Source organism: Notothenia rossii (genome assembly GCF_949606895.1).
Source record: "Notothenia rossii genome assembly, chromosome: 6".
Classification (NCBI taxonomy): domain Eukaryota; kingdom Metazoa; phylum Chordata; class Actinopteri; order Perciformes; family Nototheniidae; genus Notothenia; species Notothenia rossii.
In genome coordinates, this window is record NC_136909.1 from 82,809,009 (window position 1) to 82,870,662 (window position 61,654).

The following is a 61,654-nucleotide window of genomic DNA, read 5'->3' on the forward strand; positions in this document are numbered from 1 at the left end:
TTCCCTGTTTCTTTTTCCCTTTGGTTCCTCTACCCAGGTGTGCTGTAACGAGTTGCATCTGGAGAAGGAAGTGCTGATTCCACAAAAGTGGAGCTTGATAAGAAAAGGCTCTGGCTCCCATTGTACGTTTAGACTCTAGGAACAACCCTGCATTCTTGGAACGCAATGCCTTAGGACAGTAGGGTATAATGGGTTCTGACAAGAGCATGTGTGTGAAAATGTGTCATGATTTCATTGCTCTAGGTATTTCAATTTGAAGTAGCAGATTCCAGTTAAATGATCCAATGCTGCCAATCTGGAGATATAGATGTTTGTGTCTTAGATTTCTATCTAAAATATGTATGCATATCTGTTTGATGTTTTTTTGCTGATTATGAACATTTTGGGACCTTTGCTTTGTGTTTCTAGTTTGCCGAGTCATAAGTTGCTGTCCCTACTTTCTTTGAGCACATTTTAGGAAACAACCACATTGTTTTGTTGTGTACATTTGGGATAACATTTAATCAAAAAGTGAAGCACCCTGAAACCTAGAAAGAGAGAAAAGGAAATAAGCTTAATCATTTAGCAATTCACACTTTCGTATTTCTTTCTCTGTTTTCAGAATACAGTATGAGTCATAATACGCAGGATCCTTAAAGGTCAAAGGCTGCGACTAAATGGGAAAGGAATGTTGTTATGACCCGGCTCAAAAGGCCACAAGGAGACACACCATGTCGACGGTTAACAAAAGATGTTTATTTAGGACAAACAAATCAAATCATGTGTGGCTGTCAGTGGTATCAGTAGTGTAAATGCAGGGTGAGGATTGTATGGACATGTATGTGTGTGAGAGTGTTGAAGTGCATAAAGTAAAGCCCAATCCCAAAACACTCCCTCGACCCTACCCCTCCGTGACGGAGTGAACTCCGTCTGTAGCCACACTCGCAGCTCAACGAGGCTCCTTCCTGTCAGATGGAGGGAGTAAATATAGCGGCAAGCTTTGGGACAAACTCCGCTCTCTCCGGCAGAAACAGGAAATGCCGTAACTGTATGTAACAACGGTTTCAAATCAGCATCTCTTAGACAACAAGTTTAAATGAATAACTCAAATAAAACTCCAAACATCTTTCATTGTGTTTCAAAGCTCTTAGTTTTAAACCTGATGTTTATAAGCTTCTTAGTTTTTGCAACGGTCTGTAAATATACACACCTTTATAATAAAATGCACACATTTACCTTTTTCTAGACTAAACACAGGTATGATCCTAAGTTAAAACATATGAGGTTGTCATGAGGTTGTTAACATCGCAGTTTATCAGTGGATGTTTGCTGGAACTACTTGTAAACAGCATGTTTCCTGACGGACACACACAGCGTGACTACGGTCAGGTAGAGACCGGTCTCAAGTCAGCACCGCTGCAGACTCGCTGTTTGAGGGCTTGATAGCCCCCTCCCCCCTCCACACCGCTCCACACTCGTTGCTTTGGAACAGCCCTCAACATGGCGGACCCTCCGCGTGAACGCGCAAACGGAGGGCTAGGGTGTAGGGGGCGGTTTGGGAATGGGCCTAAAGCAACTGAAGAAACTCATAATGTACTCAACAAAAACCGGGGTGCCTGAGAGCACAGAGAGGCTTTAAATAGCTGTAGGGCACCAGACCCAGGTGCCCTGAGTTTACTGCAAGCACCTATCACCACAGACAGGACAGCCACCTCCTCTCTACTGATGCACCCACAGGGGCATCACAGCCCCCCCCCCCCCCCCCCTTAAGACGGGGCCCCAAAGGGATCCACGACAACCCAACCTCCTTCTTAACTCCAGCTTTTTTACTTTCCTTCTTAGGACTGGAGGACGCTCCTCCTCAGCCGCTGTCTTTGAGCTCTTGCCTTGCGATCTCGTACTGCTTCTTCGCCTCCACTGCCTTTATGTCCAACTCCTCCTTGGGTTGGCTGGCGTTGAGCCACAGCATGTAGGCGCTCATCGGCCTCTTGGCCGCGCCGACCTCCTTCGGCCTCCTCTTCTTCTCTTTGCGGGGTCTCCTCTCTTTCTTCTCCTTCACCACTTTGACTGTCTTCTCCTTCTTTGTCTCGATCTCAAAGTCGAAGGACCGTGCTTGACCACTTTTTCTAGACTCCGAAACAGGTAGGTCAGTCGACATCCTACGGCTCTGCGCACGCGTAACAGTATAAACTGGAAACACACTTGGAAATTACAAACCGCTCTCATCTGGCTCTACAGATGCCAACGGCCTGGAAACCACCACAGGCGGTGGCACACCCGCCCACACAGCACTACCAGCAAGATCGTTGCCCAAAATCATCTGTACCCCATCAAGTGGCAACGCGGGACGCACGCCGATAGACACAACTCCCCGTACCAGCTCACAATCCAACACTAATGTATGACGTCGCACAGGAATCAAGCCCATCTCCATGCCCCTCATCAGCACAAAATCCCCAGTCTCTGTCGAAAAAGGCAATACTGACTCAACAATAAATGAGTGTCTAGCTGCTGTGTCACGCAACAACTTAATCGGAACATACTTGTTACTACCGACTATTGATACAACGGCTTCCGTTATGAACGGATTAAAAACAGAACCCACATCCAAGTCGGCACAAACCAGCTTCTTATCAGGCACCATGCCCGATCCTACACCCTGCGGCTTTTTAAACAAAACGGCAGAACACCACATGGCTGGAGCATGTGATGAAGAACGAGGCTTCCCCTCAGGTTCCAGCAACGGACACTGCTCCTTCCAATGACCCTCTTCTCTGCAATAATGACATTGGCCCACTCTGGCGCCCTCGGATCGCCCCGGACCTGAGAAATCTACGGGAGGAGCCTGGTGAAAACTTAGCACCACCGCAGGAATAGCCACCATCTTCTCCAATCACCCCTAGACCACTTCTCTGTAAAACTGCTCTTATGTGTCAACAAAAAAAAAAATCCGATAATTCAGCAGCTCTGAGCACGGTGGAAGGTTTCTGCTCATTTACATAAGTGGCCACACGCTGAGGGATAACATTTTTAAATTGTTCCAATACAATGAGTTCACAAAGACCGTCAAAACTGGCAACCTTTGCTGCCGCGCACCACCGCTGAAAATGAGAAGTCAAATCACGGATAAACTCCACATGTGTCTGCTTATCCCCCTTGACCCAACTTCTGAACTTTTGACAATACGCTTCAGGAACCAGTTCGTATGATTTTAACACTGCTGATTTTACTCCAGCATAGTCCAAAGCATTTTCGCCACAAACCGCTGAATAGGCCTCCTGTGCTCGCCCAGTGAGTACACACTGAAGTAACAGCACTCTGTCCAAATCTGAGCAGTTTCTTGCCTCTGCTATGCGTTGAAATAGAGTAAAAAATACGTCAGGGTCACGCTCATTAAACTTTGGCACTAACCGCAAGTAAGAAATAATATCGCCATTTCCTGATGCCGACCTATCAGAACCATCCTCCACCGGAGAAAGCTTGCCCTCTCCAATTAGCCCTAATCTAGCATATTCCAGCTCATATTTCATCTTTTCCACCTCCAGCACCTTCTCCACCTTTAAATGCTTCTCTGCCTCCTGCTGCTGACCCCTCAACTCCAACCTGTCCTCCTCCAACCTCAACTTCTCCAGCTCCACTGCAAGTTCTTCTGCTCCAACCTCAACTTCTCCTGGTTATACTGCATGTCCAAAAGCTCCTTTTGCTGCTCGAACGTCAAACCAGCTGTCTGAACCACTTCCGGCCCGACCCCTGCCGCGGCACCAGACTGACCCTTCTCAACACCCCCTGCTCAAACAAAGATGACACGATGACAGCTTTAATCTCATGTTTCCGCTTGCTCCCTACAACAGCAATTTCATAATGCTCTGCTATTTCGACCAACTGCGCCTTCTGGCAATTATTTCATTTTCATTTCAAACCTTTATTTAACCAGATTGGTCCCATTGAGATCATAGATCTCTTTTTCAAGGGAGACCTGCAGAATATAGGTTCCACATGAAACATAAAACAATAAAGGACATCATACATTATATTTACAGAATACATTTACATAGTTATAGACATTTACAAGTGCCCATAGTATCAACGAGCATTTCATTTAGCCTAGCTTTATAAACATGCAGAGGAATGAGATTGCTCATTTTCAATTCTTGCTGAAGATTGTTCCAAGCAAGTGGAGCTGCACACATAAAAGCTGACTTACCTAAGACAGTCCTTGCTCTTGGCACATCCAACAATACTACATCCTGCGATCTCAGACAATAGCTGCTTGCTACTCTGTGTTATCAGAGAGCAGATATAGTACGGGAGTTTACCCAACAAAGCTTTATAAATAAATGTGTACCAGTGAATGAGCCTTTTTACAGTAAGTGATGGCAAACCTGCCTTGGCATACAGGGTACAGTGATGAGCAAGTGCTTTACAATTTGTGACAAATCTCAGTGCGCTGTGATAGGCGGCATCTAACTTGTTCAGTTAATAGGCAGGTGCATTCATAGACCAGATCACCATAGTCCAGCACAGGTAAAAAGGTCACAGTGACTAGCTTTTTCCTGGCCTCAAGCGAGAAATAGGACTCGTTTCTAAAAAAGAAACCTAGTCCAACCCTCAGCTTTTTAAGCAGGTTATTGACATGACAAGACAATCATCAAGCCAGATACCTAGGTATTTATAACAGGTAACCACTTCAAGTACTTGTCCTTGCGTAACAATATCTAAAACAGGCTCTGGTGTCTTTTTAGCTTTTGAAAATAGCAATACCTTGGTTTTATCAACATTTAAAAGAAGCTTAAGCTCAGCGAGCTGAGTCTGAATAATGTTAAAAACAGCCTGTAATTTAACACCAGCCTCCTTAATGGAGGGACCTGCACAGTACATAACGGCAATCTAAGAAAGACACTGAGGGCGCATCCACAAACGCCAACAAAGAAGCCATAATATATTGCCTATACCCAATCAGAAAGCAAAGTATTAAACTGTCAACACGCATGGGCAAAAGACAAAACCCAACAGAGAATTTTCCCCCTAACTGCCCAACCAAAATCGTACTAATCTCACCTAGTCTTCATGTGGCTTGCTTGGTAATTACGCACTGGAACCCGGCGGAGTTATGGAGCGACCTGCACGCAGGTAACACCAAAAAATCATGCGGGCGTGCCCCCGAGACAGCTGTCCTAAAACAGCTGACACTAACCACGTCGCCACAACACTATGAAAAAAACAGACGCAACCCAAGGGGAAACGCCACTTAAGCCTAGCGGGGAAAACTCTTTACAAAAGCGTAACAAGCAGCAACATCTTACCTTCTGATTGGCACACAAAACCTGATGACACTAAAGCTACCTGAAACCCAAAAAACATGATGTGTCCCCCAAAAAGCAGCGCTGAGCTAGCACACAGCTGGACCACATCAACTAATGAACTGCTCAATGACACCATGTGGTCTGAGCACTACACAAACTTTTAACCAAATAACCCGTAGGACGAGCCCCCATTTTTTAGGACCCTGCTCAAAAGGCCACAACAAAGAGGAGACACACCATGTCGACGGTTAACAAAATATGTTTATTTCTGACAAACAAATCAAATCAAAAACAAGTAAAGTATGAGGTGTGGATGTCAGTGGTATCAGTAGTGTAAATGCAGGGTGAGGATTGTATGGACATGTATGTGTGTGAGAGTGTTGAAGTGCATAAAGTAAAACAACTGAAGACACTCATAATATACTCAACAAAAACCAGGGTGCCTGCAGGGAGAAGCAGAGAGAGGAGCAGAGAGGCTTTAAATAGCTGCAGGGCACCAGACCCAGGTGCCCTGAGTTTACTGCAATCAATGCAAGCACCAATCACCACAGCACAGACAGCACAGCCACCTCCTCTCTACTGATGCACCCACAGGGGCATCACAAATGTATACAGGCGTGTGTAAACCATTTAAAATGTACAGTAAGTCAATCTATGCCTGTGCTTGAATACCTTTATTTCAGAGGAGAGTCCAATTATCTTGTTAAAGGATTGAATATAAAACGGTGAAGTAAACAGGGTCACAGTCTGTAGGTTTATCTGAATCGGAAATGACTGGTTCGCAGTGGAGCATGACAAGACTGAGTATATATAAAAGACAAACAATGCATCTGCTTCAATCAGACTTTTTGAAATGACAAAGAAAACACAACCTTGACTACTGTAGATCACTAGCTGGTTGCACAGTTGCTCCTCTCAACCTACAGTTATCAGATTTACAACAATTAACCATCAAAACTGTGTGTGAAAATGTGTCTGCTCTTGCCAGCCGATCAGAACTTCGGCGAGCAGCAGCAACATGAAACACAGCAGCAGGAACATGAACGCAGCAATAGCAAGTGAAGACAGCAGTGGCAGCAGCAGCAGCAGCAGCATAGCGAGGCAGAGGCAGGAAGACCTGGCAGCTTAAATAGAGCGGCATGTTTAGGAGAATGCCCATAAGAAATGTGACCATGGTACATTAGCCTACTATATGTGCTATGGAACAAATATCATGGTACTATAAAATATACCATGGTACTATCTGTCAAAAAATACTGTGGTAAATATACCATGGTACTACTATGGTACGAGTACTATGGTAACATTTCATATGGCTGTTGGAGGGCTTGATAACCCACTACCCCTGGCACCATAACAATTGCCATGGTAAATACATATGTTCTTGTATTTGTGTCATATAGTGTACTAAACTGTAGATACTGTAGAATGTACAATAGTAGGCTATATCAAATAAAAATAATGGACCGAGGCAAATACAAATAATACAAGGACTCAACATTATCATTTTTTATTTATACTACAGAACATACAATATTGCATGAAAAAACATAATGGCCTAACGTGGCCGAACAAATTTTTTTTTTTAATAAATGTTTTCCTTTTGATGATCTTCGCCAAATTGGAGAGTTTCTGGCGTATAGCCCTTGATCTCCGCCTCTGTCTTCTCTTTGAAGACAGATTCAACTTCACCTAAAGAGAGAAAGAAATAAAGAAAAGGGGAATTAACAGATGAAGAGACAAATGACAAAAACAGACAGACAGACAGACAGACAGACAGACAGACAGACAGACAGACAGACAGACAGCAGATAGACAGCAGGGATGCAAACTCATCAGGTATGAAAAAGCTGTCAAGGATCCGATCCCCCGACCCCACGGAATATCGGCATTAAAATTAGGAATAACAGAGGATTTTAGCAGTCAGAACAACTAAAGCAGCAGTTGTAATAATAACAGAAACGCTAAAGAGTCACATCTAATAGAAATATATGAAAGCATTTATTTTAATTGTGTAGCAGTCAGTTTATAATTTTGGCAGCACTGTTGAGCATTTTGAAAATGTATTTGTATGCCTCTGTGCAAGGCTTAGTCTTTCTATCTTTATAGCCACTGGTGTAACTAAGTTCATAAACTCAACAAGTACTATACTTGGGTACAATTTTTAGATACTTGTACTTTACTTAAGTATTTAAATGTTTAAAACACAGGTGTTTTGGTTGGTTGTAAAAGGGATGAGGTGCGTTACGTGTGTATCATTGGTGCTCGAGTTGACTGCCTGAACTAGCTCGCAGGCTTCGCCCCATGTACGTGAAAGACAATGCATCTATTTTGATCAGATGTATTGAATTAACAAAGAAAAAACAACTTTGTTGACTGTAGATCACTAGCGGGTTGCATATTTGCTCCAGTCAATCTACAGTGTTTAGATTAAAACAATAATCCGTCAAAACTGTGTGTGAAAAAGTCTTATATGATCTCATTGCCCTAGTGGTTGTATTTCTCTTACAATTCCATTTGAAGTAAATTATCCAATGCTGCCACCTTGTGTCTAATGGATATAATGTGTATAAAAGTATGACCTTTGCTCTGTTTCTAGTCTGCCGAGTCTTAAACCAGTAGATGTCCCTACTTTCTTTGAGCAAACTTTAGGAAACACAACCACATAGTGTACACAATGTGGTTGTGCGTACATTTGGGATACAATGTAATCAAAAAGTGAAGCAGCCTGAAACCTAGAAAGAGAGAAAAGGAAATACGCTTAATGCTTTATATAATCAAATCAAAGTTTATTAATATAGCCCAATATCACAAAACACATTTGTCTCAGTGGACTTTACAGATTAAACATGGGGGACCATGCTAAAATATAAATAATATGAGATTTAATGATATCATTGTGAGAATACAGATTGAATATTGTTGGAGATCAAAGAGAGAGCATGACGCTAAATAAATACACTCAGAAATACAAATGGACGGGACAAAGGAAACAAGGATTTGCAGCTCGTCTTCAGCTGCAGGTAATTCAAAGAGAATCAGCGCCGGGGGAATCTCTCCGTGGTGAAATGAAAACAAAGAGAAAGTGAAGATGGGAAGGAAGAGTATGTGATCCTGACATATTGACACATAATGGGTGATTATAGGTTTTTATTTATTTTTGCATGTTGTAGCTTCTTCTTCTTCTTCTTCTTCTTCTTCTTCTTCTTCTTCTTCTTCTTCTTCTTCTTCTTCTTCTTCTTCTTCTTCTTCTTCTTCTTTTTCTTCTTCTATGTAAAATGTGTCATTCAAATTATGTACACTTTCCCCCTGATAGCAAAAGTCATGTGGGCTCTTTGGTTCTTTAGTTTTATGTTCGCACTAAATCCTAATATGTACACTGTTTTACTTATCATAAGTGTATCATGCTCCTCCTTGATCCTAAAAACCACCCTTAAAGACAATCCCATCCCTTTATGCATAATTACGCGCTGACTCAACAGATTCAGACAAGCCTAGTGCGCACAGACAGTGAAAATCATAACCCCTCCGGCTGTTTACTACGAGGGACGCTTCCATCTTCAATAGTAAGTGGAATTGAACTTCGTGGCTGCACTTGCATTTCATTTAGCAAAAATCTGGGTATATCCTCACGGTTGATGGAACTTGTTTTAAGTCGTTTTGGGTATTCTTTTTTTTCCGGATAACTGAAATGCAATGTAATTAGTAGTATCATTAGGGAACATAGCTTAGAGGTCCTGTTTTTTTTTAACAGTCAGGTGCTTTTGGGTAGGGGTGCGGTCACCACTCTTAACTTTAACGGCGGTCAATTTGTCATAACGCTGTCACGTGACACCTGATGGCTTCACCCAGCGCCACCGAAGAGGAATAAACGCCGTTTCATAGCTCTTTGCCGACTGACAGTACAGACAGAGAGCTGCTGGATAATAAGTATTGCGTGTGTTATTTTCAGAGATGCGCAGCGACGTGGGGATGGCCATGCAGATCGTGCACCTGTTGATTGTCTTCACATGTAAGTATCTAAACAGAACGTTTTTTCTGCATAGCATTAAGAGTAGTTATTATTACTTGCATCGGTATTTCTACACCACAGGGCTTTAACACCACATGGTAAACGCTACATATTGTAGCTGGCTACTCATTTGTTGCAGACGCCATAAGTGCAGCGGTATAATGCCTTGAGTTCATGAATGAGACTGTGGTTAGTTTATAAGTCTGTAATAACAACATTACAGCAGAGGTTATGTTATCTAATGAGAAAGTGAAGTGAAATATGGTTGTAATTAGCACAGATTATTTTAAATGCCTCTTTAATGCATGACGCAATGACAGCTCTTTGATGAGGAAATCAACGCTATCCTGCTACTCCTCAAAGCTATCGTAAATGTGTAAATCCTAGCCTATACCGTAAAGATTACAAATGTGTCGGGGCGCTCGTCTCTTATTTGCTTGCGTATCGACATGTTTAAAATAGTTTTCTGCCGGTTTAGCCCCTGTGTTATTGTCCTCCAGTTTGCACGTGTAGTCAGCTTGCTTGGTAATCCCCACGCTGACGCTGCAACCCAGCCCCCCTCACGTGACCCGGCGGAGGCTCCATCGATGTATGGGCGGCTCATGGAATACTTCCGCATTCATTGGAGTTATTTGAAAAGAACTGACATGTCTAGGATATTTCTTGTTAAATCAACAACACCGACTAATTATTTCATGCGCGGATTCCGTCTTTATTTTATTCCTTACTTATACAATAAACCCTGTGTTGAACTCTGTGGAAAAGCTCACCACATCATCATCATCATCATGCCAAAAATAAGTAAAAAGTAGAACAAAAATCACTAAAACAATAACGTTTGAAAATCAGCAGTGGTGGAAAGTACAATTCATCAACTTGAGTCTTATTTTGTCATTGAATACTTTTGTTGTGCTACTTCGTACTTCCACTCTTCTACAATTTTTAGATTAGATTAGATGTCACTTGTTAGATGCTTTTACCCAAAGCGAGTTGGGCAATCCCCACAGGAGTGAGTCCCAAGAACTCAGCAGCATGCTGACCGTATTGAACCAGCTACTGAGCCACACCCATACAAATGTTTACTCCCCCACATGTATTTAACAACGTTAGCTAGTAACTTTCAGGATCATGTTATTCATACAAAAATGTAATTGACTAATGAATTAAGAAGTACTTGATTAGATACCTGGCAGTACAGCAAGTCATTTCATTGGCAAATAATGTACATTTTACTAATATATAAAGTATTTGTATCTTGGCTCATTATTGAAAACCTACAGCATTAAAAGAAATGTCATTCAAAGTTATTTTATTTTTAATGCATTTGTCTTTTTCTCTGTCTTTCCCAGTCCTCCTCCAAAAGCATTGCAGCGCCGAGGAACTTGATTGCACAGTCAAAGAGTCGAATGGCTTGCCCACGTACACTGTCCCAAAGTACAATGCAACCGGCTGCGTTTGCTATTGGACCGATCCCAATGTGAGTAAGACAAGCCCAGATAGCTCATCTCTAATCAGAGTTTTTTTTTTTCTGACATGACACATGTTTCCTATGTTAAAGCCATCCCTCTGCAAAACTCTATTGAACATACTGAATATACTTCAGCCATTATTGATGTTATACCTGTCTACTCGTACATCTGCTGTTTTGAGTGCACAAGTGAGTCCCAATGTGAAATATGGCACAATGCAATATGATCACTCAGATGGTGCACAAAGTTCTCCTGACACTGTTTCTCTGCCCTAGCAGTCAGGTGGAAATTCCCTCAGCTCTCTTTGTCTCCCCCCCTTTCCTCAACGCTCTGCTGAGCTGCAGATGCTCTGTACACCCCTCCTCCCTTCCCCCCTAACGAATAGCATCATCATGCATACTGTGGATATGTCCCTCTGTAGGACCCAGCAATCACTCACACAGTATCATGCAGCATTTAGGCTTAGGCTGTACACTCTCACCTAGTGCTGTGTACCTGGACTCACATTCAGGTTCAGGTCCGGACTCAGGTCCAGAGGTTCAGGTTCAGGTCCGGACTTATAAGTCCGGACTTGTGTCAAGTTGTGTGAGTAACTAAAGTGAACTTATTGTGAGCTAATTATCAATTGAAAATAAACTCATAATCAACTCAAATTCAAACTCGTCAGGTTTATTGTGCCCCCTTCCAACTTGTGTCTACACCATGTCTTTTCTAGAACTCTACATGTGTTACTAACTACACAACACAACTACATACATAGTGATGTACATACAAGACTCAATATGCAAGAGTACAAGTCTATGTGTTCTTGTTCAAGAACAACAGCATATTGACATTGTCTGGGTGAAGTGTTGCTCTTTCGGTAGACACTATATCACCATACATACAAAGGAGTTAGCTTAGCTACACTACCATATATGGCAACCAGTATCCCATGCTGTCAGTGTCCACTATGTCTAAGCCAGCTTCCCTTGACGTCAGACAGATCTCGCGAGCAGTTGCGATATTTTGCGAGACTTCGTAAGTTCAGTAATGGCCGCCATATCAGAAACCAAAACAATGTTTTTTCGTCTTTTCTCAGCGCAAATTTCTCGATCTATGGAAGGTTTTAGATGGTTTAGAACAAAAAGGAGAATATACGTAAGTACCGGTTCCCGACGTTCCGGTTTTAACCGGACTTGAACCGAAACTTTTTACAAGTCCAGTACCGGTCCGGCGTACCGGTACGCAGCACTACTCTCACCCCATGCATGCCACTCTGGAAGCATATCAGAGCACCTTTAGCAGTAGACTGCGAGCACCGAGGAGCACCACAGAACGCCACAGGAGGTCTTTTCTTCCTGTGGCCAGCACACTTTATAACTCCTCCTCCTTCTGCAGGAAGGATAATTAAACTATAACACCATGTGCAATATTAGGCTAATGTCATAACCTTATAACATTTGCTGTTTTAATATTTAACCTCATTTTATTTAGTACGATGAGAAATTAGAAATTAGTAAGTTGTTTTTAGTATTTGATATTTAGTATTTTACTTGAATGTGCAATATGACTTGTCACCAAATGACTTGTCACTGTCACAGGCTGCTACCTATTCTCTACTGGGGCACTGTAATATGTTACTTTAAAACTTTGTGTATTGTATATTGAGCAATTGTATATTGCATACTTTTATTAAGATGTATCTGTATTTTGGAGCAACCTGGCAAAAAGATTTTCCTTCGGGATTAATAAAGTTCTATCCAATCTAATCTAATCTAATCTACACACCTTAACATTACACCTAGATTTGACTAAATAGGGATTATAATAATAATTATATAATATTATATAATCATATTTAATATAATAATATTATTATATAACACAGAGTATCTCTTTAAATAAAGTTTACCACTTAAATAAACATAGCATAATAAAAGAGGGTAGAAAAAAGATTTGTAATCTTTTTTCCAGAAAAAAGATTTGTAATCTTTTTTCTGGATTCATGTAATGGAAAGATATGTGACCAAAGTTAAGTGTTTTTTATATGAACAGTCATTTTGAAGTTGTTTGTAAAGCTGTCATGTTTTGTTTTCTTCCATATAAAGGGGAACAATCTCAAAATTGAAAATTTTGAAAATGAAATGAAGGGGCAAAGCGAGTGGACTTTTCCTTTAGAAATCTGCTACAACCAGCTGAACTTCTCATGCACCTGCTTCCCTGAGGTATGACACTCTCAAAACCATTAAATGCACGCACATCTTATTAAGTATGCAAAGTAGAGTTAAAAACTCTGAATTGTGTGTTGACGCGTCATGTTTACATAACACATTGGAGCACTGTATTGTTATGACTGTTTCAGCATAAGTACTTAAAATGAGAACTAATTACCTTTTTCTTCCATAGGGGCAACGCAATGAAGCGTTCTGCACCAGTAAGTCTCATTACCTGTCAGACTTTGTTTCATATCTAAAGGGTGTTTGTGTATATTTACAAACTACTGACATTTTAAAACATGCTTTAGTCTAAAGTTCAATCTTTAAATGTATTGCCCGCAATGTTCTGTCATAACAATATCTTCTTTTTACAGCGGACTGCAGCAGGAAAGAAAGTATGGAACTACAAAAAATAAAATACATTTGAATGCAACACTTGTATGCTGCATCTAAATATTCCTGTCCTCTGTTAGAAGGTGTAGGTGATCAACAAGAGATGGAGAATGACCCTCCAAAGTCTGCTAACGACAACGGTATAAACTTTATTGTTTCTTCAAAATAACATGATAAGTTAATATGTAAAATGGTATCGGGAAAACCAAAAGACAAAACTAAGAGATATGTATATGTAGTCAGAAGATTGTCTCAAGAATAGATTTGACTTCTCCACCTAACTGCACTCTAAATAAGATGAGTAATTTCTCACTCAGTAGTCATCAATTCACACAACAATCACTCATAAGCAACCTGGGATTTAGGCCTTTGCAGACCATTTACATGCACAAACACCTATGTACCAACAGTAAGCAGAACCCCCCATAAGTATAGGGCCCCATTAACTAAAGTATTGCAACCAGACATGTTGAGACATGTCGAGACATGTCGAGACATGTCCATGGCCCACAATAAATAATGCTTAATGCCTTCCATTGTTGTGGCTGTTAATGCTATATTTGCAACACTCTTTAACCTGACACAAGAATATATACCACATTACAAGTATCTGATAACAGTTATCTGAAAAAAGAGATAAGATTCAGGTATAAACAATGTTTTGAACTGAGCAGAAGGCATTGAGTGTGAAGGAAATCTATGACGTTCTCTCACACTGTTTGTAAAACCTGAAACACTGTTGTTGTAAAGTTACATAATGTTTCATGACTTCCTGTTGACTCAATATAGCCGAATGCGGTGAAATGATTATTGTTATATCACGGATGTTGGCCTCAAATCTCTTTTCATTCATAAATCCTAGTGGGGGTTGAAGTTACAGTCATCTAAGAAAGTCAAATCTTTGCGTAGTAACCCTAAACCTTTTTTGAATATGTTTGAACAAATGTGTAGTTTTACCTGTAGGCTACTTAAGTGTTTTTAATCTTAAGTAGCCTACGTGATGTTACATTTAATGATGTATTGGACATTGAAATATAAATGTTGCCTGTCGGTGGATTAACTGTCAAACAACACTCATCTCTTGACAGCGACTCCCCGCCACCACTGGATGCTGATGGTACCTGTTATCCTCTTTGTTCTTGTGCTGCTGCTGCTTCTCACCTTCTGTTACAAATATCATAATTCCAGGTATTTAAAATCATCTCTTTGTTTTAATGAGTTTCTCTGCCATAATCTGACATGTTTTCTAATGCTCTGTTCTTGTTGTTGGTATGCTGCAGGTGCATTTCTGAGAGCGGGAGCAACGACTCTGCCTTTTAATAGTTTAGGAACATCAGGTTTTTTAACTTTTTTGGCATTTTTGTAAAAGTATCTCTTAAGGCCAATTCCTTTTTAATAAGGTTGCTGCACCACAACACTCCAGTGCCTTAACTGTATGAAGAAACACAGCTTACATACTATATATTTCTATGCTGTTGTCTTCGCTCTATGAATTTAATCAGCTCATGGCAATCATGTAAATTATTTGTGATTTTCTTTAAATAATATGGTGCGAGTAAACCCTTGTGAGACAGATGTTATCATACACAATGCTAAATATCTACTACTATAAGCTCTGTTTTCTCTTTCAGTATTCCTACTACATTCCAGCTAAAGCCAAAACCAGTCTCCAGATGTTTTTAAAGCTAAATACTTCTTGCTCTTTTTCTGTTTTGACATAATATTTCGCAGTGTTATATTTAGGGGGGAACGTATGTCTCTGATATTTCCTTTTTTCACTTTAATAAATCAGAGTATTAAGATTTATATTGCTTAAAATACACAAATATTATACTTAGTAATGAAAATCGCACATGTGGTATCAAAGTTGAAAAAGCTGTGGAAGCTGGAAAACTCTCTGGGGCACCAGTGAGTGCACTTTGAGAACCCACGGCTACTTATCTTTCTTTGGGTTACATAGCATTAGTTATTCTATGCAGCTGGTTCTGTTATTTAGGGTTAAATTATGAAAAAGCACTGATATCAGATTAATTTTGTTATAAAACTTAGACCATTTCTGCTGTTACAACAGAGAAGCACAAAACGTTTATTGCTTTATTTAAGGACTCTATTAAAAGAGTAAGGATTCAAATGGTTTACTTTTTATTTCCAATTATCATCACAAAGTTGCCTCAGGGACCAAACATTTGAGTAAAGTTGAACTGAAGCTGTGGAAGCTATTTACTTGTACTGGAGCACCAGCGCGTGCGCTTTCTGTGTGTTTTAGCATTACAGCGAACCATTAAACCTCAACCTAAAGCCTTAACAAACCGTAGTCTTCTCTTTTGCTAATGCTCCACTATGTAGATATTTACACATCTCTTTAAATAAATAGTATTATTCGAGTAGGGTGATATTATATTATATATATTATATAAATTATATAAATATTACATATGTATTTGTATTTACACTGTTGTTACAAGTTGGAATAACACATTTATAACCTCTTCTCATTAAATGATTGTGTGTATAAATAGGAATAAAAAGAGGAATTTGTCTCAAACAAAATGATTCTAACTTTATGGACAACAGTGTATTATTATTGTAATTAATTATACTTTTGGGTTTTCCACTCAATATAGAAAGACCATCTTGAATCATTTGATAATGATACCTAAAGGTACTATATGTAACTTTCAGAAATCTTTTTCTATGACATTGATATCCATCGTTGAAGTTAGTCGTCATATTAGCTAGTAAAGTAACTAGTAACTACGTAATTTGGCAAGCTAGCCAACCAAGCCAAGGTTAGACAGCTAGCTATCATTTAGCTACGCAGCATAAATTAGACTGTTGTTGTTTAACATTATCTGTTAAAGTGATTCCTTTAGATTTAAAAATGTAGCTAGCAATAAAGTGAACAAGCAATCTAAGGTTAAACACCTAACTACATTGCTACAAAACTCTGGCTGATGTTTCGTAATTAGCTGATAAAGTATTTGACCATGTGGCCAACTACTATATACATTTAGATGATATTTAGCTAGCAATAAAGTGAGCAAGAAAGCTAAGGTTAGACAGCCAGCAGCATGGATCTGGCTGCTGTTGTTTTCATACATTAGCTGGTAAAGTGAAATGCAAAGACCAAGCTAGCCAATTTACCCGCCAGATCAGCCCCAGGAGTATCAACAAATTAGCTGACATTATCCACTCAACTGTATTTTGCTTCGTTAGCTATTGTTGCATACTGTTGGCGCTCTAATGGAGATCAAAATAGACAAGACCAAGGATGTAAATCCTTATAATATAAATCAGGTCCAAAGGTCAGAGTCTCTTTTCAAGTTGTGTTACAATTGTGTTCACACAGCAATTCTAAGCTATAATGATCAAATGTAATTGTTACATATAGTATCGTCGAATAATAAGGTAATATCTAACTTATATAATAGCATATACTAAACTTAATATAAGGATATATTTAGATGCTTTATACTGTAGCCTGTGTACTGTATTCATACACTACAAGGGTTGGATACATTGAAGTGTACAATGTAATGTCATCCACCGCTAAAAGGGCTTGTTGTTTGTTGTATGTTGGATTGCATTATAATGTAAAATGATTATATCCAGCCTTTGTTTGTTCTTTAGTCTTAAGTTTCCATTATAAGTCTTTAAACTCTGTCTGTCTTATGTATGTTACATTCTTTTAGCACTTTAACATCTCTTTCATTTGTGATTTGCTTGTGTTGTCAAAAGAAATAAAACTTGCTTTACTTAAGAATGGGAGTTGTTTTTTGTTCGTGTTAGTGTTTGATTGTCTGAAGGTGTTTCTCTGCCAGTAAAACAAGTGAAGGGGTTGTACTTCTGTGGTAAGTTGTCTTGTGACAGGAGGTCATCCGAGTCCTTTTCTAGAGAAATACCAAATATGTTTCCTGCAGTTTTTCATTTGAATGCTAAATGTAAAAAAGGAAACTAAGTTTACTGTAGTAACATGTGTTCCAGCAAACAGCAGCCTTAAAGTGTGTGATTTACTATAAAAAGGATCTTATTTATGATTATTGATCAGGTTAAAGAAGTGTGTAATGTTAAAGCATTTGTGTTTACACCTCAGTTTGTGTGTCGACATATAGCAACCCAGTCTCATGGCATTTCGTGTTCACCAACACGATTTTTAATCTATTGATTCGTGTTCACCAACACGATTTTCCCCTTTTTTTCGTGTTGCACAGCACGATTTTAAAAGCAATGTATTTCTACTGGTAATGTGTTTCGTGCCTGCAGCACGTCTTTTTCTCCGGTCGGGTCGTGGAAGACCGGAAGCTGTGTGGTTCATTAAAACATGTTCTTACCCAATATCAAGCCACAATTATTGCTTTTATTTTAAATCGTATAATTTCGGACTTTTGTTTCCGTCTGTGAGGAAAATAAATGGGGCTCAGAGCCTCAGAACACTGAAATCTGTATTTTTTAAATCTTTTTTTCTTCTAATTTGTTATTCTTTTCAAAATAACACACTGTTATTTACTCACCAATAACACACAATTATCCTTGCTTTTATTTATTGGTTTAATTCCATAATCTCGGGCTTTTTTGGCGTCCTTCAGGAACTGAATTTAAAAATAAAAATAACCGGAAACAGACGTAGGCATTTCGAGCGATTACCCAAGATCCTCAGCTATGGTTTAAGCTCGCTGATTGGATGGTTTAGCCGCAATGCATGCTGGGATTTGGTGTTTATATGATATGAAATCCGGAAAATGAAGAAACACACTCCTCAATGTCAGTTTCGGTGATTTATTGACAAGGATGACGACACCCTAAAACAGAATAATGCAGCAAGATAAGCTGACAAAGTATTACATCCATGCAATTCAATCAACACAAATATATACCACGAAACAGAGTATAGTAGTATAATAGTATAATATATATATAGTATAATATATGGTATAATATAATAGTGGAAACAGTCTTACATGAATGAGTGGACGAACGTCTCAACTCGAGGCGGAGTGCATGAACAATGTTTGAACTAAAATGGCCGCTCGGCACTTCCGGGTCAGAGCACGGCATAACCGGGCAGCGACAGCAGTGACACTGCCCTCTAGTGGCCGGCGATAAACTCTTCATCCCCCCCAGACCGGAAAGCTATGGGCCGGAATAGGTTAACGGTCTACATCCCGTATCCAGCTGCCAGACTCGGGCTCGTAACGTGCAGGCGGCCTCCTCAAGCGGCCCGGCCGAGTCGGCTGGGGCAGCATCGGCGGCGACTGCGGCACCGGGAGCGGTGCACCCAGGAAGGCACCCGTAGGAACAGCGAGGTCAGAGGACGCCCCATCAGCAGGCGTCGGTGGGGAAGCGCCAATAGCCGAGTCGCGGGGCCCGACAGCCGGCCGCTGAGCAATCCCCTGGGGCGTCGCCCAGCCCGGGTGGATAGGTGGGGGCTGATGACCCAGGGCAGCGGGCGGCGGCGACGGCGCAGCCGACCGCTCGCGGGCGCAGGGTGTGGCCGGCGTGTAGGCACGGAGGAACCGCCGGTTGCGCAGTGTCAGACGTCCCGAACCGTCAACCCTGACCCGATACTGGTCGTGGCCCGGCGACTCCACCACGATCCCCGACCTGTCCCATTTGTGGGGGCTCGGGCCTTGCTGGTTCTGGAGGAATACCCTTTCGCCGAGTGCCAATGGGCGGAGCGGTCTCGAGTGAGTCCCCAGAGACTCGGTGGTACGGGACATACGGGTCCGAAGGGCGTCCTCCTTCGCCGCCCATGCCTCGCGCCATAGCAGGCGGATATGCGGGTTCGAGAACTTCTCGAGGCGGTTCACGAAGGAGAGCGAGCCACGAAGTGGGCGGCCGAAGATGATCTGTGCTGGCGAGAGGTCGCAGTCGGGGTCAGGCGTGTTACGCAACTGCAGCATAGCGCGCAGGAAGCGGTCCTGATCAAGGCTGCCCGACGGGCCGGTGTTGGACATTAAGAGGCGCTTAGCAGTCTTAACCGCAACCTCCGCCCTCCCATTCGACTGCGGAAAGCTAACGGAAGACACACGGTGTTCGACGTGCCATAAGCGGAGGAAGTCCTCGGTGTGGCTCGCCTTGAATTCCGGACCACCGTCGCTCGAGAGCTCCTCCGGTACGCCGAAGGTGGCGAAGAACGACCGGAGGTGTTGGACCAGGCCAGCTGAGCCCGCCAGGGCAGTACCCGCCGTAGAGCTCAGGACCTCTACCCAGCCCGAGAGCCGATCCCCGACAACTAGGTAGTGACGGCCCCCATAGTCGAAGAAGTCAGCAAACACCGCCTCGAATGGCGTGGACGGGGGTGGGGACGGCCGGGGGGGTGTAGCCGCCTGTGACGGAGCATTGCGGTTGCAGTCTGCACACCCGTCCCTGGTGGCCTGAATGTCCCCGGACATCCCGGGCCAGTAAACTATGGCTCGGGCATGCTGCCCCATGGCTGAGGTCCCCTGGTGAGCGGCATGGAGATGCCGAAGGACCTTCCCACGGAGGGATGGGGGAACCACGACGCGGTCCCGATAGAGCAGGACGCCGTCCTGGGCGTAGACGGACTCACAGACCGATGACAGACTCGCCAGGGCAGGGTCGTTAACGTCAATCCCACCCTCTTGCTCGATGAGTTGGAGGAGGTGGCCGAGGCATCCATCAGCCGCTGTTTCCCGTGCGAGGAGGGGCCAAGAGACGGCTCCGAGCTCCCGTGCGTCGTCGCGGATGGAGGCCATGAGTGCTGACTCCATGGCGTCAGGCCCGCTCGGCAGCCCCAATGAGAGGCCGTTCGCTGAACCCGAGGGGGAAGGATGCCTCGACGTGGCATCAGCGGCATAGTTGCTCTTGCCAGGCAGATGCACAATGTCGAAGCGCCATGGGAGGGTGCGCTGCTTCAGTCTAAACAGACGCGAGTTTGTGATCTCATCCAGCGTACGGTCGCCAAAGATTTTCACCAACGGCTTATGGTCGGTGACCACGACGAGGTTGTCGGACCCCTGCGTGAAGTACCGCGTCTGTTCCAGGCCCCATGCCACAGCTAGGGCCTCTCCCTCGACGGCTGCATAGCGCTGCTCCGCAGGGGACAGGAAACGCGAGCCCGCGAGGGTGACCCTCCACCCTCCTGGACAGCAGTCCGGTATGCCCGAGGCACAGTGACAATGTTGCTGGAGCAGGAAGTAGCCAATGCCACGCATGGACCAGTCAGGGCGGAGGCAGGTACGCTTCTGCATGTCGTAGATCTCCACGCCCTCGCGGATGGCCTCCATTATGGCTTGCTTGGACGTCTGGAAGGCCTCCTCCAGAACGGGGGACCATAGGAACGCACAGCGTGGGCTGAGGAACGGCTTAAATGGAGCCATCGTGTCACGCAACTGGGCGTAGTTAGCCACCTGGTTGACAAGGCCGAACCAACTCCTGATGTCCGTCGTGGAGCCTGGGGTGGGGAAGTCCCGGATGGCGTCCAAGTATTTTGGGAGCGGTTCGATGGTAGATTCCGACACCCTGAAGCCAGCGAAGTCGACGCACCTCTCCGCGAACTGAAGCTTGTCCGGATTCAGCACGATCCCCGATCGGCCGACACGCGTCAGGAAGTCGATGGTCCTCCACCAGTGTTGCTCCAGGTCGGTGTCATAGTGGATGGTGTCATCCACACAACGTTCCTTGCGTTCATAGTCCGAGAGGACGGCGTCAAACCGACGGTTGTAGCCATCCCCTGACGACAGGAAACCCTGTGGTGCCCTGGTGTAGCGCCAACGGCCGAAGGGCGTGATGAAGGTAGTGAGGTGGCGATCCGACTCACGCAGGGGAACACTGTGGTAGCCGTTCCAGGCGTCCGTGACGGTCTTCCAGGTGCCCTTCGGGACGCGGCGTGCGAGGTGGAACGGGGACTCAGTGGCGAAGGTCTCACGTTGGCAGAACTTGTTGAGGGGGGAGAGGTCCACGGTCCTGCGGGGGGAACCGTCGTGCTTCCGAGTGACTACCATACGATGGCACCACGTCACCGGCTCGCCGTACGGCACGCGTTCAATGACCCCAAGGGCTTCGTCCCGCAGGAGGTCATCGTGAACCCTCCGCTGCCAGTGTAGAGGCACCGTAGCCGCGGTGTGGCATGCCTTAGGCGTAGCTGCGGGGTCCACGTGCATCTCGATAGGCGGCCCCTCCATGCATGGTAGTGCCCGATGGGGGCAAGTATTGAATGTCGACGAGGCATATCTCCCGAGTAGCCAACCTTTCATCCGGTTATTGTTCTCTGGCGTACAAGGGAACGGCAGTGCTGCGGGGCGCGCCGGGGGGACCGTGCGCTGAGGACATGAGCATTGGGCGTCCCCGGGGTCACTTGGCCCCACGCAGCCGCCGTTGGTTGACCTCGTCGCATTGATGGACAGGGGCTGAACTGGCGTGTCAGCCGTGTCAGGGCTACGCCTGTCCTTGGGCCCCCTTGCAACGTCGTCCGACGGGAAGTTAATGGGCAAGAGGCCGAGGTTGAGCAACGACTCGTAGGAGAGGTACATGGCCCGGACTGAGCTGCTCACATATACCATGGAACGGCAGGATGTAGTACGGCCCCCGCTGCAGGTCGTCGAGAGCCTAGCGAAGAACGCTCCCTCGATGGCTATAGGGGAGCGGTTGGCGGCCAACAGGCTGAGGCTGACGGGTCGCAGGTCGTCCCGCGCGAAACCGCAGGCCAGGAACTCCTCCAGAGACCAAAGGTCCGACTGCGCGCCAGTGTCTGCGACGGCGGATATTCGTGCTCCGTCGGCCGAGCCCCGGTTGCTGGTGCCATCCCTCGGCCCGACTGGCATGTCCATCGAGATGGTGATTAATGCCCGGGGGTGGTCTTTCAGCCTGGCTCGCCTCCATTCGCCCTTGGAGAAGATGTGGTGCTCGAGTATGATAGGTGAAGGCCTGTCGACACAGCCGTGCGACGTAGGGGCGCGGCGTCGGCGAAGGCTCCCGCGACGTCGGCCAGGGCGGGCTCCAGCTTGCACCGACGAGACCTGGGATACCAGCTCCGACCCCATGGCGGCCTGTTGACTGTCGGATGACGGCTGTTGACGCCTCTGTTGTCGGCGGGCCCTGTAGCAGCCGATGCACACCTGGTGAGGCTTAGGATTCCACCCGCGAGGCCCCTCCGTGAAGACGTTAAAGACGTTCTTACATTCCGGACACGAGGCACGTTTAGCCCCGTCCGCGGGGCTCGGGGCGGGGCTCGCCTGTGGAGTCGTCTTCAAGCGCCGGAATGACGACATGGCTGATAGGGAGGACGACGGGAGAGCGTTACGGGCCATCTCTTTGTTCTCGACGAGTGCAATCACGTCATTAACTGGCTTGACCAGGACGTCAGTTGTCCCTAGCGTCTCGCGGCGTATGTCCGAGTCATAGATGCCATTGAGCAGCACATCGCGGATAATGTGGTCGGTATAGTCCACGTCCTTACCACACTCGCATACCGCATTATATGCGCATGTCTCTGCTTTACCCCGCACTCTGGCAGCGAATGCGCGGAATGTCTCGTCGCGCTCCTGGCGTAACTGAAGTAGTTCGGTGCGCAGGACGCATGTAGCAACTGGGATGACAGCTAGGGAACGCATGACGGTGATCAGGTCTGGCAAGGGTCCGGAAGCGGCGTCGGGGACGGCTTTCAACAGGCTGTCTCCAAGTACAGGCCCAGCGCACTGAAACAGCTGGAAGGGGGCCTGTGCGTCCCCTATGCCTGAGCCGGCGCGGAATACATTCCAACGGCGGATGAACACGTTCCATTCCTCTATTGACACGCCCACATCAACTTTGGGCCGATCGAGTCTCGGGCCGTGAGGGGCTGGGGCCTGGGCTGGCGCGGCCATGACAGGCGCTGCGTGCTGGTGGCTACATCCATGAATCGTCAATATAGCAATGACGAGTGCTTCAGACAAGTCATCGGATTTGAACTCGCAGCCGGGGACAGGGCATCCAACAACGACCATGGTGTCGTCATGAAGAAACACACTCCTCAATGTCAGTTTCGGTGATTTATTGACAAGGATGACGACACCCTAAAACAGAATAATGCAGCAAGATAAGCTGACAAAGTATTACATCCATGCAATTCAATCAACACAAATATATACCACGAAACAGAGTATAGTAGTATAATAGTATAATATATATATAGTATAATATATGGTATAATATAATAGTGGAAACAGTCTTACATGAATGAGTGGACGAACGTCTCAACTCGAGGCGGAGTGCATGAACAATGTTTGAACTAAAATGGCCGCTCGGCACTTCCGGGTCAGAGCACGGCATAACCGGGCAGCGACAGCAGTGACACTGCCCTCTAGTGGCCGGCGATAAACTCTTCAGAAAACATTTTAAAATAATAAATAATACTTAATTCCGAGTGTTCTTGCTTTTCTCTTTGAAAGTCATCACATAACGGCATTGTAATACACGGTTCGGCTGCATTACATATTACAGATCTGCCGTAGTTCTTTATTTATAGAGCCCTGATGAGAAGACCTTTGGAAAAACTGGAAGAAATGCCGCCGAAACTGAATACTTAACGTGGATCATAAATATATCAACAATTAAACAACATCTTCAATTTCTCTTCACACAATACGTCTCCTTGCAGAATCAACCTTAATTCGGCTGACTTTTATATTTGATCTAATTCGTAGATAGGTTATATTTACACCATAACGGTGCACAGCTGATATAAAAGGACTTTGATTTTCTTTGAATATAAGAATGTAAATACTGAGTCTGAAATAGTATAGCAATATGCTATAAAATTATGTGAAAACATGCATAAAACTACACATCTTCAGATGTTGTACATAAGTGTCCTACACTAATAATACAAAGTTATTATGGCTGTGTGCACTTTGTGTGCACCGCCTAGTGGTTAAAGCACGTTATTTAATTATTGTTTTTCATCCATCCATCCATCTTCTCCCGCTTATCCGTGGTCGGGTCACGGAGGTAGCAGTTCCAGCAGAGAGCCCCAAACTTTCTTTTCCCTGGCCACATCAACCAGCTCTGACTGGGGGGTCCCAAGGCGCTCCCAGGCCAGAGAAGAGATATAATCCCTCCATCTGGTTTTAGGTCTACCCCTTGGTCTCTTCCCAGCTGGACGTGCCTGGAACACCTCCCTAGGGAGGCGCCCAGGTGGCATCCTAACTAGGTGCCCGAACCACCTCAACTGGCTCCTTTCGACGCGAAGGAGGAGCGGTTCAACTCCGAGTCCCTCCCGGATGACCGAACTTCTCACCTTATCCCTAAGGGAGACACCAGCCACCCTGCGGAGAAAACCCATCTCGGCCGCTTGTACCCGCGATCTCGTTCTTTCGGTCATGACCCATCCTTCATGACCATAGGTGAGGGTAGGAACGAAAATTAAAAATTATTGTTTTTATGTGTTATATTTGATTAAAAAAATATTAAGAGTACATACTTTCATAGGGGGAAAGTAGAAGGTCAATGATAGAAATATAGAATATAAAAAATCAAGAAGATACTGTAAGTGATCTCTACAATAAAACAATTTAGAGCAGGATGTACAAAGATATTAATAGGAGGAGGTGCAAAACAGAAAAACGAATTAACCTTTATTTAAACATTAAATAATACTTTAGATTAAGGTCCTCTTTTAAATAAGAAAAAAACTTTGGGGGTATCTACAGATAAATATTAAGCCTGACAAAGTACTTAACGTCTAATATATTGCTTTTCTGCAATGTTAACTATGTTGAAGCACTTATTTTATCTGATATTATACATATGAATTATACTCTTATGTATGTAGATAGTATAAGAAATGTGCAGAATATGACAGTTTAATGGTGGAGGTACAAACACATATTGATAGATGTCTTGTAATGTGCTGTTGAGGAACCTGTGACCCAAGATTTTCATTCATTGCATACACCGTAGTTGTGTATATGATAAGTCAATAACCTTTGAAAATCTTGAAATCTTGAAAGGGATGTGCAAAATAGCCATTATACAGTCTTTAATTAACTATTAGTAGAGAATAACGAGTAATGAATATACTTTATTACTCGTTTCCATTCATGTCAATTGCAGATAAATGTTTAGTCTTCTCAAGCACCAACTATCAAATATCTCTCCTGATTGTTGGCACTTGGCAATCAGGTTAACCTCTGAATTGTGGAGTAGAATTACAAAGTAACAATGAGCTGTCACGTGGGTATATATTAATGCTGCGCATTATGGACACAAGCGATTTTCACCCATTTATTAATGATATGTTTTACATTTGATAACACCAATGTGTTTAATACTGGCAACTTCTAATTGTGGGAAAAACAAAAACGTTCAGTAGAGACGTCCCATGGAACATTTTGCGAAACACAATAGCCAGCATGTGTAGATCTGGGGGGGGGGGGCGTTCGATTCCAGTTTTGGATAGTCTGGCGTGGTTTTGTTCCATTTCAAACAGCTGTTTGACGCTCGGCGTAACCTTGGCGCACTGCCACTCCAACATCCAATCCCAGCGCTTGAAGATTAATCACGGGCACTGTAGTCCTAAACGATAGCTGGGGATTATGGGTAGTGTAGTGTCTTCGGCCATCCTAAACTCCTAGAGGCCTACGTCTGTTTCCGGTTATTTTTATTTTGAAATTCAGTTCTTGACGGACGCCAAAAAAGCCAGAGATTATGGAATTAAACCAATAAATAAAAGCAAGGATAATTGTGGGTTATTGGTGAGTAAATAACAGTGTGTTATTTTGAAAAGAATAACAAATTAGAAGGAAAGATTTAAAAATACAGATTTCAGTGTTCTGAGGCTCTGAGCCCCATTTATTTTCCTCACAGACGGAAACAAAAGTCAGAAATGATACGATTTAAAATAAAAGCAATAATTGTGGCTTGATATTGAGTAAGAACATGTTTTATTGAACCACACAGCTTCCGGTCTTCCACGACCCGACCGGAAAAAAAGACGTGCTGCAGGCACGAAACACATTACCAGTAGAAATACATTGCTTTTAAAATCGTGCTGTGCAACACGAAAAAAAGGAGAAAATCGTGTTGGTGAACACGAATCAATAGATTAAAAATCGTGTTGGTGAACACGAAATGCCACGAGACTGGGTTGCATATAGCCCATGACAAGCTGAACACATTTACTGACTAGACTAGAGTTAGCTGGAATATCAAGCTGTCCATTGCATTAGGATTTATTAGATTGAAACAATGAATGTCTGTTCAAATGATGCTCACACAAAACATAATGGTTTGTCTCAAGTAGTACTCACATGTTACCTAATTGGTGTGGAGAAGATCTTGCTTTGAACATTGTTCCAAAGGCTCTGTAGTAAATGGTGAGTATTCAAATGTTTTGTGTGATTTACTTGACTAACTTAAACTTGATCTTTAACTAATTGAAAACTGGTATTAGTCTGACAATTTCTGAATATTTATTCATAACATTTACATACTGCAAACAGTGCAGGGATATACACTTTTTCTGATTTATTAGGCAAAAGTTATTCAGAAAGTGAGAGGCAAAAGCCAAACATTCTGCGATAAAGCCTCCTTCACAAAAGTGATAATGTTTTTTTTGTTGAAATGGCTATAAGGGTGTTTCTTATATGTAGTCTTATATTACAGTAATACTTATTTTAAGTCGCTTTGGAAAAAAACGTAAACTAAATTAAACGTAATGTAGTCTAACCTGGTTGTTCGTACTTGATCTAAAAAGTTATTCTCACTATGGAGCCAAAACAGGAGTAATGTGGTCCCTTTTCCGTGCACTGGTCAATACATTTTGAATCAGCTGAAGCAACTTAACTGAGTTTTTGGTACACCCTGATAATAAAGAGTTACAATAAGCTAGCCTTGAATTAACAAATGCATGGACTAGTTTCTCAGCATCGTTTTGAGGCAAGCACACAACTACAATCATAACATCATTAGAAAATTAAATGATTTCATGATTTTTATGACTGTGATATTTAGTTTTCTTTGATAAATGCGGAGTTTACGCGTATAACAACCCTGCCCCTCCAATCAAGATTTCTCTCTCAGCTGGATGTGCTATCTGACAAACTTCTGAAGGTTTTTGAGAATAGAGGAGGACAGATAGGCCAGCGTCTGAACTGTATTATGTCAAACATGACTCAAGTAAGAATTAATTTTAAGGAAATTATACATCGAGTCAATAGTGTACACATTTCATTGAGCAAAACAGATGCTTTATTTTCTTATTCCCCTTCACTGAGGTTGATGATGTCGATTTAGGGCGGGATTGTCTTCTCAAGGGGCTGTGCGTGTACCTCAATGAGAGAGTTTGTGGTCAGTAGAATTAATATTTGACCTTTTGATTTTTTTGTTGGGCGTTAAAATATGTATTTATTGAAACACCACATAGTATATAGCCTAAAGTATGTGAACATCCCTGTTTTTTGTTTAATAGCCAGACTACACTGAAAAGCTAGAGGGCTTTTAATTTAAAACGGATACAGGAAATGAAACATTTTTTATCAGGTCAGAAAGGAGTATATCAGATAACAAGGTGGCTTAAAAGTACTGAAATCTGACCAAATGTACTTGTTAGACACAGGGACTTAGTAATGGGTATATACATGTATTGATTTGTTAGATCTCACTCTGTTCCCTTTGTGACTGTGCGCTCTGCAGGCAGAAGATGAAGACGTCATTCTGCGGTCCATTCAGGGGATTACAGTGGGACTTTATGTCGTCAAACACATATCCACCATGAGACCAGAGGAAAGATGAGAGCAGAGGACAGATGAGACCAGAGGACAGATTGTCCTGGAAGGCCAACAGGTACTAACTGATGTGGACAACATTGCATTAGCTGCTACCATGCTGTTTGGACTAATGTATGCAATGAACCTGAACTACCCCCCTAAACTGAAGTGCACGTTCAAAGGGCTCCAGCAAATGTTAATGGAGCTAGACGGCAACATGCTCTCCAAGAAAGCCCAAGCGTTTAAAAACAAACTGTTTGAGTGAGCTGTTGCCATGGACCATTGTGCACTTTTACAGCATTCATACTGGACTTTCATCGATACAACTGTCTTGCACTTCCTTTGCTCATGCTTTTTGCTTGATTTGCATGTTTCAGAAATGTGGGTTTTTCTTGGGGTCATGTGTTTTCAGAATGTACCACTTGTCATGTGTTTCAGAATGTACTAATTGCGCTACTTCAAATGTAGAGACAAACAAGACAGCTGCATGTTAACAGAGTGACACGTCTTCAAGGTCAGCTATGCTCAAAGAGCTTCTGTGAAAACCTACATCTAATGTCTAATGTAAAATGTGTTTCATGTTAAAGGAAAAACAGAAGAAGTTGTAATTATTTGTTTGCTTCTTTACTTTAAAAGGACCTACAGTAGGCATGCTATACATTTGATCATATTCGAAAAGTATCCTTCCATAGTTTGTGACACATTTCTAAGTCTTATTTAAAGAAACTTCAAGGCTGATTTTGTGCTTCTGGAAATATAATTCCATTGTAATTTGCTTCTGTTGTTAAAGAATACATAAATAAACCCCTTTTATTTAATGTGGAGAGTTGTTTTAATTGTACCTTCTTGAAAATCAGCAGAGATGTTTTCTATGATCTGATGATATGTGTCTGCCAATGAGAGCTGGTGAGGGGGGTTGTGTTCCTGTGGGGTGATTTACTGGCATCACACAGCCAAAACGTCACATGACTCTAAAGTCAGATCTGGTAAAAGTGAAGTGTATTGTCATATTAAAGAAACAGGAGGGATTGTGGTTGGTCATGTGTTTGTGATCAGAATGAATTGTGGGTCTACCATCAGGAAACGCACTGTACACATGACCATATTTGGAAGGTATGCTGTACTTATCATGAGGTTACTTTAGGTCATACATTTGCAAAGTGATCTTTAATATTTAACTTGGTTTAAGCCTATATTAAACTCATATTAATTCAGGTGTTTTATAATGTTTTAACAATTAAACTTCACAGGGGTGGCTACAATGGAGTGTCAATGCAATGTAACTCAATAATGGAAGTGCCAACTGCTGATTGTGTTTGTGTTATAGAGGGACTATGTATGTTGTGTGTTTGATTGCATTGCATTGTGAAGGGATAATGTCCAGACATTGTATTTCTTATAGTCTAAAATTAAATATCCATTAAGTGTAAACTCTGCCTGCCTAATCAAATGATGTTTCCCTTTACCATGTTTCACTTTCACAGCTATTTCATCTGTGGGCCTTATGGGCTTGTGTTGTCACAGATAAACAAAACACTTTTATTTAAGAATGAGTATTTTTGTATTCTACATAACTAAAAACATACTACTGTAGAGGTGTTATTATCTGATGACTCTTATCTGCCAGTGAGAACTGGTGAAGGTTTTTCACTCTTCTGGTTTGGGCTGTCTTGTGACAGGAAGTTTGTGATGGAGGGGTGTGTGCGCTCAGCTAGGAGTCATTCATTCATTTCAGACGAGGTACATAAACATATTTATAGCTTCAAGACAGGGAAATCTCTACAGCTGCGTCTGTGTTGTTCTTGGATATGTTCTGTTGTCTGAACCTGGACATATTTCAAACCGACTCACATGCACTTTCACTGCGTACTCTGTAGTCTCACTCACAGCTGGATGAGGCTCAGTTGGAGGCTTTAAATTAAGCAGCAAGCTTTGAGACAAACTCCCCTCTTTCCAGCAGAAACAGGAACTGTCGTAACAACAGTTTCAAATCAGCAAATTAATTGTCCATTAAATCTGTCCACTCTGTCTGCCTAATGCAATAATGTTAACTTTTATCTACATTATTATATGTCATTCTGATTTGTTGCAAGACAACATATAGTTCCTTTACCTGTTTAAAGTTGTTTTGTATTGTCAGAGGTGTGTCTTCAATGTAATGATATTTCTCAGCCAATTGCTGGTGAGGGGGTTTGTCCCTCTGTGGGGTGATTACTGACGGCCACTAAGGCACCTGAAAGAAAGAAAACATAGAGGAAGTGGTGGAGAGGAGAGACTGATTGAGGTTACGTCAGGTCAACACCGATACAGTAGGAACACATACCTATACTTGGAGGGAATTTTTTCCGTTGGGTGAGTCAATGTTAAGAAAGAAAATAAACAAGCAACAGTTTATTGTTGGGACGCATATTTCTCTTAACCTCCTGGAGAACTTAATGAGTTTAATAGAAAAAAACGTCATTGGTGTTTGGTGTGTGTTATTTCTTTTGTGAAAGGGAAGATTTAAGTATATTTATGACAACTACCATGCACTCCTACTTTGTGATGGAGTGAACTCAGAGTCACACTCAGAACTAAACAGGGCTCCCTTCTTTTGTGTGGAGGGTGTAAATACAGCCGCAATAATGGGGACGAACTCCCCTCTCTCTGAAACAGGAAATGCCCGTTTCAAATCAGCATCTCAAAAACTCAAAAAGTAAACTTCAGAATCAGAATCAGATCAGAATCAGAAATGGGAATGGGAAATAGGTTCACACATACGAGGAATTTGACTTGATGTCATGGTGCAGACATAAAATATAAAACAAAAAATCTTTAAAGACAATGTAAAAAAAATATAGTTAGATAAACTTGAAGGTTACATTGTAAAGAAATACAATGTAACCTTCAAGTTGACAACCGTAAAACAATATTCTCTAATTTCCATTTCCCGTTTGTCAGTAAATGTTTGCACAGATCTATTTGTACGTTTTTATGACAGACACAAGCAGCGCTGCACATAATCAGTGAGGTCAGCAGGTTAAGCCAGGACCGATGCAGACAACTAATTCTCACTCTTGTTGGTTTTGAAGGGCACTTAGTTTGCCAGACCCTCCATGTGAACGCACAGACGGAGTGGAAGTGGGTTGGGGCGTAGGGGTCAGACTGTAATTGGGCCTAAAGGTCAGCATATCCTTCAAAGGAAACCTATTGGGTGAAAAAAACAGGGCTCATTCACCAAAATAGTTCAAACAGACTAATGGGAACTGCACAACGCGATGAGTCAAAGCAATTATTTATTTTTTCTTTGTTACTTGTGGAAAAAAGGTGTGTCTGTGTGTGTGTTTGTGTAAAAGAGATAAGGAAGTGTGCGGTCTTGTTGCAGTGTAATGCTTTCACTCTTCAAGAAGTCAAGCCTATTTCCATGTCTGAGTCATAACAAGCAATTCCACTCTTTATTGAGAAAGTATAAGTAAGTTATCTCATTCCCACCAACCAACAGTTTCAAGCAAAACCTAAAGAGATATTAATATCTAAGTAGAATTCCTATTGTTATCTAAATGTCATGGGAATTTATAATAATTCAATATATATAGTTTCCTAACCAGGCAATTATCATATGGATGTTAGGGTTGTAATTACCATGCTGTACTTCCCCTTCTTTCCCCCACCTTTCTTAAGACTGTAATGCAAATGAAAGATCTTTGCATCACATCAGAGATGCAGGTTATCTGTCCTTCCTGGAAATAGATTGAATCTGTTAAATGCTATAACTCTTTATTAAATGACAACTTTGGTTTAAGCTTGTATCTTTGTTCTTTTCTTACCAGAAGATTAAGTGTGGGATTTCCACCACACTACATTACATTACATGTTAGACGCTTTTAACCAAATCAACTTACATACTCAAAACTGTGGGCAATCCCCACAGGATCAATTTGGGGTGAAGTGTCTCAGGGACACAACGACATGCTGACTGCAGTGGGGTTTGAACCTGTGACCCCCTGATCCCAACACTAGCGCTCTATCCACTGCGCCACACTAAACAATTCCAACTAGTTGTAAACAAACGAAAAAAAGGGCGAGGATGAAGGAACACCTGTGACTCTAACAGTCTCTTGATCTACGGAAAGATAACAGAGTTTAAACGTATTTAGAGCTGATATGAGAGTTATCCTATCGACAGAAAATCTATTTATCTTTCTGTTTCACAAGAAGAAGTAACCACTCATCCTCCAGCTACTTCCCCCCCAGGCGTACCGTCTGAAATAAAAAGGGCTTTGTGCTCTGGGATCTGGGATCGTAGCCAAAATCAACAAAAATGGCCCGCACAGTGACAACAAATTAGAAGAGGCTGGTAAGATGCACATGTTTATTAAATGTGGAAACTGTGACAGTATGAACATAAAGGGGCAAAAAGTGAATGCTCAGGACAGAGGACCAATTTCAGAACAATCTACAGACCATGTGATTCTACAGCCACATGAACCTCCCTCAAACAGCTGCTGCTAATACAACTTTCTTCCCCTGCACATCTTTGATTGTGTGTGGGTGTGTGTGGAAACAGAGTCATTCCTTGCATGACTAAGCTTGCCTAAAAATATCCAAGTGAATAAAGATTGTGTCCTTTCTTGATTGTTTCTGTTTCATATTTGATTTCATATCCTGTATTAGTTATACTTACGATATTTTGACTATATTTCCCCATTTTCATGCTTGTTAAATTACTGTTATGTACCTTATTAGAAAGAGGTTGCTGTCTCTTAACTCACATAAATGTAAGATTAAGATTTATAATTTTACGATAAGTTATCTTACACTAACCCATTTGTTTTGCTGCTCCTGGGATGGTTGAATATTCTCCCTTTGTGGCTCAACTTCTTAGACACTCTTTAAAGTAGAGACACTACATACTGATATACACCTGAACATCAGCAGGAGAGGACTCTTTAAAGTAGAGACACTACATACTGATATACACCTGAACATCAGCAGGAGAGGACTCTTTAAAGTAGAGACATTACATACTGATATACACCTGAACATCAGCAGGAGAGGACTCTTTAAAGTAGAGACACTACATACTGATATACACCTGAACATCAGCAGGAGAGGACTCTTTAAAGTAGAGACACTACATACTGATATACACCTGAACATCAGCAGGAGAGGACTCTTTAAAGTAGAGACACTACATACTGATATACACCTGAACATCAGCAGGAGAGGACTCTTTAAAGTAGAGACACTACATACTGATATACACCTGAACATCAGCAGGAGAGGACTCTTTAAAGTAGAGACACTACATACTGATATACACCTGAACATCAGCAGGAGAGGACTCTTTAAAGTAGAGACACTACATACTGATATACACCTGAACATCAGCAGGAGAGGACTCTTTAAAGTAGAGACACTACATACTGATATACACCTGAACATCAGCAGGAGAGGAATCTTTAAAGTAGAGACACTACATACTGATATACACCTGAACATCAGCAGGAGAGGACTCTTTAAAGTAGAGACATTACATACTGATATACACCTGAACATCAGCAGGAGAGGACTCTTTAAAGTAGAGACACTACATACTGATATACACCTGAACATCAGCAGGAGAGGACTCTTTAAAGTAGAGACACTACATACTGATATACACCTGAACATCAGCAGGAGAGGACTCTTTAAAGTAGAGACACTACATACTGATATACACCTGAACATCAGCAGGAGAGGACTCTTTAAAGTAGAGACACTACATACTGATATACACCTGAACATCAGCAGGAGAGGACTCTTTAAAGTAGAGACACTACATACTGATATACACCTGAACATCAGCAGGAGAGGACTCTTTAAAGTAGAGACATTACATACTGATATACACCTGAACATCAGCAGGAGAGGACTCTTTAAAGTAGAGACACTACATACTGATATACACCTGAACATCAGCAGGAGAGGACTCTTTAAAGTAGAGACACTACATACTGATATACACCTGAACATCAGCAGGAGAGGACTCTTTAAAGTAGAGACACTACATACTGATATACACCTGAACATCAGCAGGAGATGACTCTTTACAGTAGAGACACTACATACTGATATACACCTGAACATCAGCAGGAGAGGACTCTTTAAAGTAGAAACACTACATACTGATATAAACCTGAACATCAGCAGGAGAGGACTCTTTAAAGTAGAGACACTACATACGGATATACACCTGAACATCAGCAGGAGAGGACTCTTTAAAGTAGAGACACTACATACTGATATACACCTGAACATCAGCTGGAGAGGACTCTTTAAAGTAGAGACACTACATACTGATATACACCTGAACATCAGCAGGAGAGGACTCTTTAAAGTAGAGACACTACATACTGATATACACCTGAACATCAGCAGGAGAGGACTCTTTAAAGTAGAGACACTACATACTGATATACACCTGAACATCAGCAGGAGAGGACTCTTTAAAGTAGAGACACTACATACTGATATACACCTAAACATCAGCAGGAGAGGACTCTTTAAAGTAGAGACACTACATACTGATATACACCTGAACATCAGCAGGAGAGGACTCTTTAAAGTAGAGACACTACATACTGATATACATCTGAACATAAGCAGGGGAGGACTCTTTAAAGTAGAGACACTACATACTGATATACACCTGAACATCAGCAGGAGAGGACTCTTTAAAGTAGAGACACTACATACTGATATACACCTGAACATCAGCAGGAGAGGACTCTTTAAAGTAGAGACACTACATACTGATATACACCTGAACATCAGCAGGAGAGAACTCTTTAAAGTAGAGACACTACATACTGATATACACCTGAACATCAGCAGGAGAGGACTCTTTAAAGTAGAGACACTACATATTGATATACACCTGAACATCAGCAGGAGAGGACTCTTTAAAGTAGAGACACTACATACTGATATACAGCTGAACATCAGCAGGAGAGGACTCTTTAAAGTAGAGACACTACATACTGATATACACCTGAACATAAGCAGGAGAGGACTCTTTAAAGTAGAGACACTACATACTGATATACACCTGAACATCAGCAGGAGAGGACTCTTTAAAGTAGAGACACTACATACTGATATACACCTGAACATCAGCAGGAGAGGACTCTTCAAAGTAGAGACACTACATATTGATATACACCTGAACATCAGCAGGAGAGGACTCTTTAAAGTAGAGACACTAAATACTGATATACACCTGAACATCAGCAGGAGAGGACTCTTTAAAGTAGAGACACTACATACTGATATACACCTGAACATCAGCAGGAGAGGACTCTTTAAAGTCGAGACACTACATACTGATATACACCTGAACATCAGCAGGAGAGGACTCTTTAAAGTAGAGACACTACATACTGATATACACCTGAACATCAGCAGGAGAGGACTCTTTAAAGTAGATATACTACATACTGATATACACCTGAACATCAGCAGGAGAGGACTCTTTAAAGTAGAAACACTACATACTGATATACACCTGAACATCAGCAGGAGAGGACTCTTTAAAGTAGAGACACTACATATTGATATACACCTGAACATCAGCAGGAGAGGACTCTTTAAAGTAGAGACACTACATACTGATATACAGCTGAACATCAGCAGGAGAGGACTCTTTAAAGTAGAGACACTGATATACTGATATACACCTGAACATCAGCAGAAGAGGACTTTTTAAAGTAGAGACACTACACACTGATATACACCTAAACATCAGCCGGAGAGGACTCTTTAAAGTAGAGACACTACATACTGATATACACCTGAACATCAGCAGGAGAGGACTCTTTAAAGTAGAGAAACTACATACTGATATACACCTGAACATCAGCAGGAGAGGACTCTTTAAAGTAGAGACACTACATACTGATATACACCTGAACATCAGCAGGAGAGGACTCTTTAAAGTAGAGACACTACATACTGATATACACCTGAACATCAGCAGGAGAGGACTCTTTAAAGTAGAGACACTGATATGAGCATGACAATGAGCATAACAGGGCCCATTTAACTTCCAAGCTCTGTTTATATTTTCTCCTCGCTGTCACCACAAAACAATCTCCTCCATTGACCCCTGGCTTCTCTAATAAAGTGGAGAGCTTTTGTGTGATAAAATAAAATGTTCAGAATAAATATTCTGCACAATTAATGTTGTTAAAATTCTGTCTGTTCCAGTGAGCGTATGATTTGCATTCTCCAGCTGTGGACACAGTAACATAACACATATGCATCTAAAGAGATGAAACCCAATAATAATGCACTAATGTTCCATGATGATTTATTGTGTGTTCTGACATTTTGCTGACTATTAGCCGCTGCAATCTCTTTCAATGGCCATAACCCAACACGGTGAGCAAGACAACTAAAGGAAACCCCCTGCTCCTCTGATTATGACTATGACTCAGGCCCTTCCTGTATATTACAGCTTCAGGTGGTTAACCAAAGCTAAACTCCATGAGAACTGGAGAGCAAGTTATACAAGTGTTTGAGTTATCTTAATGCCTTCTCCTTTTCAGTGAGAGATAATGGAGTCTGATTCTTTCTTTTCCTGTTTATCGACAAGACTAACTATAACATGCCTTTCATTATTAATGTAATGGTTTCCTCATTGGTTGTGGCTTTTTCTCTCGCATGTTATATGACTGTTTTTCTTAATGTCTGACTGATGGTTTTCAAAAAATGATTAAATTATCTTAAAGAGGAACGTTGTTGAAAAGGAGCTGTTTGCAGACATGCTATACAAATCTCAAAACTTAAAGATAACACCTCACAGGAAGTATCTTACTGTCCTCACATTTTGTAACATCTCCTGTCTGTGCTGATTATCACACCTTATCTTCGCTTAAACACCCACACAGTGACCACAATATACAAATCACTCAAGTTACAGAGGAAAACAAAGGTTGAGAGAGGAAGTGTTTGTGCAAAAGTGTCAAGACTGGTTTTGAATCAAACGCAGATAACCAGAAACATGAAACTAAAATATCCAGCTACTGTTATTACACACTTTTACTACAAAAAATGACATTGAGGTTTTAAATATGAGGCCTTTTTGACTAACACACTGAGTTAACACTTCCTTTCCGTGGTGGGGATGTGATCCGTTTTCTATTAATGTCCTATTTTTCCTCACTTTCCAAAAGGGAAATGTCCAGTCTTGTCCTCAGAACATTTTAAGTACAAGAGCACACACTCAAAAACACACACTGTATCAAGGGGAAAGTACGTAGGACAATCCGATGTTGGACACTGGAATTTCCCAAGAGCAGGAATGTAACAGGCGTCCAATCCTGGTGTTGTTTTGGATTATATTTTGCAAGGTATTTGGTCCATGTGTCTTGTTTTCTTTTCCTTACTGTTTCTGTGTTTTCCAGCCAATTTGCCGGGTTCCTTTCACCTGCTGCCCCTCTTGTTTATGTATGGTTCAGCTTAATAGTATTGCTTTCTAACTAACCTAATAAAGTTAGGTGAAATCTGTTGACATAATACATTTAATTAAAGTCAACGGTTCAGGTTTTTGCCCTCCTATTAGTGCACATTTGTATTTACAAATGAATGACATAAAATCTGGAGTATTAATTTAACACTCTGAGATAAGGACCATATGTTAACACCGCCCACTTCCTGACCGTGTTCATTTAACACTTAGAGTCCTTTTAACACTGAGCCATGGTGAACATATAGTCCTTATCTCAGAGTGTTAAATCAACACTCCAGATTTGACTGTGTACATAAAGCAAACAAACTAAATGATAAACCTGTACCTAATCTGTGCCTCAGGATGGCCTTATGGAAAAGGTAGTAAGAGCAATAGAGGTGAAAGATGAAGTGCGTCTTTGCCAGCAGTGCAGAGGTAGTTATCACGAGAAGAATTTACTGAAATAGCATGCAGCATTAATGAACTGTCACGTAGCAGTGTATGAACAGACCTTAGTCATGGATTTGTTTTCCTAATATACACTCAGGCCCAACATCTAACGTCTGTGGGTTTTCTCTGGAAAAGGAAGTGGCTGGTTGCTATGACAATCAATCAATCAATCAATCAATCAATCAATCAATCAATCAATCAATCAATCTTTATTTATATAGCCCAATATCACAAATGTTACATTTGTCTCAGTGGACTTCAAAGTTTGTAAAGAATATCAGTATGAAAATATGACACCCCCTGTCCTTAGACCCTCACATCGTACAAGGAAACACTTCCAAAGAAGGAAAAAACTAATCAGGGAAGTAGTATGATGAGAGTCAGGCAGGACCGCAGAGATAGGTTCAGCCACGACTCGAAATCCAGGACTCAGATCTAGGACTCAGGAGTCAGGACTCAGGAGTCAGGACTCAGGATGCAGGATCCAGGACACATGATTCAGGATCCAGGACACAGGAACGCACCAACAGGATCAGCCACGACTCAGGATCCCGGCGTAGACAGACACCAAAAGTAATTTGGGGGAAGCTGAGTTATTCGGAACATGAGAGTAGGTACAGACAGAGAGAAGGAAGAAGTAAGTAGTCCCCCGACAGTCTAGTTTTCTATTTATTCATTGTTTTAAGGGTGGGGGTGTTACGGCTGTATGTATTCCCAGTTTCTTTTTCCCTTTGGTTCCTCTACCCAGGTGTGCTGCATTTCTGTAACGAGGTTCAGACGAGGTGCACCTGGAGAAGGAAGTGCTTAAAAGCTCCAGTGCAGCAGCAGAAGAGAGAGGCCTCTGGTGTGGGGACTGCTGTGGTTCTGCCTCTCATCCTAGGATGGATAGTTAAACATTTGATGTGTTGGTTATAATAAATCCTATGGATTTGATGATTTTAAAGGTGTCTTTCGTGTTCTATTTGGGTCAGTGGTGGAATTTTGTTAGCCCCATAGGGCCATTCTAAGGGTGGGGCGTAACAAATAGGGGCTCGTCCGGGATAGAATGTCCATGAGGTAAGGTCAATTTGTAAGCATTTGTATCTAGTGGCCGTTTGCTTTGTGGAGACATTGTGTTTGAGTTAATGTGTGGTTGTTGCTGTTTGTTTAGTTGGGCATGTAATTGTTTCACCAGCTTGCAATTTCAGTGTTGAGCACCCTGAATAGTTAGTCACCGGGCAGGTTTGAAGATCTTGCCACTTTTGTTTTGCCTTTCTTATTTTTGGTACGCTTCAGTGTATTGCTTTAGGCTATATCTATGGTCTTCGGTGATGCACTGAGTTCAGCGTTTAAAGTCGCCTCGAGCTCGGCAAGCCACTGAAGACTAGCTAGGTTAGTTAGCCATCTCCATCAACAGCTCAGGGTTGGGGTTCCTCACTACTGCTTGTTTTCCCAGTTTTTGTACAGCAACTTTTGACTCCACTTTTTGTTTGGCCACTGACTGTGGAGCTATACTAAATGCACGTTCAGTAACCTGTGGTATGTGACTTTAGGTGGTGGTATATGCAGTCCACATTAGTTGGGTACATTTCGGGTTGCTGCTTGGGTGTAAGTAGGCAACAGTTGTGTGTAGTTTACTACACTGTGACCATGTGTGTTGTGGTTGTTGCAGTCCACTTGTTGGTGGTCACTTGTGTGTTGTTGCTGTCATGTATTTAATTGTAGCAAATTAGTAGTTTGGTGTTCATACCGGTTCAAGTGAGCTTGTGTTGCTGGTTTCCTGCATCCATCACAGTAACTTGTGTATGTGGTTGGAAGATCACATGGTGTCCATTTTTGTGTTGTGGTAGTGGCAGTTCACTCGTGTTGGATCATAGTGTTGCTATTAGTGAATGGCAGCAACTTTGTAGTTGGTCTACTTGTGGTGATCCTTTTAGGTCTGTGGCTGTTGCACTCCACACTGTGTTGGACATGTCTGTTACGGTTTGTGTGTTGGTAAACGCAGTAACTTGGTTTGGCTTTGTAGTTTGTTACCTCATGGTGGTAGCGATTTTGTTTCATTGATTTGGCTACTAGTGTGGTTGCTGCTCATTCTGTGTGGGAGCATCTTAGTTGGCCCTGTTTTAGAGTTTGAATATATCTTGTTCCACATTTGACCCAGGTTGACACCTTTTGTCAGCAGTCCTTAATCTGTTGTCTAATCTAATGCATTCATTTCATATTGATATATTAAGTATGGTGTACTTAAGTGTATGCCTGCATACAGCCTTGATAAAAGTCACCGAAATGCCACATTCATTTCAATGAATAGAATAGTATGGTGTTAGTTTTCCATTTATTCATTCTTTTAAGGGTGGGGGTGTTACGGCTGTATGTATTCCCTGTTTCTTTTTCCCTTTGGTTCCTCTACCCAGGTGTGCTGTAACGAGGTGCATCTGGAGAAGGAAGTGCTGATTCCACAAAAGTGGAGCTTGATAAGAAAAGGCTCTGGCTCCCATTGTACGTTTAGACTCTAGGAACAACCCTGCATTCTTGGAACGCAATGCCTTAGGACAGTAGGGTATAATGGGTTCTGACAAGAGCATGTGTGTGAAAATGTGTCATGATTTCATTGCTCTAGGTATTTCAATTTGAAGTAGCAGATTCCAGTTAAATGATCCAATGCTGCCAATCTGGAGATATAGATGTTTGTGTCTTAGATTTCTATCTAAAATATGTATGCATATCTGTTTGATGTTTTTTTGCTGATTATGAACATTTTGGGACCTTTGCTTTGTGTTTCTAGTTTGCCGAGTCATAAGTTGCTGTCCCTACTTTCTTTGAGCACATTTTAGGAAACAACCACATTGTTTTGTTGTGTACATTTGGGATAACATTTAATCAAAAAGTGAAGCAGCCTGAAACCTAGAAAGAGAGAAAAGGAAATAAGCTTAATCATTTAGCAATTCACACTTTCGTATTTCTTTCTCTGTTTTTAGAATACAGTATGAGTCATAATACGCAGGAACCTTAAAGGTCAAAGGCTGCGACTAAATGGGAAAGGAATGTTGTTATGACCCGGCTCAAAAGGCCACAAGGAGACACACCATGTCGACGGTTAACAAAATATGTTTATTTAGGACAAACAAATCAAATCATGTGTGGCGGTCAGTGGTATCAGTAGTGTAAATGCAGGGTGAGGATTGTATGGACATGTATGTGTGTGAGAGTGTTGAAGTGCATAAAGTAAGGCCCAATCCCAAAACACTCCCTCGACCCTACCCCTCCGTGACGGAGTGAACTCCGTCTGTAGCCACACTCGCAGCTCAACGAGGCTCCTTCCTGTCAGATGGAGGGAGTAAATATAGCGGCAAGCTTTGGGACAAACTCCCCTCTCTCCGGCAGAAACAGGAAATGCCGTAACTGTATGTAACAACGGTTTCAAATCAGCATCTCTTAGACAACAAGTTTAAATGAATAACTCAAATAAAACTCCAAACATCTTTCATTGTGTTTCAAAGCTCTTAGTTTTAAACCTGATGTTTATAAGCTTCTTAGTTTTTGCAACGGTCTGTAAATATACACACCTTTATAATAAAATGCACACATTGACCTTTTTCTAGACTAAACACAGGTATGATCCTAAGTTAAAACATATGAGGTTATCATGAGGTTGTTAACATCGCAGTTTATCAGTGGATGTTTGCTGGAACTACTTGTAAACAGCTTGTTTCCTGACGGACACACACAGCGTGACTCCGGTCAGGTAGAGACCGGTCTCAAGTCAGCACCGCTGCAGACTCGCTGTTTGAGGGCTTGATAGCCCACCCCCCCCTCCACACCGCTCCACACTCGTTGCTTTGGAACAGCCCTCAACATGGCGGACCCTCCGCGTGAACGCGCAAACGGAGGGGTAGGGTAGGGGGCGGTTTGGGAATGGGCCTAAAGCAACTGAAGAAACTCATAATGTACTCAACAAAAACCGGGGTGCCTGAGAGCACAGAGAGGCTTTAAATAGCTGTAGGGCACCAGACCCAGGTGCCCTGAGTTTACTGCAAGCACCTATCACCACAGACAGGACAGCCACCTCCTCTCTACTGATGCACCCACAGGGGCATCACAGCCCCCCCCCCCCCCCCCCCCCTTAAGACGGGGCCCCAAAGGGATCCACGACAACCCAACCTCCTTCTTAACTCCAGCTTTTTTACTTTCCTTCTTAGGACTGGAGGACGCTCCTCCTCAGCCGCTGTCTTTGAGCTCTTGCCTTGCGATCTCGTACTGCTTCTTCGCCTCCACTGCCTTTATGTCCAACTCCTCCTTGGGTTGGCTGGCATTGAGCCACAGCATGTAGGCGCTCATCGGCCTCTTGGCCGCGCCGACCTCCTTCGGCCTCCTCTTCTTCTCTTTGCGGGGTCTCCTCTCTTTCTTCTCCTTCACCACTTTGACTGTCTTCTCCTTCTTTGTCTCGATCTCAAAGTCGAAGGACCGTGCTTGACCACTTTTTCTAGACTCCGAAACAGGTAGGTCAGTCGACATCCTACGGCTCTGCGCACGCGTAACAGTATAAACTGGAAACACACTTGGAAATTACAAACCGCTCTCATCTGGCTCTACAGATGCCAACGGCCTGGAAACCACCACAGGCGGTGGCACACCCGCCCACACAGCACTACCAGCAAGATCGTTGCCCAAAATCATCTGTACCCCATCAAGTGGCAACGCGGGACGCACGCCGATAGACACAACTCCCCGTACCAGCTCACAATCCAACACTAATGTATGACGTCGCACAGGAATCAAGCCCATCTCCATGCCCCTCATCAGCACAAAATCCCCAGTCTCTGTCGAAAAAGGCAATACTGACTCAACAATAAATGAGTGTCTAGCTGCTGTGTCACGCAACAACTTAATCGGAACATACTTGTTACTACCGACTATTGATACAACGGCTTCCGTTATGAACGGATTAAAAACAGAACCCACATCCAAGTCGGCACAAACCAGCTTCTTATCAGGCACCATGCCCGATCCTACACCCTGCGGCTTTTTAAACAAAACGGCAGAACACCACATGGCTGGAGCATGTGATGAAGAACGAGGCTTCCCCTCAGGTTCCAGCAACGGACACTGCTCCTTCCAATGACCCTCTTCTCTGCAATAATGACATTGGCCCACTCTGGCGCCCTCGGATCGCCCCGGACCTGAGAAATCTACGGGAGGAGCCTGGTGAAAACTTAGCACCACCGCAGGAATAGCCACCATCTTCTCCAATCACCCCTAGACCACTTCTCTGTAAAACTGCTCTTATGTGTCAACAAAAAAAAAAATCCGATAATTCAGCAGCTCTGAGCACGGTGGAAGGTTTCTGCTCATTTACATAAGTGGCCACACGCTGAGGGATAACATTTTTAAATTGTTCCAATACAATGAGTTCACAAAGACCGTCAAAACTGGCAACCTTTGCTGCCGCGCACCACCGCTGAAAATGAGAAGTCAAATCACGGATAAACTCCACATGTGTCTGCTTATCCCCCTTGACCCAACTTCTGAACTTTTGACAATACGCTTCAGGAACCAGTTCGAATGATTTTAACACTGCTGATTTTACTCCAGCATAGTCCAAAGCATTTTCGCCACAAACCGCTGAATAGGCCTCCTGTGCTCGCCCAGTGAGTACACACTGAAGTAACAGCACTCTGTCCAAATCTGAGCAGTTTCTTGCCTCTGCTATGCGTTGAAATAGAGTAAAAAATACGTCAGGGTCACGCTCATTAAACTTTGGCACTAACCGCAAGTAAGAAATAATATCGCCATTTCCTGATGCCGACCTATCAGAACCATCCTCCACCGGAGAAAGCTTGCCCTCTCCAATTAGCCCTAATCTAGCATATTCCAGCTCATATTTCATCTTTTCCACCTCCAGCACCTTCTCCACCTTTAAATGCTTCTCTGCCTCCTGCTGCTGACCCCTCAACTCCAACCTGTCCTCCTCCAACCTCAACTTCTCCAGCTCCACTGCAAGTTCTTCTGCTCCAACCTCAACTTCTCCTGGTTATACTGCATGTCCAAAAGCTCCTTTTGCTGCTCGAACGTCAAACCAGCTGTCTGAACCACTTCCGGCCCGACCCCTGCCGCGGCACCAGACTGACCCTTCTCAACACCCCCTGCTCAAACAAAGATGACACGATGACAGCTTTAATCTCATGTTTCCGCTTGCTCCCTACAACAGCAATTTCATAATGCTCTGCTATTTCGACCAACTGCGCCTTCTGGCAATTATTTCATTTTCATTTCAAACCTTTATTTAACCAGATTGGTCCCATTGAGATCATAGATCTCTTTTTCAAGGGAGACCTGCAGAATATAGGTTCCACATGAAACATAAAACAATAAAGGACATCATACATTATATTTACAGAATACATTTACATAGTTATAGACATTTACAAGTGCCCATAGTATCAACGAGCATTTCATTTAGCCTAGCTTTATAAACATGCAGAGGAATGAGATTGCTCATTTTCAATTCTTGCTGAAGATTGTTCCAAGCAAGTGGAGCTGCACACATAAAAGCTGACTTACCTAAGACAGTCCTTGCTCTTGGCACATCCAACAATACTACATCCTGCGATCTCAGACAATAGCTGCTTGCTACTCTGTGTTATCAGAGAGCAGATATAGTACGGGAGTTTACCCAACAAAGCTTTATAAATAAATGTGTACCAGTGAATGAGCCTTTTTACAGTAAGTGATGGCAAACCTGCCTTGGCATACAGGGTACAGTGATGAGCAAGTGCTTTACAATTTGTGACAAATCTCAGTGCGCTGTGATAGGCGGCATCTAACTTGTTCAGTTAATAGGCAGGTGCATTCATAGACCAGATCACCATAGTCCAGCACAGGTAAAAAGGTCACAGTGACTAGCTTTTTCCTGGCCTCAAGTGAGAAATAGGACTCGTTTCTAAAAAAGAAACCTTGTCTAACCCTCAGCTTTTTAAGCAGGTTATTGACATGACAAGACAATCATCAAGCCAGATACCTAGGTATTTATAACAGGTAACCACTTCAAGTACTTGTCCTTGCGTAACAATATCTAAAACAGGCTCTGGTGTCTTTTTAGCTTTTGAAAATAGCAATACCTTGGTTTTATCAACATTTAAAAGAAGCTTAAGCTCAGCGAGCTGAGTCTGAATAATGTTAAAAACAGCCTGTAATTTAACACCAGCCTCCTTAATGGAGGGACCTGCACAGTACATAACGGCAATCTAAGAAAGACACTGAGGGCGCATCCACAAACGCCAACAAAGAAGCCATAATATATTGCCTATACCCAATCAGAAAGCAAAGTATTAAACTGTCAACACGCATGGGCAAAAGACAAAATCCAACAGAGAATTTTCCCCCTAACTGCCCAACCAAAATCGTACTAATCTCACCTAGTCTTCATGTGGCTTGCTTGGTAATTACGCACTGGAACCCGGCGGAGTTATGGAGCGACCTGCACGCAGGTAACACCAAAAAATCATGCGGGCGTGCCCCCGAGACAGCTGTCCTAAAAAAGCTGACACTAACCACGTCGCCACAACACTATGAAAAAAACAGAAGCAACCCAAGGGGAAACGCCACTTAAGCCTAGCGGGGAAAACTCTTTACAAAAGCGTAACAAGCAGCAACATCTTACCTTCTGATTGGCACACAAAACCTGATGACACTAAAAATACCTGAAACCCAAAACACATGATGTGTCCCCCAAAAAGCAGCGCCGCGCTAGCACACAGCTGGACCACATCAACTAATGAACTGCTCAATGACACCATGTGCTCTGAGCACTACACAAACTTTTAACCAAATAACCCGTAGGACGAGCCCCCATTTTTTAGGACCCTGCTCAAAAGGCCACAACAAAGAGGAGACACACCATGTCGACGGTTAACAAAATATGTTTATTTCTGACAAACAAATCAAATCAAAACCAGTAAAGTATGAGGTGTGGATGTCAGTGGTATCAGTAGTGTAAATGCAGGGTGAGGATTGTATGGACATGTATGTGTGTGAGAGTGTTGAAGTGCATAAAGTAAAACAACTGAAGACACTCATAATATACTCAACAAAAACCAGGGTGCCTGCAGGGAGAAGCGCAGAGAGGCTTTAAATAGCTGCAGGGCACCAGACCCAGGTGCCCTGAGTTTACTGCAATCAATGCAAGCACCAATCACCACAGCACAGACAGCACAGCCACCTCCTCTCTACTGATGCACCCACAGGGGCATCACAAATGTATACAGGCGTGTGTAAACCATTTAAAATGTACAGTAAGTCAATCTATGCCTGTGCTTGAATACCTTTATTTCAGAGGAGAGTCCAATTATCTTGTTAAAGGATTGAATATAAAACGGTGAAGTAAACAGGGTCACAGTCTGTAGGTTTATCTGAATCGGAAATGACTGGTTCGCAGTGGAGCATGACAAGACTGAGTATATATAAAAGACAAACAATGCATCTGCTTCAATCAGACTTTTTGAAATGACAAAGAAAACACAACCTTGTCTACTGTAGATCACTAGCTGGTTGCACAGTTGCTCCTCTCAACCTACAGTTATCAGATTTACAACAATTAACCATCAAAACTGTGTGTGAAAATGTGTCTGCTCTTGCCAGCCGATCAGAACTTCGGCGAGCAGCAGCAACATGAAACACAGCAGCAGGAACATGAACGCAGCAATAGCAAGTGAAGACAGCAGTGGCAGCAGCAGCAGCATAGCGAGGCAGAGGCAGGAAGACCTGGCAGCTTAAATAGAGCGGTGTAGTGCCGAGAGATAGGGAGTCAGAGGCGGTGCATCGAAGGTGCAAAGTTGTCTTTAATAGAGAGCTGCAAAGGACATGTTGTCGGGTCGCAGCCCGGGACGACAAGAGGAAGAGCCAGGAGGGCACACAATATATATAAGGAACACACAACAGGTCCGTGTGGAAACAAAACCCCAATTGTAGTTCCATGTGTGAATTATGAACCAGTGTATCAATACGTGGTCACCACACAAGCCCCCCCAGAATTCAAATATGGCAAAATAAATCCTCGCGTCCGTGGAGGAAGCACCACAGGGGCCGAGGAGGGCGGGGTCGCAATTGAGGACCGGGCCATGGAACGGGCCGACGAAAGGAGGCCGCATGAGAGGGTAGGGACCCTAACGAGGGCGAGGGCACCCCCACCGGGGGCGGGCCGGAACGGGCCGTTGTAAGGGGGCTGCAGTAGGTGTCGTGGCGAACCCAGCAGGAAAAAACGCTGCCCGGCCGCAGGCGAAGGCACGGCGGGCATGAAACCTCCGGAAGGACGGAGCGGAATCCCAGGAAGGCAGGAGCAGTCACCCCGGGAGGAAGGAGCCGTGGACAGGGGAGAAGCCAGACGGAGCGCCGTCCGAAGCTGCCGTCGAGGCCAACCGTGAGCCGCGGTAAGAGGAGAGGCCAGGCAGGGTCCCGGAGCGCGCCACCCACGGGCCAATGAAGGCATGGGCGACGTCCGAAACCGCCGAGGCGAAGGAAGAGGCCAGGCAGGGTCCCGGAGCGCGCCACCCACGGGCCAATAAAGGCATGGGCGACGTCCGAAACCGCCGAGGCGAGACGGGGTCCAGAAGCGTGCCACCCAGGCGCCGATGAGAGCGCGGGTGGCGTCAGAAGCCGCCGTCGAGGTGATGAAACGGCGAGAGCCTCCACACGAGGCCGACCAGACATGGTCGAACCTCCTCTCAGGCACCAGAAAAAGCTCAAAAAGGGCCGTACTGTCCACGGTCCAAAAAAGGTAGGTGAAATCGTGAGAGGATCCACACGAGGCCGACCAGACATGGTCGAACCTCCTCTCAGGCACCAGGGGAAGAAAAAAAAAAGAAAAAAAAAAAAGGTCGATAGCCGTTAGCAGCTAGCCGTTAGCCGCTAGCCGTAGCCGTTAGCTAACGAGGTTAGCTGCTAGTCGTCGAAGAATAGCGCAGCCTGGACGTGCAGCCGCACGAGCAGAAGAAAACAGCCCCAGGAGGTAGCAATCGGGTTCATCCCTACCCAGCGGGTCGTGCATCGTCTCCCTGTTGGTTGGAAGACCGATGCGGGAATGGCGAGCAACGTCCCCAGCCATTCTGCGAGGCGTGCACCGAGCCTCAGTCCGCGTGCCGGTGGCAGCAACGGACGATTCCAAAAATCCCCGGCATTTCGAGAAAGAAACCTGAGTTTCCTTTGCCGTGTTCGGGTCCGTCTCGGAAACTTCTGCGAGACTTATATGTCAGGGTCACCAATGTAGTGCCGAGAGATAGGGAGTCAGAGGCGGTGCATCGAAGGTGCAAAGTTGTCTTTAATAGAGAGCTGCAAAGGACATGTTGTCGGGTCGCAGCCCGGGACGACAAGAGGAAGAGCCAGGAGGGCACACAATATATATAAGGAACACACAACAGGTCCGTGTGGAAACAAACCCCCAATTGTAGTTCCATGTGTGAATTATGAACCAGTGTATCAATACGTGGTCACCACAGCGGCATGTTTAGGAGAATGCCCATAAGAAATGTGACCATGGTACATTAGCCTACTATATGTGCTATGGAACAAATACCATGGTACTATAAAATATACCATGGTACTATCTGTCAAAAAATACTGTGGTAAATATACCATGGTACTACTATGGTACGAGTACTATGGTAACATTTCATATGGCTGTTGGAGGGCTTGATAACCCACTACCCCTGGCACCATAACAATTGCCATGGTAAATACATATGTTCTTGTATTTGTGTCATATAGTGTACTAAACTGTAGATACTGTAGAATGTACAATACTAGGCTATATCAAATAAAAATAATGGACCGAGGCAAATACAAATAATACAAGGACTCAACATTATCATTTTTTATTTATACTACAGAACATACAATATTGCATGAAAAAACATAATGGCCTAACGTGGCCGAACAATTTTTTTTTTTTAATAAATGTTTTCCTTTTGATGATCTTCGCCAAATTGGAGAGTTTCTGGCGTATAGCCCTTGATCTCCGCCTCTGTCTTCTCTTTGAAGACAGATTCAACTTCACCTAAAGAGAGAAAGAAATAAGGAAAAGGGGAATTAACAGATGAAGAGACAAATTACAAAAACAGACAGACAGACAGACAGACAGACAGACAGACAGACAGACAGACAGACAGCAGATAGACAGCAGGGATGCAAACTCATCAGGTATGAAAAAGCTGTCAAGGATCCGATCCCCCGACCCCACGGAATATCGGCATTAAAATTAGGAATAACAGAGGATTTTAGCAGTCAGAACAACTAAAGCAGCAGTTGTAATAATAACAGAAACGCTAAAGAGTCACATCTAATAGAAATATATGAAAGCATTTATTTTAATTGTGTAGCAGTCAGTTTATAATTTTGGCAGCACTGTTGAGCATTTTGAAAATGTATTTGTATGCCTCTGTGCAAGGCTTAGTCTTTCTATCTTTATAGCCACTGGTGTAACTAAGTTCATAAACTCAACAAGTACTATACTTGGGTACAATTTTTAGATACTTGTACTTTACTTAAGTATTTAAATGTTTAAAACACAGGTGTTTTGGTTGGTTGTAAAAGGGATGAGGTGCGTTACGTGTGTATCATTGGTGCTCGAGTTGACTGCCTGAACTAGCTCGCAGGCTTCGCCCCATGTACGTGAAAGACAATGCATCTATTTTGATCAGATGTATTGAATTAACAAAGAAAAAACAACTTTGTTGACTGTAGATCACTAGCGGGTTGCATATTTGCTCCAGTCAATCTACAGTGTTTAGATTAAAACAATAATCCGTCAAAACTGTGTGTGAAAAAGTCTTATATGATCTCATTGCCCTAGTGGTTGTATTTCTCTTACAATTCCATTTGAAGTAAATTATCCAATGCTGCCACCTTGTGTCTAATGGATATAATGTGTATAAAAGTATGACCTTTGCTCTGTTTCTAGTCTGCCGAGTCTTAAACCAGTAGATGTCCCTACTTTCTTTGAGCAAACTTTAGGAAACACAACCACATAGTGTACACAATGTGGTTGTGCGTACATTTGGGATACAATGTAATCAAAAAGTGAAGCAGCCTGAAACCTAGAAAGAGAGAAAAGGAAATACGCTTAATGCTTTATATAATCAAATCAAAGTTTATTCATATAGCCCAATATCACAAAACACATTTGTCTCAGTGGACTTTACAGATTAAACATGGGGGACCATGCTAAAATATAAATAATATGAGATTTAATGATATCATTGTGAGAATACAGATTGAATATTGTTGGAGATCAAAGAGAGAGCATGACGCTAAATAAATACACTCAGAAATACAAATGGACGGGACAAAGGAAACAAGGATTTGCAGCTCGTCTTCAGCTGCAGGTAATTCAAAGAGAATCAGCGCCGGGGGAATCTCTCCGTGGTGAAATGAAAACAAAGAGAAAGTGAAGATGGGAAGGAAGAGTATGTGATCCTGACATATTGACACATAATGGGTGATTATAGGTTTTTATTTATTTTTGCATGTTGTAGCTTCTTCTTCTTCTTCTTCTTCTTCTTCTTCTTCTTCTTCTTCTTCTTCTTCTTCTTCTTCTTCTTCTTCTTCTTCTTCTTCTTCTTTTTCTTCTTCTATGTAAAATGTGTCATTCAAATGATGTACACTTTCCCCCTGATAGCAAAAGTCATGTGGGCTCTTTGGTTCTTTAGTTTTATGTTCGCACTAAATCCTAATATGTACACTGTTTTACTTATCATAAGTGTATCATGCTCCTCCTTGATCCTAAAAACCACCCTTAAAGACAATCCCATCCCTTTATGCATAATTACGCGCTGACTCAACAGATTCAGACAAGCCTACTGCGCACAGACAGTGAAAATCATAACCCCTCCGGCTGTTTACTACGAGGGACGCTTCCATCTTCAATAGTAAGTGGAATTGAACTGCGTGGCTGCACTTGCATTTCATTTAGCAAAAATCTGGGTATATCCTCACGGTTGATGGAACTTGTTTTAAGTGGTTTTGGGTATTCTTTTTTTCCCGGATAACTGAAATGCAATGTAATTAGTAGTATCATTAGGGAACATAGCTTAGAGGTCCTGTTTTTTTTTAACAGTCAGGTGCTTTTGGGTAGGGGTGCGGTCACCACTCTTAACTTTAACGGCGGTCAATTTGTCATAACGCTGTCACGTGACACCTGATGGCTTCACCCAGCGCCACCGAAGAGGAATAAACGCCGTTTCATAGCTCTTTGTCGACAGACAGTACAGACAGAGAGCTGCTGGATAATAAGTATTGCGTGTGTTATTTTCAGAGATGCGCAGCGACGTGGGGATGGCCATGCAGATCGTGCACCTGTTGATTGTCTTCACATGTAAGTATCTAAACAGAACGTTTTTTCTGCATAGCATTAAGAGTAGTTATTATTACTTGCATCGGTATTTCTACACCACAGGGCTTTAACACCACATGGTAAACGCTACATAGCCTACTGTAGCTGGCTACTCATTTGTTGCAGACGCCATAAGTGCAGCGGTATAATGCCTTGAGTTCATGAATGAGACTGTGGTTAGTTTATAAGTCTGTAATAACAACATTACAGCAGAGGTTATGTTATCTAATGAGAAAGTGAAGTGAAATATGGTTGTAATTAGCACAGATTATTTTAAATGCCTCTTTAATGCATGACGCAATGACAGCTCTTTGATGAGGAAATCAACGCTATCCTGCTACTCCTCAAAGCTATCGTAAATGTGTAAATCCTAGCCTATACCGTAAAGATTACAAATGTGTCGGGGCGCTCGTCTCTTATTTGCTTGCGTATGATCGACATGTTTAAAATAGTTTTCTGCCGGTTTAGCCACTGTGTTACTTATTGTCCTCCAGTTTGCACGTGTAGTCAGCTTGCTTGGTAATCCCCACGCTGACGCTGCAACCCAGCCCCCCTCACGTGACCCGGCGGAGGCTCCATCGATGTATGGGCGGCTCATGGAATACTTCCGCATTCATTGGAGTTATTTGAAAAGAACTGACATGTCTAGGATATTTCTTGTCAAATCAACAACACCGACTAATTATTCCATGCGCGGATTCCGTCTTTATTTTATTCCTTACTTATACAATAAACCCTGTGTTGAACTCTGTGGAAAAGCTCACCACATCATCATCATCATGCCAAAAATAAGTAAAAAGTAGAACAAAAATCACTAAAACAATAACGTTTGAAAATCAGCAGTGGTGGAAAGTACAATTCATCAACTTGAGTCTTATTTTGTCATTGAATACTTTTGTTGTGCTACTTCGTACTTCCACTCTTCTACAATTTTTAGATTAGATTAGATGTCACTTGTTAGATGCTTTTACCCAAAGCGAGTTGGGCAATCCCCACAGGAGTGAGTCCCAAGAACTCAGCAGCATGCTGACCGTATTGAACCAGCTACTGAGCCACACCCATACAAATGTTTACTCCCCCACATGTATTTAACAACGTTAGCTAGTAACTTTCAGGATCATGTTATTCATACAAAAATGTAATTGACTAATGAATTAAGAAGTACTTGATTAGATACCTGGCAGTACAGCAAGTCATTTCATTGGCAAATAATGTACATTTTACTAATATATAAAGTATTTGTATCTTGGCTCATTATTGAAAACCTACAGCATTAAAAAAAATGTCATTCAAAGTTATTTTATTTTTAATGCATTTGTCTTTTTCTCTGTCTTTCCCAGTCCTCCTCCAAAAGCATTGCAGCGCCGAGGAACTTGATTGCACAGTCAAAGAGTCGAATGGCTTGCCCACGTACACTGTCCCAAAGTACAAAGCAACCGGCTGCGTTTGCTATTGGACCGATCCCAATGTGAGTAAGACAAGCCCAGATAGCTCATCTCTAATCAGAGTTTGTTTTTTTCTGACATGACACATGTTTCCTATGTTAAAGCCATCCCTCAACAAAACTCTATTGAACATACTGAATATACTTCAGCCATTATTGATGTTATACCTGTCTACTCGTACATCTGCTGTTTTGAGTGCACAAGTGAGTCCCAATGTGAAATATGGCACAATGCAATATGATCACTCAGATGGTGCACAAAGTTCTCCTGACACTGTTTCTCTGCCCTAGCAGTCAGGTGGAAATTCCCTCAGCTCTCTTTGTCTCCCCCCCTTTCCTCAACGCTCTGCTGAGCTGCAGATGCTCTGTACACCCCTCCTCCCTTCCCCCCTAACGAATAGCATCATCATGCATACTGTGGATATGTCCCTCTGTAGGACCCAGCAATCACTCACACAGTATCATGCAGCATTTAGGCTTAGGCTGTACACTCTCACCTAGTGCTGTGTACCTGGACTCACATTCAGGTTCAGGTCCGGACTCAGGTCCAGAAGTTCAGGTTCAGGTCCGGACTTATAAGTCCGGACTTGTGTCAAGTTGTGTGAGTAACTAAAGTGAACTTATTGTGAGCTAATTATCAATTGAAAATAAACTCATAATCAACTCAAATTCAAACTCGTCAGGTTTATTGTGCCCCCTTCCAACTTGTGTCTACACCATGTCTTTTCTAGAACTCTACATGTGTTACTAACTACACAACACAACTACATACATAGTGATGTACATACAAGACTCAATATGCAAGAGTACAAGTCTATGTGTTCTTGTTCAAGAACAACAGCATATTGACATTGTCTGGGTGAAGTGTTGCTCTTTCGGTAGACACTATATCACCATACATACAAAGGAGTTAGCTTAGCTACACTACCAAATATGGCAACCAGTATCCCACGCTGTCAGTGTCCACTATGTCTAAGCCAGCTTCCCTTGACGTCACACAGATCTCGCGAGCAGTTGCGATATTTTGCGAGACTTCGTAAGTTCAGTAATGGCCGCCATATCAGAAACCAAAACAATGTTTTTTCGTCTTTTCTCAGCGCAAATTTCTCGATCTATGGAAGGTTTTAGATGGTTTAGAACAAAAAGGAGAATTTACGTAAGTACCGGTTCCCGACGTTCCGGTTTTAACCGGACTTGAACCGAAACTTTTTACAAGTCCAGTACCGGTCCGGCGTACCGGTACGCAGCACTACTCTCACCCCATGCATGCCACTCTGGAAGCATATCAGAGCACCTTTAGCAGTAGACCGCGAGCACCGAGGAGCACCACAGAACGCCACAGGAGGTCTTTTCTTCCTGTGGCCAGCACACTTTATAACTCCTCCTCCTTCTGCAGGAAGGATAATTAAACTATATCACCATGTGCAATATTAGGCTAATGTCATAATCTCATAACATTTGCTGTTTTAATATTTAACCTCATTTTATTTAGTACGATGAGAAATTAGAAATTAGTAAGTTGTTTTTAGTATTTGATATTTAGTATTTTACTTGAATGTGCAATATGACTTGTCCAGTGCTTAATTTGTAAATCATAAGGTGCCGGAACGCAAAGTACATATGACAGCTCAGGGATGACGAGACGCGTACAGGTTCCGGAACGTATACAGAAAAGGTGCTGAAAACAACATGAAAATGTCCACTTGCAACGCTGTGGGACTTACAAGCCTCAATTTCAAATAGTATCCATGGTATAAATGTTATGACGATAATTTATAATTTTTTAGGCTAGTACGCACAACATAGGCCCACATCACCACAGGTGGGACTTCAGTATACAGCCAGCAATTAATTTCTCAACAGGTTTAACGTGTAAAAAAAATATTTATTAGGCCTATTCAAAGATTGGCACGGCGGCCTATTAATAGACAGTATGTTTGCTCACCATATTTAGTTGTTTAAAACACCCCACATCACGAGCATGTCCGGATTGTCCTCTATCTCTTTTTTTCTGCTTTTACTGCGTGTGTCTGTGGCAGTTCTGTGTCCTTTGGCCACCCAGGACCTCACGTACGGGACTGGATTGAATTTAGCCAGGGGGGGTCCAACAAGATTTAGGAAGAGTAAAGATGACATGGTAGATGTGAGCAAAGAGCTACGGTTGGGAGTGCAAATCAAGTTCATTTGAGAAAATCCGCGCTCACATTCAGCACTTGCAATGGGAATGCTGTTGACAGCAACAAGTAACTCCATCAGCTCATCGGGGGTGTCTTTACCATCTGAGTCTCTGTACGTTCCGTAGGCCCGTATGACTGCGCGCGGGTTGGCAATGTTGAAGCGCTGACACAGTGACTCGACCTCAGTCTCTCCATACAGCGCACCTGCGTCCTCGGGCCAGTATTGTGCGTAAAGCACCTTCAACTCCTCAATGAACTTGTTATATCCAGTTTTATCTGGCATCCGGCCTCCTTGAGATAACATACGGTCCTCCAAGTTCTTGGCCACAGTTAGAAAAAACTGACCTGTCGCTGGACGTCCCACACTCTTCTACGCTCAATGCGCTCTCCTCTCCTACTGAATCTTCCTGCTGTAAGCCAGCTGATGTCGCGGTTCCGCTCGCCTCTTGCTCCGGCTGTTGTACCGGGCTAGTTGATGCCAGGGTACCCACCCTTTGCTGTTGGTGGTCCACCTGGCGGACGGTAGTTGGCTCCTGTTCCGGCTGGCGGTGAACCTGACCCGCTGCCCGGGCTTGGCTAGCTGTCGGTTAGCTAGCTGGCTAGCTGTTGCGGCACTAACCTCCTCCTGGTTTTGACCATCAACATGACCGCTGCAGCTGCCCTCGTCGCTGCTTGTGGAGGCTTTTCTGACTCGTTTTGAAGTGTCTATTACCTCTTCCTTCTTTTTGAAGAAAGACAGTAAATGTAACTGTCTTTTTGACATGCTTGCATTGAATCACCTTTTCTTCCTCTCTGCGACGTGCTCCTCATGTGGCGAATTTCAAAAGTGAAAGACGTTTGTCCGTTGGTCGAGCTTTTCAGTGCGTCAACACAGATCTCCGACTCTTTCAAATCTTAATCTTAATAAACGACATGAAATTCTTGGGATTTTTTCTGTAAATTAATATCTGCATATTTTATTTCATTTCAACCATTTTTTATTTTTATTTTTTGTGAGAGGTACCGGATCTGCCCAAATAGGTGCCGGAACACAGGGTGGCCAAAATGAAGAGGTGCCGGATCCTGTTCCGGCAGGATCCGGCTCAAATTAACCACTGGACTTGTCACCAAATGACTTGTCACTGTCACAGGCTGCTACCTATTCTCTACTGGGGCACTGTAATATGTTACTTTAAAACGTTGTGTATTGTATATTGAGCTATTGTATATTGCATACTTTTATTAAGATGTATCTGTATTTTGGAGCAACCTGGCAAAAAGATTTTCCTTCGGGATTAATAAAGTTCTATCCAATCTAATCTAATCTAATCTACACACCTTAACATTACACCTAGATTTGACTAAATAGGGATTATAATAATAATTATATAATATTACATAATCATATTTAATATAATAATATTATTATATAACACAGAGCATCTCTTTAAATAAAGTTTACCACTTAAATAAAGATAGCATAATAAAAGAGGGTAGATAAAAGATTTGTAATCTTTTTTCTGGATTCATGTAATGGAAAGATATGTGACCAAAGTTAAGTGTTTTTTATATGAACAGTCATTTTGAAGTTGTTTGTAAAGCTGTCATGTTTTGTTTTCTTCCATATAAAGGGGAACAATCTCAAAATTGAAAATTTGGAAAATGAAATGAAGGGGCAAAGCGAGTGGACTTTTCCTTTAGAAATCTGCTACAACCAGCTGAACTTCTCATGCACCTGCTTCCCTGAGGTATGACACTCTCAAAACCATTAAATGCACGCACATCTTATTAAGTATGCAAAGTAGAGTTAAAAACTCTGAATTATGTGTTGACGCGTCATGTTTACATAACACATTGGAGCACTGTATTGTTATGAATGTTTCAGCATAAGTACTTAAACTGAGAACTAATTACCTTTTTCTTCCATAGGGGCAACACAACACAGCAAACTGCACCAGTAAGTCTCATTACCTGTCAGACTTTGTGTCATATCTAAAGGGTATTTGTGTATATTTACAAACTACTGACATTTTAAAACATGCTTTAGTCTAAAGTTCAATCTTTAAATGTATTGTATCTTTGTATGTTCTGTCATAACAATATCTTCTTTTTACAGCGGACTGCAGCAGGAAAAAAAGTAAGGAACTACAATAAATAAAATAAATTTGAATGCAACACTTGTATGCTGCATCTAAATATTCCTGTCCTCTGTTAGAAGGTGAAGGTGATCAACAAGAGATGAAGAATGACCCTACAAAGTCTGCTAACGACAACGGTATAAACTTTATTGTTTCTTCAAAATAACATGATAAGTTAATATGTAAAATGGTATCGGGAAAACCAAAAGACAAAACTAAGAGATATGTATATGTAGTCAGAAGATTGTCTCAAGAATAGATTTGACTTCTCCACCTAACTGCACTCTAAATAAGATGAGTAATTTCTCACTCAGTAGTCATCAATTCACACAACAATCACTCATAACCAACCTGGGATTTAGGCCTTTGCAGACCATTTACATGCACAACAACCTATGTACCTACAGTAAGCAGAACCCCCCATAAGTATAATAGGGCCCCTTTAACTCAAGTATTGCAACCAGACATGTTGAGACATGTCGAGACATGTCTATGCCCCAGACTAAATAATGCTTAATGCCTTCCATTGTTGTGGCTGTTAATGCTATATTTGCAACACTCTTTAACCTGACGCAAGAATATATACCACATTACAAGTATCTGATAACAGTTATCTGAAAAAAGAGATAAGATTCAGGTATAAACCATGTTTTGAACTGAGCAGAAGGCATTGAGTGTGAAGGAAATCTATGACGTTCTCTCACACTGTTTGTATAACCTGAGACACTGTTGTTGTAAAGTTACATAATGTTTCTTGACTTCCTGTTGACTCAATATAGCCGAATGCGGTGAAATGATTATTGTTATATCACGGATGTTGGCCTCAAATCTCTTTTCATTCATAAATCCTAGTGGGGGTTGAAGTTACAGTCATCTAAGAAAGTCAAATCTTTGCGTAGTAACCCTAAACCTTTTTTGAATACGTTTGAAAAAATCTGTAGTTTTACCTGTAGGCTACTTAAGTGTTTTTAATCTTAAGTAGCCTACGTGATGTTACATTTAATGATGTATTGGACATTGAAATATAAATGTTGCCTGTCGGTGGATTAACTGTCAAACAACACTCATCTCTTGACAGCGACTCCCCGCCACCACTGGGTGCTGATGGTACCTGTTATCCTCTTTGTTCTTGTGCTGCTGCTGCTGCTTCTCGCCTTCTGTTACAAAGATCATAATTCCAGGTATTTAAAATCATCTCTTTGTTTTAATGAGTTTCTCTGCCATAATCTGACATGTTTTCTAATGCTCTGTTCTTGTTGTTGGTATGCTGCAGGTGCATTTCTGAGAGCGGGAGCAACGACTCTGCCTTTTAATAGTTTAGGAACATCAGGTTTTTTTACTTTTTTGGCATTTTTGTAAAAGTATCTCTTAAGGCCAATTCCTTTTTAATAAGGTTGCTGCACCACAACACTCCAGTGCCTTAACTGTATGAAGAAACACGGCTTACATACTATATATTTCTATGCTGTTGTCTTCGCTCTATGAATTTAATCAGCTCATGACAATCATGTAAATTATTTGTGATTTTCTTTAAATAATATGGTGCGAGTAAACCCTTGTGAGACAGATGTTATCATACACAATGCTAAATATCTACTACTATAAGCTCTGTTTTCTCTTTCAGTATTCCTACTACATTCCAGCTAAAGCCAAAACCAGTCTCCAGATGTTTTTAAAGCTAAATACTTCTTGCACTTTTTCTGTTTTGATATAATATTTAGCAGTGTTATGTTTAGCGAGAACGTATGTATCTGATATTTCCTCTTTATCAGAGTTGTAAGATTTATATTGCTTAAAATGTACTAATATTATACTTAGTAATGAAAATTGCACATGTGGTATCAAAGTTGACAACCCAAGGATACTTATCTTTCTTTGGGTTACTTAGCATTAGTGATTCTATGCAGCTGGTTCTGTTATTTAGGGTTAAATTATGAAAAAGCACTGATATCAGATTAATTTCGTTATAAATCTTAAACCATTTCTGCTGTTATAACAGAGAAGCACCAAAACGTTTATGTCCAATTAAATGTAGCATTTATTTTTGTATTTATTTTTATTTAAGGACTCTATTAAAAGAGTAAGGGTTCAAATGGTTTACTTTTTATTTCCAATTATCATCACAAAGTTGCCTCAGGGACCAAACATTTGAGTAAAGTTGAACTGAAGCTGTGGAAGGTATTGACTTGTACTGGAGCACCAGCGCGTGCGCTTTCTGTGTGTTTTAGCATTACAGCTAACCATTAAACCTCAACCTAAAGCCTTAACAAACCGTAGTCTTCTCTTTTGCTAATGCTCCACTATGTAAATATTTACACATCTCTTTAAATAAATAGTATTATTCGAGTAGGGTGATATTATATTATATATATTATATAAATTATATAAATATTACATATGTATTTGTATTTACACTGTTGTTACAAGTTGGAATAACACATTTATAACCTCTTCTCATTAAATGATTGTGCGTGTAAATAGGAATAAAAAGAGGAATTTGTATCAAACAAAATGATTCTAACTTTATGGACAACAGTGTATTATTATTGTAATTAATTATACTTTTGGGTTTTCAACTCAATATAGAAAGACAATCTTGAATCATTTGATAATGATACCTAAAGGTACTATATGTAACTTTCAGAAATCTTTTTCTATGACATTGATAGCCATCGTTGACGTTAGTCGTCATATTAGCTAGTAAAGTAACTAGTAACTACGTAATTTGGCAAGCTAGCCAACCAAGCCAAGGTTAGACAGCTAGCTATCATTTAGCTACGCAGCATAAATTAGACTGTTGTTGTTTAACATTATCTGTTAAAGTGATTCCTTTAGATTTAAAAATGTAGCTAGCAATAAAGTGAACAAGCAATCTAAGGTTAAACACCTAACTACATTGGTACAAAACTCTGGCTGATGTTTCGTAATTAGCTGATAAAGTAGTTGACCATGTGGCCAACTACTATATACATTTAGATGATATTTAGCTAGCAATAAAGTGAGCAAGAAAGCTAAGGTTAGACAGCCAGCAGCATGGATCTGGCTGCTGTTGTTTTCATACATTAGCCGGTAAAGTGAAATGCAAAGACCAAGCTAGCCAATTTACCCGCCAGATCAGCCCCAGGAGTATCAACAAATTAGCTGACATTATCCACTCAACTGTATTTTGCTTTGTTAGCTATTGTTGCATACTGTTGGCGCTCTAATGGAGATCAAAATAGACAAGACCAAGGATGTAAATCAACTGAGTACTTATAATATAAATCAGGTCCAAAGGTCAGAGTCTCTTTTCAAGTTGTGTTACAATTGTGTTCACACAGCAATTCTAAGCTATAATGATCAAATGTAATTGTTACATATAGTATCGTCGAATAATAAGGTAATATCTAACTTATATAATAGCATATACTAAACTTAATATAAGGATATATTTAGATGCTTTATACTGTAGCCTGTGTACTGTATTCATACACTACAAGGGTTGGATACATTGAAGTGTACAATGTAATGTCATCCACTGCTAAAAGGGCTTGTTGTTTGTTGTATGTTGGATTGCATTATAATGTAAAATGATTATATCCAGCCTTTGTTTGTTCTTTAGTCTTAAGTTTCCATTATAAGTCTTTAAACTCTGTCTGTCTTATGTATGTTACATTCTTTTAGCACTTTAACATCTCTTTCATTTGTGATTTGCTTGTGTTGTCAAAAGAAATAAAACTTGCTTTACTTAAGAATGGGAGTTGTTTTTTGTTCGTGTTAGTGTTTGATTGTCTGAAGGTGTTTCTCTGCCAGTAAAACAAGTGAAGGGGTTGTACTTCTGTGGTAAGTTGTCTTGTGACAGGAGGTCATCCGAGTCCTTTTCTAGAGAAATACCAAATATGTTTCCTGCAGTTTTTCATTTGAATGCTAAATGTAAAAAAGGAAACTAAGTTTACTGTAGTAACATGTGTTCCAGCAAACAGCAGCCTTAAAGTGTGTGATTTACTATAAAAAGGATCTTATTTATGATTATTGATCAGGTTAAAGAAGTGTGTAATGTTAAAGCATTTGTGTTTACACCTCAGTTTGTGTGTCGACATATAGCAACCCAGTCTCATGGCATTTCGTGTTCACCAACACGATTTTTAATCTATTGATTCGTGTTCACCAACACGATTTTCCCCTTTTTTTCGTGTTGCACAGCACGATTTTAAAAGCAATGTATTTCTACTGGTAATGTGTTTCGTGCCTGCAGCACGTCTTTTTCTCCGGTCGGGTCGTGGAAGACCGGAAGCTGTGTGGTTCATTAAAACATGTTCTTACCCAATATCAAGCCACAATTATTGCTTTTATTTTAAATCGTATAATTTCGGACTTTTGTTTCCGTCTGTGAGGAAAATAAATGGGGCTCAGAGCCTCAGAACACTGAAATCTGTATTTTTTAAATCTTTTTTTCTTCTAATTTGTTATTCTTTTCAAAATAACACACTGTTATTTACTCACCAATAACACACAATTATCCTTGCTTTTATTTATTGGTTTAATTCCATAATCTCGGGCTTTTTTGGCGTCCTTCAGGAACTGAATTTAAAAATAAAA

At 42.1% G+C, this 61,654-nt stretch overlaps 2 protein-coding genes across 3 annotated transcripts; both read left to right on the forward strand.

Annotated features, from left to right (window-relative positions):
- Positions 1–9,229: 9,229 nt before the first annotated feature.
- Positions 9,230–17,379, forward strand: LOC307043875 (uncharacterized protein). Its single transcript, XM_079688800.1, has 8 exons — positions 9,230–9,294; positions 10,644–10,771; positions 12,854–12,970; positions 13,152–13,179; positions 13,336–13,356; positions 13,435–13,494; positions 14,443–14,542; positions 14,635–17,379. The coding sequence occupies exons 1-8, from the start codon at positions 9,237–9,239 to the stop codon at positions 14,672–14,674; spliced, it is 552 nt and encodes a 183-aa protein (XP_079544926.1). The 5' UTR covers positions 9,230–9,236; the 3' UTR covers positions 14,675–17,379.
- Positions 17,380–50,794: 33,415 nt separating this feature from the next.
- LOC307043874 (uncharacterized protein) lies at positions 50,795–61,173 on the forward strand. 2 transcript variants are annotated; one of them, XM_079688799.1, is made up of 9 exons: positions 50,795–50,874; positions 51,261–51,320; positions 52,679–52,806; positions 56,570–56,686; positions 56,868–56,895; positions 57,055–57,075; positions 57,154–57,213; positions 58,155–58,257; positions 58,350–61,173. In XM_079688799.1, exons 2-9 carry the CDS (start codon positions 51,263–51,265, stop codon positions 58,387–58,389), a joined length of 555 nt encoding a protein of 184 aa, XP_079544925.1. In that variant the 5' UTR covers positions 50,795–50,874; positions 51,261–51,262; the 3' UTR covers positions 58,390–61,173. The 2 variants fall into 2 exon arrangements, with proteins under 2 accessions (XP_079544925.1, XP_079544924.1); XM_079688798.1 differs by lacking the exon at positions 50,795–50,874 and having other exon boundaries at positions 51,147–51,320.
- The last annotated feature ends 481 nt before the right edge of the window (positions 61,174–61,654 follow it).

What these genes read in the sequence shown, in the direction of transcription:
- LOC307043875 (XM_079688800.1), top strand. Translation starts at nt 9,237, where the DNA reads ATGCGCAGCGACGTGGGGATGGCCATGCAGATCGTGCACCTGTTGATT. An exon ending in CCTGTTGATTGTCTTCACAT is followed by an intron (nt 9,295 to 10,643) that starts GTAAGTATCTAA and finishes TGTCTTTCCCAG; the next exon opens with TCCTCCTCCAAAAGCATTGC. An exon ending in GGACTGCAGCAGGAAAGAAA is followed by an intron (nt 13,357 to 13,434) that starts GTATGGAACTAC and finishes GTCCTCTGTTAG; the next exon opens with AAGGTGTAGGTGATCAACAA.
- LOC307043874 (XM_079688799.1), top strand. Translation starts at nt 51,263, where the DNA reads ATGCGCAGCGACGTGGGGATGGCCATGCAGATCGTGCACCTGTTGATT. An exon ending in CATGCACCTGCTTCCCTGAG is followed by an intron (nt 56,687 to 56,867) that starts GTATGACACTCT and finishes TTTCTTCCATAG; the next exon opens with GGGCAACACAACACAGCAAA. An exon ending in AAAGTCTGCTAACGACAACG is followed by an intron (nt 57,214 to 58,154) that starts GTATAAACTTTA and finishes ATCTCTTGACAG; the next exon opens with CGACTCCCCGCCACCACTGG.